Source organism: Cornus florida, unplaced genomic scaffold (genome assembly GCF_030987335.1).
Source record: "Cornus florida cultivar Cherokee Brave unplaced genomic scaffold, ASM3098733v1 CherokeeBrave_3.0.0_Hap2_Chr06, whole genome shotgun sequence".
NCBI lineage: Eukaryota > Viridiplantae > Streptophyta > Magnoliopsida > Cornales > Cornaceae > Cornus > Cornus florida.
Genome location: NW_026775576.1, coordinates 101,531,224 through 101,602,314, shown reverse-complemented (window position 1 = coordinate 101,602,314; position 71,091 = coordinate 101,531,224). Strand labels below are relative to the sequence as shown.

Below are 71,091 nucleotides of genomic sequence, written 5' to 3'. Positions count from 1 at the left end.
CAAACAATTAAAGTATTTTAAAGCGAACACAGATGACAAAAAGAAATAATAAAGATAGGATAAAGCTAAAAGAAATAATAATTATAAAACCCTCCATGTAACTAAAAAAAATAAAACTCCAATCTTCCAAAACTTCAAGGTTACAACTTGGGAATCCACTGATGGACCCCTAACCAACGGTTCAACTGAAACTAAAAACTGAAAATAGTTAATGCTAGAAACATCGAAAGAAGTCCAATGTAATCAGATAAATGTGAGACTGTCCTCGACAAGCACGATCAAGCTCTAAGGCTGGAACCGTCCTGTACCTGAAAAGAATAATAAAGGAGTGGGTCAGACCCACGAGCAAGTTCTAATCTAACTGCAATTCATACAGTAACCCGATACGCAGATACACCATAGACACCTCACAATATTTATCTAGTCCATACATATAAATATATCCACACTAAGGGACATTCGTTAGTCTATAATAGGGGTCTCAACCTGAATAGAAGGCAACATGCGAATACGCACCCAAAGGTGGGCATGAGTACCTAGACCTAACAGGGTACATCTCAACCTATTATAACCAGCTACGCATCCACCGCATATACGCACTCTAACCAACGAGTCTGAGACTCAAGCTCAACTCGTGGTACCATAAACATATTATTTAGTTGATATGACTTAACTACCATCCGTTAATCCAGGAAGTCATCCAACTTGGTTATAGCTGATCTGACTTAGTCACAAATAAGATTCAATATCTTTCAATCCATTCCATTAATCCATTAGGTTAGGTTTATGCGTTTTGAGCTAAACCGTCCCTAGTATGCCACCGTCCCATACCGGTACACACAATCCTCCATATCCATGTAAATTACAACATATATAACAGTTCAATAATTTACAGACCCAAAACCACCATCCAAATAATTGCACAAAAATATTTAAAATTTCAGCAATTTAATTCCAAGCATTTAACCATATAATTGCAGGAGACGATTTAATAAATCAACAACTAACATCCAGAGCTCGCATAGACCAAATTTAATATGTCAAGGACTCTATCATGCATGTGAATAGGTTAGATAATCCTATTATTATCCAATAAATTGCTAAAACAATTTCAGAAGGTTGTTTAATGTTTCAGTAATTTAAATCCAAGCATTAACCATATAGTTGCATGAAACGATTTAATGATTCAGTAACTATCCTCCCGAGCATGCATAGATCAAAATTAATAATTAAATGACTTTATCATGCATTTGAATGTATTTTAAAACAAGTTTTATAAACACATTACATTCCATCAAATTGCTGAAATTTATTTCAACAATTGATTTAACTTCCATTTGTTAACAACATAAGAAGTGCCTTAATTTTTACACTGTTTGTCCCGACAAATTTAGAATTAAACTTTAATCAATTTAGGGTCTTAATAACACTTAAAATTCATTCCTTAATCCCTCTGTAAAGTTCTAGATTCACTCAAATAGCCTCCATGTTCCAATAGTGTTAAACAGTACGTAGAAAACTAAAAAAAAATAACAAAAAAAAAAACAAAATTAAAGATGGAGCCTGCTCCAAATTTTGGGAGCAGGCTCTTTTAGCCTAGAGCCGGCTCTAGGAGTCCTTAGAGCTGGCTCTACTTGTTGTGGGAGCCGACTCCCACATCCATGGAGCCGGCTCTCACCTCCTTTGAGAACCTCTGTCCCCGTTCTGCTTCGTTTCAGTCCGTCAGCTCCCTCTCTGATCAATTCCTACCACTCTGTTGGTTTAAAATTAATCTTAGGAGTCTTAATTTAGTCTAAAAGCATCCCCAAGGTTGTTTACAATAAATTTGAAATCAATTACAGAGTTTAAACAAAGCCATTTAAACTAGCATTGTTGAAAAACAACACTGAAACTAATCTGCAACATCAGTTCTATTCTAACCCCTCTGTTCTTCCTCTAATTTAAATTTGAAGGTCTTAAATTACATCTAGTATCCATTCAGACCTTGGTTGATTTCAATAAGATTCAAAATAAAATTATAACAGTGGGACGTTATGCTAAAACAAAGACTAGAACACATACATGACAGAATGGTTTTACAGATCAATTTTCACAATTAAAAGACCCTCAAGTAAACATATACAAATCATGCATGGTTTAATTAATGACCAATTAATCCCCTAGAGGTTATCTAGGTGCACAGAACACAAGCCAGAGGGAAGGAGGAAGATAAGAACTTGCCTGTACAGTTTTGTAAACAAAACCTTGTTGCCGTTGTTCTAAACTTTCCGGCAAACACTGACCACCTTCAAGCCTTCTATGGCTTTCGTTTAATCCACCACACTCCCTTGCTCTTCTCTGTTCTTCTCCTTGACAACCCTTACGGTGCCTCTGTTCTCAACCCTCTGTTCTTTTGCACTAACTCTCTGTCTATTCCAATACCCTAAACCAACGTGATAATTATATTTATAGACTTAGCACTAACCCTAATCCTTGTTTAACTAAAGCCAGAGCCCTAATGTAAAACTCTAGTCAGTCGGCCCATACGCAATCTAGGTTATAAGATACTCGGCTACATACGCGTAACTTGTTAGGGAACCTTACTGTTTAAAAATTAGACTAGTTATTAATTTATTTTAATACAGTAACTGTTACTAATTTAATCCACTTACATAATTTAATCTAAATAAAATTTTTTAAATAAACTAATTTACACATTAGAATGACCAAACTAATCCTATTAAAGAAAATACACATATAACTAAAAACACAACCCAATAAAATACACAAGAAACAATTAACGAAATTAAAATTCATAATTAAACAATTAAAACACTTAAACAACTAATTCCAAATAAATAATAAAAGATAACACATGTCACATAGTTAAACAATGAAATCAAATAATAAACGAAAATAATTAAACCAAATAATCACCCAAAAATACAACAAAAATAATAAATACCAAAAATACAACAAAAATAATAAATAAAATGCCGAGACTATCCTTTTAAAATTAGGGGTATTACAGCCGACTCTATCACTAACCATGCCGACTCACTCTTGAACTGAGCCGACTCAATCCTCAACTTAGTCGACTCATTTGTTGGTCAAACAGATCTGCTAAATAGATCCCTCATCTTTCAAACCGTGATTCACTTTATAACTTTGCAGTTTGATTCACATGTGTATACTGACATGTTGATTGTCTTCTAGCAACATCAATATACTTGTTTTGAAGTCAACAGCTAAAATATCCATAAAAGAGCCATACATATGATTCCAAATCTGATATCTGCCCAATGCTCTGAACATATCAGTCAAATAAGAAATCTGTCATAGGAAGCTTCTCTATCTTAATCAAGAAAAGGATTCTCAACGACTAAGACAAGGGTTTATAATAGCTATGGACTATGAAAGATATATATATATATATATATATATATATATATATATATATATATATATGACATAAGAAGTCAGCTGAAAAACAACATAAGTCTCTGAGCCTCATTCTTCAACAAGTCATTTATATCATCTTGCTGAGAAAGAAAGTTTAGCTATCCTTCACTCATTGATCCTTAAAGCTAAACTTTAGATTCTTCTTCTCTCACACATACATTATTTAGAGAAAGTGAGCTTCATTTGTATCATTTGATTCTCTAGAGAGTGTGAACTGTAATTTCAAACTGTGAGAGTGAGATCATTTTAATACTTTTCTTCATTTCTTTGTAAGACTAGGAGAAGAAATTCTCTTAGCCAAATCATTGTAAGGGCTGGTTTAGCCCTAAGACTCGGAGAGAGTCTCTTAGTCAGAAAAAGGAAGGAACTGTTTATTTCAAGGTTTGCTCTCCACCTGCAAGGAGGAGCCATATTGGATTGGGAAGTCTCAAGAGGGGTTTTGAGCCGAGGAGTAGGAGCTTCCGAACCTCGCTAAAATTGCTGTGTTTATGTTTGCAATATCTCTATCTCTCCTCTTTACATTACTGCTTATATTTGTTTACTGATTTTTCTAACTTGATTCTGTCAACACACAATTGCATATCAACTCAAGTAGGTATTTTAAGATTACTTTTATAAATCTTTGAATTTGCTATAGTTGGACAAGGACTCTATTCACCTGTAATACCCCTAATTTCAGAAGGATAGTCCTGGTATTTAATAAATTGTTTAAATTGCATTTATTTTTGTTTAATTATTTATTTACTAATTTAATTGAATTATGTGATTTATTTTTTTGTTTTTATTTGTTTTATTTATTGTATTTAACTGACATTTGTTTAATTATGTGCTTATGTGGCTATTTTAATAATTGATAATTATTTGTTTAAATTAACTGTTGTCTATGTTTTGTTTTTTTATATATGTTAGTATAAGGTTGTATTATTTTTATTTGAAATTCTCACGTGTGTAATTAGATTAAATGAGTAACAATTTTAATATTAAAAGTTGGAGTTTAATTCCTTTTAGATTACACAAATGGGCCGACTAGGGTTTAATTTACATTAGGCTTCCGTCTCTAATCATACAGGGATTAGGGTTTTGGTTCAAGCCTATATATATATAGAGCAACATGTCTGCTAGGGTAGAGAAAATCCTATTCACGTACTTAGTATATTGAGAGAAAATAGAGTAAGGTTGTGAGAGACAGAGAGGAACCGAGAATGGAACTTGGGTGATTAACAAAGCAGTTCAAGGAGGAAGGAACGGGGTTGCTTCTGGGTTAGCCAAGAGTAACAAAGGCGTGGAACAAAGTTGGAAATTCAGAGACGACAGTTAGAGATTGAAAACCAAAGTCTTGAAGGCAAGTTTCTGTTCTTGCTCTTTCCCTTTAATTCGTGTTCTGTGCATGCCTAGCTAGACTTCAGGAGTTTAATTAATGCTAAAACAAATTAATTATGCATGCTTAATCAAAATAAAACAGAGGGTTGCAGAGTTATATATACCTGTTCGTGTTTTCTTTAGTTTTGTGATCTTTATGCATGAACTGTTGTTTAAATTGAATTTTTGCATGTTAAAACACTTAAAATAATTTAGTATGGACGTATGGGACGTAGGTTGAAGCTTAGAGGCCTTAGCAATGGAGTTTTAGGGTTTACAGAGGCTGAACGGATGAAGAAGACGGCATCTGTACCAATTTAGCCAACTCAGTTGGAGACTGAGCGGACGAAGTTGGCAACTTAGCAAACTTAGTTGGAAACTGAGCCGACTAAGTTGGGAACTTAGTCGACTAAGTTATCAACTTAGCCGACCAAGTTGGGAACTTAGCCTGCTCAGTTGGCAATTGAGCCGACTAAGTTGGGCCGCGACCTGGATTTTAACTTTAATTGCCCAGAATTGTTTTGAAACCTATTTTAATTAATTTAAATAGGTTAAATGGACTTTGGAAGGTTCTTAAATGCATAATACACTTCTTATGCTTAAGAAATTTGACAATACGGATATGTAAATAAATTGTTATAAATTATTTAAAGGATGAATCAGTATAAAAGCATATAACTTAGCATACTGATAATGGATGGAAAGAACCAAATTGCTTAGCTTAGTTTTGGGCAACATAATGGATTATAATAAGATTATAAATCTTATATTAGATGCATGATAGATCATTTTATGTTTAAGGTTTGAACTATGCATGCTTAAGATGTTAATTGTTAGAATATCAAATTTTCTAGTGCAATTACATGAATAAATGCTGGGATTTATATTGCTGAAATTTTAAATACCATTCTGCAATGATATGGATAATGGTTTGGATTGTAAATTAGTAGCTTATTATTATGTTTTGTAATTTACATGGATATGGAGGATTGTATGCCCCGGTATGGGACGGTGACATACTAGGGACGGTTTAGCTCAAAATGCTTAAACCTACCCTAATGGATTAAAGGATGGATTGAAAAAATATTGAATCCAAATTGTGATTGAGTCAGATCAACTGCGACTAAGTTGAATGGATTCCTAGATTAATGGATGGTAGTTAAGTCATATCAACTGAATAAGTTGAGTGACAAACTAGTTGTATATTGTATGTCATCTCAATAAGTATTTGAATGACATATCCTGGTTTTGGACAGACTTTATATATATGTTTATAGTACCACGAGATGAGCTTGAGTCTCAGACTCGTTGATTAGGGTACGTATATGCAGTGGATGCGTGTAATACCCCTAATTTCAAAAGGATAGTCCTGGTATTTAATTTATTGTTTTAATTAAAATTTTAAATTCTTTATTGACTTATTTGACTTACTTGAATTATTTGTATTATTTGACTTTATTAATTGGGTTTTTTATTTTGTCTTTAATTGTTTAATAAATTTGTTTTGTTTTAATTTAATTGGATTGGTGATGGATTTAATTGTTGCATTTGATTACTGATTTAAGTTACTTGCATGTAATTGAGTTAATTTATTTAATTGTCTTACTTATGGATTTAATTGTGTTAAGTTAAAATTAAATTTAATTAGATTAGTTAAATTACATTTAGTTAGTTAGCAACGTGAATATATTTTCATGGGGTTTATAGTTTTCATGGGCAGCCGACATTGTATATCCTAGGTTTGCTTATGGGCCGAATTAGACATGGATTAGGGTTTTGTGAAAACCTATAAATATATGTAATGAGCATCTGCCTAGGGCTTTAAAAATCCTATTCACGGCATACTGGAAACAAGAAACGTAGAGAGAAGTGTGAGACAAAACTGAAGGATTTCTGGAAACACTTAGAGGAAGGACATTGAGATTTTTGAACCGAATCTCACAGGCAAGTTTTATATTTACTCAATCTCTTTGACCTGTGTTCTTTGCATCCCTAATTTAGTTCCAGGAAGTAATAAAGTTAAATTAATATGGTTGCACAAGTAATTGTTTCAAAACAGTATGTGTTCATGTATGTGTTTTCATTCGGTTTTAGTCTGTTTTGCTTGATTCTTGTTCTGATTGAATTTGATTAATAAGTAAAGAATTTAGTTAACTCTAAAACACCTTAGGACTTAGTTTTGATCAGTTATAAACTTGGGTTGGAGGAACAAAGTTGTCGGAGTTAGAGAAGAAGTTGAACAACATGTTTCCTTGTAGGTGCATGTTAACCGTTTTTAAATTATTTTGTTTAATTCTTGCTCCCACTGAATGTGATTATTAATCAAGGAAGTTAATTAACTTTTGAACACCCAAGGACTTAATTTTAATCAGTAAGAAATTTGGTTTGGAGGATCAACACAGCCGGACACCGCCGAAATTGGAAAAACGACGCACAGGGGAAGGAGCCTGCTCTATTTCAAGTAGAGCAGGCTCAATTAAAAAGTGGAGCAGGCTCTACTTTGTAGTAGAGCCGGCTCTACTTGGTAGTGGAGGCGGCTCTACTTTGGGTGGAGCCGGCTCCTTCAAGGTTTCCAGTTTTTTTTTTTATTTTCTTTGTTTTCCCTGCGAATCTAGGCTACTGTATTTGGAATTTTGAAGTTCCAGAAGGTTTTAGGAATGGTTCTAGGGGTATTTTGTAATGAATAAACTCTTGATAAATTCTAAGAAGGCATGGTAACTCATAATATACCATAAGAAGCTAAATAAGGAACAACCGGAGACTCTTAGGAAGTGATTAGTTTTACGGTGATGCGGATAATTCAAGTTGCTTGTTTTAAAGGTAGAAATTGAATTAGGAATTTTATGTGTAAATCATTTGACCGTGGTATTGGATTAAGCATCTCAAATTATATAATGTCAATTATGCTTAACGGGGAATTAATTGATATTTACAACGCTTAAGGAAGTTTGTGTGACGACTTTGTTACAGACAATTCAAGTTGCTTGTTTTTAAGCTTATCAATTGAATTAAGAAGTTTATGTTTAAATCATGAACAGTGATATGGGATTAAGCTTGTCGACGAATATAATTTCACTTAATGTTTAATAAGAAACTAGTTGATGTTGACCAAGAATTGTTTATGTCAACTTGTGGTATGTTGGGGAGGGATTACAAGTAAGCATGTAGATACTGTTAATGTTGTTATTATGCTTATTGTGAGTTATAGGATGGTTATATTGATTCTCTACATTTAAAATTCGTTAGAGAATCAGGTACTGGATGTATTGAACAAGCATGCTAGTTAAACATTTTTGTTATGCTTATGGTTGGGTATGTTGATATTGATATGTTATGCTGTCATATATATATTATCAATTCTGGATGGATGTTTTTGTATGCACCGGTATGGGACGGTGACATACTAGGGGGATTAGCTTAAAAATGCTAAGTCCTACCTACTCTGGAATAAGGGATGGATTAACTACAAAAGTTAAGTCCTACCTGTCTTCTGTGTCAGATCAATAAATAATTGAGTGACACTTTGGTTTGGAATAGAATTTAAATATCTTTTTATGACGCCACGATATGAGCCTGAGTCTCAGAGTCGTTGGTTAGGGAGCGTACATGCATTGGGATGCATAGCTGGCTATGATGGTTGGATGTGTACCCTGCTAGGACTAGGTAGTCATGCCCACCTTTGGGTGCGCTTTCGCATGGTGCCTACTAGTCAGGTTGAGATGGGCCTGTAGTCCAGTGAGAGTCCTGTAGTGTGATTATATATACATATTTATCTACGGACTATTAGCTATTGTTGGATTGGTTAGGATGTACATGCGTATCGGGTCTCTGCTTGGGTTGTAGTAGTAAAGAATTTGCATGTGGGCCTGACCCACTCATCATTTTTCAGGTATCAGACATTTCCAGTCTAGAGCTTGTTCGTGCTGAGCAGGGACGATCTTCCATTCTACCGACGACGTAGGACTTATTTCCAAATATTAGATTTGGATTTTATTTTCAGTTTTACTTTCATTTAGTTTGGGATTTTTATTAGGGGTCCACTAGTTGGATTCCCAAGTTGTAACCTTGGAGGTTTTTGAGCTGGATTATTGAATCTTTTTATTTGAGGATTTTATTTTAGTTTCTATCAGCTTAAAACTTCATTTCTTATTTCGGTTTGTATTCTGTGTTCACTTTAAAATACTTTAATTGTTTGATATTCCCTCGGATCTGTGCTCGGACTTGATCACCCGTGGCTCTAGAATCGAGGGGTATCACAATGCGTAGCTGGTTAAAGTAGGTTGAGGTGTACCCTGTTAGGTCTAGGTACTCATACACACCTTTAGGTGCGTTTTTGCATGTTGCCTTCTATTCAGGTTGAGACCCCTACTGTAGTCCAGTGAATGTCCCTTAGTATGGATATATATATGTATGGACTAGATAGATATTGTTGAGCTATCTAGGATGTATCTGCGTATCGGATTACTGCTTGGATCGTAGTAGAATAGGACTTGCATGTGGGCCTGACCCACTCTTTATTTTTTAGGTGTCCGTCAATTACAGGGTTAGAGCTTGGACGTGCAAAGCAGATGCAGATATTCATTCCTCCGACTATGTAGGAATCTTTTCTATATTTAGCTTTAGATTCTATTTCAGATATTTTAGTTTCTATTGGGTTTTAATAAGGGGTCCACTGGATGGATTCCCGAGTTGTAAACTTATGGAGTTTTGGATTAACGGATTTAAATAATTATGTTTTGAGGATTTTTATTCTAGTTTCTTTCAGCTTATTATTTTTATTTCTTTAATTCAATTTGTATTCTGTGTTCGTTAAAATATTAATTGTTTGATTTTCCCTCGGGTTTGGGCTTGGGCCTGATCAACCCGTGTCTCGGATCCGAGGGGTATCGCAGTTGGTATCAGAGTATTCCAGGTTCAAGTGTCTTTAGGGTGTTTCGTATTAAGTCTTCCGCGTAGCGTTTTCTCTTGATTAGAGCTTAAGTTTAGGATTTATTGAATTCCTTGACGATTCATTTAAACTTGTAATGATGTCTGTCTTTCTATGTTAACAGCATCGTTAACACTGGAAGAGGACAGAACATGAACAATCGACAGAGGAGAGCGGCACGTAGGCAGTAGGAACGCCTACAACGTCGGCAAATGGAGGAAGAACAGCAAATGTCAGGGTTTCAGGAGGAGCAAGAGGAAGTTCAACAGGCTCAGGGTTGGGTCAGAGTTCCAGAGATTCCTCCACACCTTAATGACCTTGTTGCTCGGGCTATAGAGGCTAGGGTAACAGCTGCACTCCGGAACCAACCACAGGTTTAGCAGGCACCTGTACCAGCACCAGTGGTTCAGACGGATTCATGAGAAAAAGCTAGGAGCTCTTTCATAAAGGCGAGTCCACCTATGTTCATAGGCTCTACCGATGCTAAAGCAGCTCACCAGTAGAAACAGGACATTGAGCGTCATCTTCATTTGGTTCAATGCACGGAGGTGCATAAGGAGATGCTTGTTACCTTCAAGCTGGTTGGGGATGCACTACAGTGATGGGAGTCAGTTATCACCCCAAAGGAGAGGATGACATTGTCTTATGATGAGTTCAGTGCTTGCTTTGACGAGAAATATTTTTCCTATGCAATCAGGGCAGCTATGAAGACCGAGTTTCTAAATCTGCAGCAGGGAAACATGACAGTGGCGGAGTATGAGCAGCAGTTCACACGCTTGTCTCTCTTTGCACCGGAAAATGTGGATACAAAAGAGAAGAAGCGCAACAGTTTCGTCAAGGGACTGATGTGGTCTATCAAGAAAGCTATTACAGGTAGTCCAGCCTATACTACCTATGCTCAGGTGGTAGATGCCGCTCTACAGCAGTATCAGTTGACTGTGGACATCAGACAGGCCAAGGGTGAGAAACGGGGTGACAGAGACTCTACTAACCAGTCAGCTGAGAAAGGGAATGAAAACGGACACCGACAGAATGACAAGGGCAAATTTCAGGGACAACAGCCTTAGAAGAAGCACAAGGGTGGTTCAGATGCTCACCGGAATGGGGTACCTATTCAGTGACAGCAGAATGGGGGACCACAGTCAGGACAGGGTCAACCACAGGCTAACCGACAAAGGAGGCCATTTGGTACTTTCCAGGGTAGTTGGTATACTTGTGGAGAGTATGGTCACACTTCCAGGCAGTGTCCTACAGTTAGACATGGATACGGACAGAGACAGGGGCAGGGACAGCATGTGCAGCAGGGGCAGAGGGCGCCAGTGCCTCTACCAGCTCCACAGGTTCCTCGGATTCAGGGACAGACTTATCCGATGTTACCAGCTCCGCCGCAGCCTCAGGGACAGGCACCGCAGCAGCTACATTATGGTAGGGTATACAACCCCATGCCACAGGCTGTTCAGGTACCTCAGGTTGTTGAGGGTAAGTTCTCTATTCATGGTTTGCATGGACGTGTTATATTTGATACGGGTGCTACACATTCATTTGTAGCTAGGACTTTTGTTGCTTTATCTGGGATGAGGACGAGGGTATGCACTAAACCTCATGGTATTTCTATACCATTGGGCGATACAACCATTTTACATGAAAATGATGGGCCTGTGACACTAGATATTGGCAGACTCAGATTTCTAGCCAACCTATTGGTCCTGGACATGCACACTTATGATGTGATACTTGGGATAGATTGGTTGTCTAACTACCATGCCCAAGTTAATTGTTTTGATAGGTCTATTGTGTTCACCATACCGGATCAGGACATGTACGTTGTCACTATGCCGCGTTCTAGCGGGGTCACTAGCACCTATTTGTTCCATGTGGATGAGGAAACGGAAGAGAGGACTACTGTATCATTGGATAACATACCAATTGTACAGGATTTCCCAGATGTATTTCAGGAAATTCCATGGTTGCCACCTAGTCGCGAGATTGATTTTGTGATAGACTTAGCTCCAGGCACTACGCCTATTGCTAGGGCACCTTATAGGATGGCACCGGTGGAGATGCGCGAGCTGAGGGATCAGATTCAGCAGTTACTCAGCCAGGATTTTATTCGTAGGAGTACATCACCTTGGGGAGCACCGGTTCTGTTTGTGAAGAAGAAGGATGGTTCGCTTCGCATGTGTATAGATTACAGGGAGTTGAACAAGGTTATGATTCGTAACAAGTATCCTTTGTGTATGATCGATAATCTGTTTGATCAGTTGAAGGGAGCTACCTATTTCTCTAAGATTGATCTACGGTCTGGGTATCATCAACTTCGAGTTCAGGAGCAGGATGTTCCGAGGACAGTGGTTCTCACTAGATATGGATCCCATAAGTTTCGGGTGATACCGTTTGGGTTGACTAATGCACCAGCGGTCTTCATGGATTTAATGAACCGAGTTTTCAGGGCTTATTTGGATCAATTTGTCATTGTCTTCATAGATGACATTTTGATTTACTCGAGGTCAGAGGAGGATCATGCCAGACATCTACGGATTGTGTTGCAGACACTTTGTGAACACCAGTTGTATGCCAAGTTCGAGAAGTGTGAATTTTGGCAGCGGGAGGTGAAGTTTCTGGGTCACGTGGTGTCAGAAAAAGGAATAGCGGTGGATCCAGCCAAGGTTTCTGCAGTGGTTGAGTGGGGACAGCCTACCACACCTACTGAAATTCGGAGTTTCCTCGGTTTGGCAAGATATTATCGGAGGTTCATCTAGGGGTTCTCCAAGATAGCAAGACCACTCACTCATCCGACTAAAAAAGGGTGTGCAGTTCGTGTAGGATGAACACTACCTGAGAGCTTTTGATGAGTTGAAAAGGAAGTTAACTTCTGCACCGGTTCTGGCTACTCCACAGAGCGGGATAGAGTATCTTGTCTACACGGATGCTTCGTTGCAGGGTCTTGGATGTGTTTTGATGCAAGAGGAGCGACCGATTTCGTATGGATCTCAGAAGCTTAAGCCTCATGAGCTTAATTATCCCACGCATGATTTGGAGTTGGTAGCTGTGGTCTTTGCCTTACGCATTTGGAGGCATTATCTGTTGGGTAAGTCCTTCAGGTTATTTAGTGATCACAAGAGTCTGCAGTACTTGTTCACTCAGTGGGAGTTGAATATGAGACAGCGCAGATGGTTGGAGTTTGTAAAGGACTATCATTTTTCTATACAGTACTATCCAGGAAAAGCGAATGAAGTGGCAATTGTACTCAGTCGCCGACCTGATGCTAGTCTTTCTGCCTTATTCACCACTGAGTGAAATGCTTTGAAGAATGTGGATGAGTTATCGGATGCTTTTATGACTTGCATGGTGGTTACACCTTCCATCATTCGCAAGGTTTTGCAAGCACAACTCACGGATCAGCAGTGTATCGACAAGGTTGCAGAGATAGCTGCTGGGGAGGTTCCATTTTACTATGTTGGGACTGACGGAGGCTTGAGGTACAAAGGACGCTTAATGGTACCTTCTGTTGACAATTTAAGGAAGGATGTGATGACTGAAACTCATTACTCTGAGTTTTCTGTTCATCCAGGAAGTGACAAGATATATCAGGATATGAAGCGGCAGTTTTGGTAGGTAGGTATGAAGAGGGATATTACTTTATTTATCACCCAGTGTAGTACTTGTCAGATGGTCAAGATTAATCATCAGAGACCGCCAGGAGCTCTACAGCCACTACCAATACCGGAGTGAAAGTGGGAGAGCATTTCTATGGATTTTGTAGAAGGATTGCCCAATTCTATCGAGGGTCATAATTCCATTTGGGTCATCGTGGATAGGTTGACCAAATCAGCTCATTTCCTACCTATTCACACTGACTTCATTACGACGCAGTTGGCAAGGCTTTACATTTCAAAGATTGTGAAGCTACATGGTATTCCATTGTCTATTATATCAGATAGGGATTCAAGTTTTGTGTCTGGCTTTTGGAAGAGCTTTCAGCAAGCTTTGGGTACAGAATTACATCTTAGCACTGCTTATTATCCTCAGATTGATGGACAAATGGAGAGGGTGAATCAGACCATGGAAGATATACTTCGGTCGTGTGTTCTTGATTTCACGACCACTGGGAGGATTACTTGCCACTTGTGGAGTTTGCATACAATAATAGTTTCCAGAAGACTATTGGTATGGCACCATTTGAGGCATTGTACGGTCGACCATGTCGATCGCCTGTTTGTTGGATGGAGGTTGGAGAGAGCAGATTCTTGGGTCCTGCGTTCATTAAGGATATTTATGAGAAGATTACTCTTATTCGGGATCGCATGCGTACTGCTCAGAGTAGGCAGAAGAGTTATGCTGATCGGCGTACTTATGCTTTGGAGTTTAGGGTTGGGGATCAGGTTCTACTCAAAGTGTCGCCTATGAAAGGTGTTATGCGCTTTGGGAAGGAAGGGAAGTTGTCACTGCGGTTTATTGGTCCATTCATGATCACGGATCGCATTGGCGTTGTTGCTTCTAGGTTGGCACTTCTGGATACTTGAGAATGTGTTCACAATGTGTTCCATGTTTCCATGTTGCGGAAATTTCTATGACATGAGGATCGGTATCAACATATCGAAGTTGAGGAGATTGAGTTGCAGCCGGATGCAACCTATTTGGAGCCACCGTGTCGTATTCTCGACCGACGAGATCAAATCCTTCATAACAAGGTTATCCCTTTGGTTCGTGTGCAGTGGAGTCATCACAATGACGCTGAGTCTACTTAGGAATGGGAGGATATCATTCACTCGCAGTTTCTTGACATATTGGAAGAAGGTAAGAGCGAATTCTGAGGACAGAATTCCTTTTGTTAGGGGGGAAGAATGTAATACCCCTAATTTCAGAAGGATAGTCCTAGTATTTAATAAATTGTTTAAATTGCATTTATTTTTGTTTAATTGTTTATTTGCTAATTTAATTGAATTATGTGCTTTATTTATTTGTTTTTATTTGTTTTATTTATTGTATTTAACTGACATTTGTTTAATTATGTACTTATGTGGCTATTTTAATAATTGATAATTATTTGTTTAAAATAACTGTTGTCTATGTTTTGTTTTCTATATATGTTAGTGTAAGGTTATATTATTTTTATTTGAAATTCTCACGTGTGTAATTAGATTAAATGAGTAAGAATTTTAATATTAAAATTTAGAGTTTAATTCCTTTTAGATTACACAAATGGGCCGACTAGGGTTTAATTTACATTAGGCTTCTGTCTCTAATCATACAGGGATTGGGGTTTTGGTTCAAGCCTATATATATAGAGAGCAATATGTCTTCTAGGGTTAGAGAAAACCCTATTCACGTACTTAGTATATTGAGAGAAAACAGAGTAAGGTTGTGAGAGGCAGAGAGGAACCAAGAGTGGAACTTGGGTGATTAACAAAGTAGTTCATGGAGGAAGGAACGGGGTTGCTTCTGGGTTAGCCAAGAGTAACAGAGGCGTGGAACAAAGTTGGAAATTCAGAGACGACAGTTAGAGATTTAAAACCAAAGTCTCGAAGGCAAGTTTATGTTCTTGCTATTTCCCTTTAATTCGTGTTCTGTGCATGCCTAGCTAGATTCCAGGAGTTTAATTAATGCTAAAACAAATTAAGTATGCATGCTTAATCAAAATAAAACAGAGGGTTGCAGAGCTATATATACCTGTTCGTGTTTTCTTTAGTTTTGTGATCTTTATGCATAAACTGTTGTTTAAATTGAATCTTTGCATGTTAAAACACTTAAAATAATTTAGTATAGACGTATGGGACGTAGGTTGAAGCTTAGAGGCCTTAGCAATGGAGTTTTAGGGTTTACAGAGGCTGAACGGATGAAGAAGACGGCATCAGCACCAACTTAGCCGACTCAGTTGGAGACTGAGCGAACTAAGTTGGCAACTTAGCCGACTTAGTTGGAAACTGAGCCGACTAAGTTGGGAACTTAGCCTGCTCAGTTGGCAATTGAGCCGACTAAGTTGGGCCGCGACCTGGATTTTAACTTTAATTGCCCAGAATTGTTTTGAAACCTATTTTAATTAATTTAAATAGGTTAAATGGACTTTGGAAGGTTCTTGAATGCATAATACACTTCTTATGCTTAAGAAATTTGACAATACGAATATGTAAATAAATTGTTATAAATTATTTAAAGGATGAATCAGTATAAAAGCATACAACTTAGCATACTGATAATGGATGGAAAGAACTAAATTGCTTAACTTAGTTTTGGGCAACATAATGGATTATAATAAGATTATAAATCTTATATTAGATGCATGATAGATCATTTTATGTTTAAGGTTTGAACTATGCATGCTCTGGATGTTAATTGTTGGAATATCAAATTTTCTAGTGCAATTACATGAATTACTGCTGGGATTTGTATTGCTGAAATTTTAAATACCTTTCTGTAATGACATCGATAATGGTTTGGATTGTAAATTACTGGCTTATTATTATGTTTTGTAATTTACATGGATATGGAGGATTATATACTCCTGTATGGGACGGTGACATACTAGGGACGGTTTAGCTCAAAACGCTTAAACCTATCCATTAACGCTTAAACCTACCCTAATGGATTGAAAAATATTGAATCCAAATTGTGATTGAGTCAGATCAACTGCGACTAAGTTGAATGGATTCCTGGATTAATGGACGGTAGTTAAGTCATATTAACTGAATAAGTTGAGTGACCAACTAGTTGTATATTGTATGTCATCTCAATAAGTATTTGAATGACATACCCTGGTTCTGGACGGACTTTATATATATGTTTATGATACCACGAGATGAGCTTGAGTCTCAGACTCGTTGGTTAGGGTGCGTATATGCAGTGGATGTGTAGCTGGTTAAAGTAGGTTGAGGTGTACCCTGTTAGGTCTAGATACTCATGCCCACCTTTGGGTGTGTTTTCGCATGTTGCCTTCTATTCAGGTTGAGACTCCTACTGTAGTCCAGTGCATGTCCCTTAGTGTGGATATATATATGTATGGACTAGATAGATATTGTTGAACTATCTAGGATGTATCTACGTATCAGATTACTGCTTGGATCGTAGTAGAATAGGACTTGCATGTGGGCCTGACCCACTCTTTATTTTTCAGGTGTCCATCAGTTCCAGGGTTAGAGCTTAGACGTGTAGAGCAGATACAGATATTCATTCCTCCGACTACATAGGAATCTTTTCTATGTTTAGCTTTAGATTCTATTTCAGATATTTTAGTTTCTATTGGGTTTTAATAAGGGGTCCACTGTATAGATTCCCGAGTTGTAAACTTATGGAGTTTTAGATTAACGGATTTAAATAATTATGTTTTGAGGATTTTTATTCTAATTTATTTTAGCTTATTATTTTTATTTCTTTAATTCAATTTGTATTCTGTGTTCGTTAAAATATTAATTGTTTGATATTCCCTCGGGTTTGGGCTTGGGCTTGATCAACCCGTGTCTCGGATCCGAGGGGTATCAAATCACCCCTACTCTAGAGTCCTTTTTGGGCAACAACAAGCTCTCATGTGTCATTCTTCTCTATGGATTTAATTTCTCCTTCCATAGCATTTCTCTATTTTTTGTCTTATGCCGCCTCTCTAAATCCTACGGGTTCACAATCCGCAAAGAAACAAAAAAGTGTTAGATCACCTAGCATTTCTGTTACCTCATCTGTTTCGTCATATATGTCACGAAGACTCCTTATGCGAAATGGTGGTGTGTCATTTGAACTTGATGATGATCGAGTTGATTGATCCTGAATTGATGGTGGTGGAGGTGATGTTGGTGGAGAAATGGGCTACTCCATGCCTTCATTTTCTTACTCCTCGTCAGAAATTAGAAAAATATTATAATCTTCATTTGGAATATTCCAATCCCATGTGGCTCCCTCTTTGAATTCAACATCTCTACTAATGACAATCTTCCCATTACTTGGATTGTACAACTTGTAGCCTTTGGAACTTGCATCATAGCCAATGAACACCATTTTTTCTCTTTTGTCGTCTAACTTGGTCCTTCTTTCATCCGGCACGTACACATGGGCAATGCTCCCAAAAACCTGCAAATGAGAGACACTTGGCTTTCTTCCGTTCCATGTTTCTTGTGGTGTTTTATTTTGCACACTTCTAGTAGGACAATGGTTGGACAAGTACACCACACAATTAACCGCTTTAGCCTAAAATTCTTTAGGCATTTCCTTGCTTTTCAACATGCTTCGAGCCATATTGAGAATGGTTCTGTTCTTCCTTTCTTCAACTCCATTTTGTTGGGGCAATCTCAAAACCGTTAAAGGATGGTGAAATCCATTTTCTTCACAAAATTTTTTGAAATTATTTGATGTGAATTCACCATCTCTATCGGATCGAAGAGCCTTTACATCATAACCACTTTGTTTTTCAACAAGTGCTTTAAATTTCTTAAAATTCCATATACCTCCGATTTTTGTTTAAGAAAATACACCCATGTTTTTCAGCTAAAATCATCAATGAATAATAAAAAATAATTATTCTTACCAACTGATGATGGAGAAATTGGACCACAAACATCCGAATGGATAAGTTTTAGTGGTGCCGTAGCTCTTGTGGTAGCTTCTTTAGAAAAACTTTTCCTTGATTGCTTTCTAACGAGACATTCTTCACATAATTGATTTGGATTGCTAATGAAAGGCAATCTCTTCACCATTTTCTTTTTGGCCAATAATTCTAATCCTTCAAAATTCAAGTGCCCAAGTCTCAAGTGCCAAAGCCTAGTTAAGTCATTAAAACAAGCCTTCAAAATTTAGCCTCGTCGGCTTGAATATTTAGCAAAAACATCCAGTTCTTTGTCATTGGAACCTTGACAATCAAATTACCTAATGGGTTTCTTATCGAAAGACTACAATCCTTCATGGAAATATTGTAACATTTTTCTAGGAGTTGTCCCAAACTTAAAATACTGTTCTTCATATTAGGTACATAATAAACATTAGAGATAAATTGATGATGCCCATTCCTCAAACGAATCAATATTTTACCTTTCCCTCTTACCGGAATTTGTGATAAGTTTCCAAATGTCACTTTGCCATTTATTGATTCATTAATATTAACGAACTTCTCTTTGCTACCACACATATGGTTGCTAGCAGCGGTATCAAGATACCACACATCTTCTTAATCATTCTTTTCACCTTTGTATGCCAACAACAAAGTTGGTTCCATTTTTTTATCAACAAAATTAGTCTTTTCTTCAACATCGTTAGCAACATTTTTACATTCCGAAGCATAATGACCATACTTTTGATAATTGTAACATTGAATTTGAGACTTATCATACCTCCTTCCATATGATCTTGAGTAATTTCCTCTACCACGACCTCTTATTTGTTATGAGTCATGGACTTTTTCTTCATTGTTGGTTGCATGTTAACCGCTTTTTTCTCCTCTTCCACGGCCTCTTCCTCTTCCTCGGCCACGTGCATTTCCACGTCCTCGGCCCCTTTGATTTCCTCTATGTTTTTCGTCTCTTTCGTTCAACGAAAACTTTGTTTGTTTGCAACAAACCCATGAGTTGATCAACAGTCATGGAATCCAAATCCTTTGACTCTTCAATGGCTAAAACAATGTAATTGAATTTGGAATCCAACAACCGAAGGATCTTTTCAATGACCCTTGTATCAGTCATGGTGGTTTCGCCATATCTTCTTAGTTGATTTACAATTGCCAAGACCCTCGAAAAATAATCTGAAATTGATTCAGATTCCTTCATATGTAATGCTTCAAATTCACCCCGTAACGTTTGGAGGCGAACCTTCTTCACTTTATCAACTCCTTGGAAGGAATTTTGAAGAATCTCCCATAGTTGCTTTGCATTTTCTAGACTGGCAACTCTTTGTAGCATTCCATCATCCAAACATTGATGGATGGTCATCACCACCTTTTGGTCCTTCTTTCTCATGACTTGTAAAACATCTTTTTCGCTTGAGACAAAGTTGCCTCATCTTCTGGCTCATCATAACCTTTGGAAACAACTTCCCACACATCTTGTGCTCCCAAAATTGCCTTTATACGAATATACCAATTTTCATAATTATCTTTGGTGAATCGAGGCATTTGAAATGGAACCGAATTGTTTGCCATTTCTTCTCTCTCTCACAAACTAGCTCGGATATCACTTTGTTGGAAATAGTGGCCTAGTTACAAATATAACACTATACTATTTGGAAGAGAATACAAATGGAGAAAAACACTTTTTATTTCACTTGATTGAAAATGGGTACAACACATGAGTTTATATAGGCTTCAAAACATAAATGTAAAAATAAAAAAAATCAACACCCCACTAACTAAACATTTAGTAGGCAAAACTCTTACTAACCCACTAACATGACCATTTCTATTTGTAACTCTTATGCCCCCCACTAATTCCAATAAAAACTCACATAAACATAAAATTAAACATCAAATAAAAAACATCCATAACCTTCAAAGACATTTAAAAATATAATAAAGTTTAATTTCTAACAATTTTACATTCCAGTTCTTTTAAACTTTATTATCAGGAAGTTGATATTGGCACTCCATGAAAATCCTCTAGCACCCCAACTCATTATTTTCAAAAGAAAAGACTAAAATACCCTCTCATCTCATATTATATCCTAAATTCCTCAAGCAGTAAGATTCTCTTTTCTCTCCCTTAATTAAACCCTAACAAACCAAATATGGGATATTGCTGTTACGTGTAGGACTATGATGGTGGAAGAAGAAGAATTCCAACAATGATCGAAAGTTGCTTCATTGCTTGCTACTGTGCTATTCAAAAAAATAAAAAAAAATACAACTTGTAATTGTCATGGTTGATAGAATTAAGAAATCTTCCTCCTTGTATACCTTGCGAGTAATTCTCATTTCTCCTTCCCTCTTTTTGCTATTTTTAGGAGTATATATATATATATATATATATATATATATATATATATTCTTATCCTAAAAAATATACTATTATGGTTGTTCACTCAAAATCACTGATTTGGGTGTGAATACAATTGAGATCAATTGAAGTAAACAATTTTGGATTATTAATGGAACAAGTTTACATCTACTAAAAACTAATGTTTAATTCACTCCCTCTTGCTATTCTGAGTTTGTCTTCACAATGACCAAGACTCATTGATTAAATGGTGTGGTGTTACAGTCATTATCTTTTGTGGCTTTATAAGTATATGTTTATGAAGAGAAAAATAAAATGGATGAGTAGTAGTTTCCTCTTTTGCTGAATAATAGAGGAAATGACAATTTGGTATTTTTTTTATATATAAAAATAATGAGCTAGAGTGTCAAAGAGTTTTTGTGGAGCACTAATATCAGCTCTATATTATTATTATTTTTTCTTTAATATTCTATGATAACGTACTGTTCTCAGACTTATAATTTTTTGCTTGAGCTTAAAAGTTCCTTGACAAGGAAGAAAAGTTAAAGAGGGAAACAACTTGGAGAGAAGTACTTAGAAACTATAGAATATAGACAGGCGGCCTAATTCAAGTCCTCCTTCCCTTAATATGCCAAAAGACTTGGGCAGAGAAGGAGAGAGAAAAATGAAATTTTTTTTTTTTTTTTTTTCCATTCACAAGACAAGAAATGTTAAAAGTTATATTAGTAGATATAGAGAGGCGAAGCCTAACAACTCCAAAATTCACCGAAGACACTAACTCACTGGGCAACTGAGGCATCTGTAAGAAGAATAATGAAAAGCTCATATATAAAATAATATAATGTATCTTCTTAATTCTGCTAAACCTATATAACACTAGGAATATTATATAGACAATTACGCACTCTAGTCTTGATCATTATATAAACAACTTGGTTACAATTTAGATTCTTCATGGTTGTGTCTTTTCAGCCATGGCGAGATTGAGTACGGCTTCAAACATACTTGTGGAACAAGGCAGGGTCAGTCCTCCCTTAGACTCGGTGTCAATATCCTCAAACTGATTAAGCAGTGCACGAAACATTATGGAAGATTTACATGTCTTTGGAACCACATACTTCTTATGTTCTTCACCAACATATACCGAAAAAAATCCACTTCCACGAAACATTATGAAAGATAAACATGTGATCAAATTCCGAAAAATAGATAAACATGTGATCGGAACCAGAAAAAATCCACTTGCAACTCGTCTTCCACGAAACATCTTCTTCTTTTTCATCGTTGTGTCTTCTTCGCCACCGCCCTTGTTTCTTAGCTTGCTCAAAAACTTTTGAAGCTTTGTTCGAATCAGTGCCATCTTTAAATCAATCAATCAAGGAAACAGAAAACTTAGGGTTTGAAAATCTGAAGAGGCAGATAACTAGGGTTTGTAAATCTGAAAAAGGATAGGGAATGAATGAGCTGAATAATGAAAACAAATTAAAGGACGGTGGTGGGCATATATATATATATATATATATATACACACACACACACACACACACACACACATACATAGTATGCTTGGGGTTTAAGTTTCCGTGTATCCTAGTTTTAGTACACTTGGGATAAAATTGTTGTAGTATGAATAGGAAGAAACATTAAATGGCCCAATACCAACCTTATCCAGCATTCCATGTGTGATCTGGCGATTGCATTGTGTCTAATAATACTTTTATATTATTATAATATATTATATTATATTTTATACCCAAAAAAATTAATTAATTAATTAATTAAAATTAAAATTTTATACGCGTTAGAAAACACTAGTAACGTACCATCAAATCTTAAGAGAAGTTAAAATAATAAACCGTGGTATTCGCTTTTGCCCACTCTTTTCCGCTCTCAATTTTACACCCATTAGAAAGCAGGGTCGCAGTGCGTGCGATGCCCCTGGCCTGGCCCCATTGCAATTTATGGTAATTTTTTATTATATTTTTAAATATATATAAAAATTATTATATAATGCCCCTTCTCAAATTTTTAGTTTCTAAAATTATCTTTAATTTTTTTTCTTTTTCTCTTTTACTCTCCAAATTTCTTTGATTTCCTTAAAAAAAAAAATTAAAATTTCCTTCTTCACTCATACTCTTTTATTTTTTCCTTTCAAAGTTCTCTTTTATTTTTTCCTCACTTCTTTAAATTCTTCTTTTTGCATTTACGCATGTAGTTTTTACTATAATTTATAAAGTCAATGGATGTAATTTTCGTTTTCAAAATATTATCAAACAATATTTTAGATCTTATATTAGTCAAGCATTTATAGTTTTTATTTAGTCATTGCTTTAGCATATTGTTTTGCAATTTTTTTTTTTTTTTTTTTCCAGCTTTGCTCCTAAATTTGAACAATTTTTTTTACATTGGGCCCTGAGTTGAAATCCTGGCTCTCTGAACAAGAGGCTAGGGTTTTCTTTCCCTAGTTGCCTATTGGGCCGGTTAGCGCTTATGGGCTTGTATGTTCCCTGTTACTTTTGTCTGCAACTTTGGGCCTATTCGGTCAACACCTGCCTGTATCTTCAGCTAAAGCTGAAGTCCATGTACATATATTATTATATTAATATATTTACATTAGAGTAATACGATTTGTTTAACATTCCAAAAATAAAAATAATAATAATAATCAACTGACTAGAGATAAAAGAATTTACAAATACAGTATAATATACAAAGGAGAAAGAAAGAATTGCTAGGGGCCCAAAACCTCATACGAATTGTACTAAAAATTAAATATTGAATTCACCATTAACCAATTAAATAAAATATTGTCATTATGTGTAAAATCAGAAAAATCATGACTAGGAATGTCATTTAATCTATCCTGTTGACCCCTCGCCCTGTTGAGATTGGGTTTGGGATCATTTTAATCAGGTTAGGAGCGAGTTTGGAATTAAGATTGGGTTTGAAATCATCTTAACCAGGTTATAAACAAATTTGAAATAAAAATTTAAAACAAGCAAAACTCTGAATCCGCTTCTATTAATAATAAACATATGGATAAATACTTTTTATTTTCTTTTAGTTTTATCATAATTTTATATATTAACAATATTTTTATTATTATGATTGTTAAATATTTGGCTATATTAATTTTGGCCCCATTAACTGTTGGAAATGGGGGTATTAAAAACATAAACTTTGGATGAGATTTGAAATAGATTCTGCTAATAATTTTTTACGGATCTCTAGACAAGCACGTTTCTCTTCGCAAGGAGATGAACATGGTATATTTACTTTCTGAAATCCATTTCCGGATGAATGAGAAATTAGCTCCAAAGTGTAGTGTTTTGATAAGCCTAAATGGGTATGCAAAATGTGGGAAGTGTTTGTCCCACATGGAAAAAATGTTGAAACAAATTGAAATTTAAATAAGCTGAGTTTAGGATTTGGGCTTGGGCTTGAGCCTAATTGTAAAGTCCAGATTATTCTTTTTTGGAATTTTGGATTGGACCTAATTTTGGGCTGGGCTTATTTAAATGGGTTTCACAAATGAGTGGGGTTTTTGGGTGGTTAGTTTTTTGAATTAAAAAAAAACTACTTTTTAGTTTTTCTAAAAGGTTACACCTTTTAAATTAAAAAAAACCATATTTTAGTTTTTTCTAAAGGGTTACACCTTTTAAATTAAAAAACCACTTTTAGTTTTTTCCAAAGGGTTACACCTTTTTCCGAACCATCATAACCCATAGTTGCACCCACTTGAAAAGGCACATTGCAACCTATTGGAATGGATGTGTCTATTGGTGAACAGACACCATGTGAACCATGCAACCTATTGTAATGGTTGTGTCTAATGATGAAAAGACGCACCCCATTCGAAAAGGCATTTCTGTTTCTATAAATACCCCCCTTTAGATCATTTGCAATTCATTTATTTTCATTTTCTTCTATCTCCCTCTCTAGACTAGAACCCAACCCAAGTGGGTTCAAACCATAGGTTAAGTGGTTCGAGCCACTTCGATCCTAATCCAATTTCATCGAGCCATATTAAGATTGGTCCGAACCATTTGGTTCGGATTACACCCAATTCAGCATTTATATAGTATATAGATGCATTTTTGAGTCAAAAAGAGTATTACAAGGAGGAGGTTCGCCGTATCCACGAGTTTGTAGTGCTGCTACTGGTGGATGTAGACCGTTGTATCCTGGGAGATAGACGCCACTGAATCCGTTAGCACCATAGCAGGGCGAATCTGTCTTAAGGACATTGTATCCAATACTAGCCTCGGTCCAGGTTCATTCCTTGCATATTATTATTATTTTATTGCTTTATTTTGTATATTTAATTAAATATAGAGTTGCATATTTAATTAATAATTTATTAGCATATTGTTAATTATCTCATGACATATTAGTATAAAGGTTGTTATATCTTAAAAGTCACATTAAGCATATATTTTACCAACAATCTTAAGACAGATTCCTTCCTTGCGTAGATTTTATTATATGTTTCTATTTAAGATATAAACAAGTAGATATTATACTAATAGTTGAAATATGATAAAATAATGTTATATACATTATTATATGATAATATGTTAAATATTAATGCATTCAATATTATGTAAAATTGAAGCATGTTATATAAGTGGATTATTGAATTATTCAATATTGGTTGAATTATTTACTTTTGTAATATGATATTATGAAGTATATGACATTACCTTAAACATGTATCAACTAGAGGTGAAAAAAGATACTTCGTTACTTTTATCATTGGTTGCACAAGATACCGTTATGTGTATTTGCCACGAAGCAAAGATGAAACTTTAGAAATGTGACACCATATGAATTATAAAAAATTCGAAAACCTTCTTATAAATTCTTAAAAATGTGGGGGTGTCTAACTAAGGTTGTACTTTCTCTTAAGAAAGTTAAAGTGAGACCTATAATGTGGCAACCTTGTGGGTGGGTGTGCCGTGGGCGGGTGTAAGAGGCACTAACATGTTATCACATTGAGCAAGTTACAGGTGCACAGTCCCACACCACCTACGTAAGGGAAAGGTAAAGTGATTTTATGTAGTGGTGTTATCTCCAATTGGTACAAGGCCTTTTGAGATAAAATCCAATAATAAAATCGTGCGGGCTTGATCCCAAAATGGACAATATCATACTATGTGATGGAGTGGATCGTTATATAAAACCTTTGATAGGTTATAACATCAGTGCATATCATTTTCTTGTAGGCTAGAACGTCTACATCTTTTGGTCCTAATTTTCTAGTATGTTTATTGGAGAATGAGCCACAAATCTTTTTTTCTTAAATTAATTATGTGATATAATTAATCATGTGATATAATATGAAACTATATTGTTATGCAAATTCAATATTATTTTTACAAAAGTTTATTATTTGAAATTATAATATTGAGATATGTGGTTGAATTACTTAGTGTACGTAGTAATTTAATTTTACAATATAGCTTATTTAATGTGTGATATTATTAATTTTGTATGAGTTCATGACTGGTTTGTGTATTTAATACAACAGACAAAAATTGATTAGTCTAAGTATGTCAATTCTTCCAATAGTTAAGGGAGAAAGATCTATACTAGTGTCTAAGACACGTATAGTTGTGAATGGGCTAAATAAGAAAAGGTTTTTCGATAACTCTAAAGAGTTTAATGTTATGGATACACTAAGTTAGTACACTGAGACAAGCCAAATCAAACTAGTTAACTCTAATATACAATTTAGCTAAAAGCTAAAATGTTACTGAGTTGCAAACAATGTAGCTTAGCTATAAGTTAAAATGATTAATGAGGTGCACAGAACCTAAGAGGAAGATGGAAAATCTGTTAGTTGGCTCTAGCTCTCAACTTGATAGTAAAAAACACGAGGGTGATGAGTAGCTATTTTAGCCATAAGCTATTTGAGTTATTCATCATATCTGCTCATGTAGGAGGGAATAATACTACTTGTAAAGTAGTAGTTTTTGAAGAATATTCTTTAAAACAAATTACTCTACTACCAAGGTAGACTACTTAGATAAGTGTGTACTAAAATTATGAACTATTAGAATTGATAGCTAAACAAACTTAACTTCAAGCTAGTGGTAATAGCTAAAAAGTGGGTGCTCATCATAACCTAGTAGTGAAATATGAGAAGAGTGTACTTAATCTAAGCTAGTAATGATAGTTAAGAACTCACTTTTGACTAGTAATGATAGCTAAGAAGTGAGTGCTCACTCTGTGGTGATTGTATCCAAAGCTTAAATAATAAGATAATTATTTGCTTAAATGATTGAGTTATGTGATGTGTGACACATGAAAGGTTATAACATGTTAATATGACTGACTTAACATGAACCTAAACATGAATAACTCAATTTACAAATATAAAAGAAGTAAAAACAAATATTAATTAGAACCCATTGTAATTAATATCTTTAGCATTAATTCACGGTAATGTCGGTGAATTATTATAAGAATATGCTAAAGATAAAGTGAGTACATATGCACTAGAGACTATTATATATGCTTGTTGAGAAGCGAATATGGAACCTTGAAAAGGTAGATGAGGTGAAGTATTTAATATATGGTACTTTCATAGTTGAAAAATCATAATAAATACATTAGAGATAAAATTTCAGGATTATCCCAAAGTTGTGGGGAGATATTATCCATAGATGAAATTTGTTACGAGTCACTCATCTTAACAGAAATACTTATAAATGTAGGGTTCTTAAACCTAAGAAATTTTGGATAGAACCAAAAATCATTTATAGTATTATAACAATAGTGCATGTTGTTTCCTATGAGGAAAATATTATGGAACAACTAGAAAAGTTCTTTTTCCAGCGGAAGAGCTGAGTTATTTGTTCTAGTTGAAGAGTAAAGTGTGCAAGCTTATAAGTCCTTGAGTGGATTAAAACTAGTACCAAGACAATGACATAAATGTGATGTATAAGTCATTGTATGCCTTAAAAAAAAAAAAAAATTATTAATGATATACTAATTAGTATATTTGATATGAAAGATTTAACATCTAATAACATAGTATATTCTCAATAGAGTGAGATTGAGATAATACTAGTTATGATAACAAAAGCCTAGCTAACTTTTGTAGATGTAAATCTCAAATATAAATACTAGTCAAAGTATATCATTGGTTGAGATTACAAGGCATCTTAATGACTGTGTTTAATTGCACATTTTCAATCCAGGGTCGGATCACTAAAAAACAATAAATTGGGTAGTTGAGATACACCCTAAATCCAATATTGCATAGATCGAGGTATCTAACTAAATTGGAGGTGTAACAGTGATGCAATCTGGATATGGGATATTAAAGACTTCAAATCCAATAGTGGATATGTCTTTTATATTAAAGGTGTAGTTCTATGTTCTTAATATAACTCAAAGTTAGAAACTTTGAATAAATCAAATAGGGAAGTCAATAGACTTCACCTAGAGGAAAATTCAAAGTAAGTCTACACCTGTGCCACTAAAGAAAATGATATTGCTAACAATAAGCAATTTTAGGGCACAAAGTATACAGTTGCTCTCACCTAGAGAAATCTCTGCAGAGTGTAATATTTCTAAACACAACCTTGTGGCTACATATAAAATTGAAGGTTGTACTAGAGAGCAATTGTACAGTTCATCGAGGGGAATGGGGTTTAAAGCCGAAAGCTAACGAGTCACCTTAATGGAAACCCAACCTAGCTTACTGGAGATCCCAAGATCTAGGTTCAAAGGGACAACAGAAATTCTGAGTGACTCACCAGAAGCACTGGGAAGATATAAATCTTCTACCCATTTCTATGATGAGACAGTGCTACCTACAGCGATGATCAGGATAAACTACGCTTTTAATGACTCTTATACCTTGAAAATTCAAGTGGGGTTTGGTAGGATACTCTTAATAAGAAGTCACCTATATGAGTGTGAAGTAGGGCCGCTTCTATGAGAACTATAAAGGCTAAGTTTTCTAGAGCACTAATTGAATACCAGGACTTGTTCGGGGCCAAAATGAACACAACAATGAGAACCAACTTTGTGAGGAAAGCTACTGTGTGTTTGTTATTGTCTTGGTTTACACAAACGGCTGAACAGTTCAAGACATCGCGTTCACTAGTTAGCCAGTAAATCCGATAGCAATACACTAGGGAAGGTTCAAAGCCAAAAGCCACCTATCCTGATGCAGTAACTTTTTGATTATACTCTCTCTAGTGTCTACATGTTCATCTTTTGCATTTTACGCAAATTTCCATTCATGTGGGGGATTGTTGGAAATGGGGGTATTAAAAACATAAACTTTGGATGAGATTTGAAATAGATTCTGCTAATAATTTTTTATGGATCTCTAGACAAGCGCGTTTCTCTTCGCAAGGAGATGAACATGGTATATTTACTTTCTGAAATCCATTTCCGGATGAATGAGAAATTAGCTCCAAAGTGTAGTGTTTTGATAAGCCTAAATGGGTATGCAAAATGTGGGAAGTGTTTGTCCCACATGGAAAAAATGTTGAAACAAATTGAAATTTAAATAAGCTGAGTTTAGGATTTGGGCTTGGGCTTGGGCCTAATTGTAAAGTCCATATTATTTTTTTTGGAATTTTGGATTGGGCCTAATTTTGGGCTGGGCTTATTTAAATGGGTTTCACAAATGAGTGGGGTTTTTGGGTGGTTGGTTTTTTGAATTAAAAAAAAACTACTTTTTAGTTTTTCTAAAAGGTTACACCTTTTAAATTAAAAAAAATCATATTTTAGTTTTTTCTAAAGGGTTACACTTTTTACATTAAAAAATCACTTTTAGTTTTTTCCAAAGGGTTACACCTTTTTCCGAACCATCATAACCCATAGTTGCACCCACTCGAAAAGGCACATTGCAACCTATTGGAATGGATGTGTCTATTGGTGAACAGACACCATGTGAACCATTGCAACCTATTGGAATGGATGTGTCTATTGGTGAACAGATACCATGTGAACCATTGCAACCTATTGGAATGGATGTGTCTATTGGTGAACAGACACCATGTGAACCATTGCAACCTATTGCAATGGTTGTGTCCAATGATGAAAAGACGCACCCCATTCGAAAAGGCATTTCTGTTTCTATAAATACCCCCCTTTAGATCATTTGCAATTCATTCATTTTCATTTTCTTCTATCTCCCTCTCTAGACTAGAACCCAACCCAAGTGGGTTCAAACCATAGGTTAAGTGGTTCGAGCCACTTCGATCCTAATCCAATTTCATCGAGCCATATTAAGATTGGTCCGAACCATTTGGTTCGGATTACACCCAATTCAGCATTTATATAGTAAATATAGATGCATTTTTGAGTCAGAGAGAGTATTACAAGGAGGAGGTTCGCCGTCTCCACGAATTTGTAGTGCTGCTACTGGTGGATGTAGACCGTTGTATCCTGAGAGATAGACACCACTGAGTCCGTTAGCACCATAGCGGGGCGAATCTGTCTTAAGGACATAGTATCCAATACTAGCCTCGGTCCAGGTTCATTCCTTGCATATTATTATTATTTTATTGCTTTATTTTGTATATTTAATTAAATATAGAGTTGCATATTTAATTAATGATTTATTAGCATATTGTTAATTATCTCATGACATATTAGTATAAGGGTTGTTATATCTCAAAAGTCACATTAAGCATATATTTTACCAACATTAACATCCCTATACAACCTTGTCATAAATTACGTAAATTATGTAACCATCATGTAATAATATATGGATGAATAAAGTCTTATCCAAATTGTATCAGGAGACGGGTTGATCCTTCAACTCGTTCACCAATAGGTTCAAGTCCATCCGGATCAATTAAGTACTGCCTGCTATGGAAGATAAACACACTTGTTTGGAATCAAATGTTCTAGAAAATAATTGACTGCCCTAGAGATACCAACAATTTACATTGAAAAAAATTCATTCTTAACTTTTATTCATTGATTCAAAATTTTAAAGAGGAAAATAAGACAAATATTGTTGATCAACTCAACAATTTTATCCTAACCCAAAAAGAAACTACATCCAATAGGTTCAAGTCCATCCGGATCAATGAAGTAGATAAAAAAACAATTGCTGTAAATAAATTTGGAAACATAAAATATAAATATTAAGGATGTTTTTCACAATCAGTTTTATTTTGTATTTTTGATTTAATGCAAACAAACATAGTAAGTTTTTCTTTTTATATGATTTATTCCAAAATATAAACATATTTAAAAATTAATTTTCGCATAATGTTTCATAAATAAATGTTTGAATTATTTTTAAAAATGGTATTTACATTATGTTTGAGGTTTTTTTTTTTTTTTTTTAATCATTAAAATTGGTCAGTTACAATAATAAAAACAGGTGAAGGAAAAAAGAAGAAGAAGAAGAACCTTTGTCTAACCATAACCCGACCTCTAACTCTAACTGCTCAACCTGATCCCAATTTATCCTTAATTAATTCGAATTTATTAAGGTAAAGGGGAAAAAATAATAATAACTCCTGAACTATGTTCAAATTTGTAAATGATTTCTTGAAGTATTTTGTGCCTAGTACCCACTGTCACATTTTGTTGAAGAATGCTTCAATGCTTAGTCTATATTTCATTAAATGACCATAATGCATTTTTCTTATTAACTTGCACTTAATCTTTTTTTCTTATTACAATAAATTATGAAAAAAAATTCATACTAATTTGATGAGACATTCTCTATTAAATTTGCATAAATTTACTTTCGATTTTTGAAATTAATTGTTTATTAAAAGTCTTCAGTTGAAAATTGTGATGTCTGTATATAATTGTGTGGTGTGTGATTTAAATGAAAAAGAAAATGAGAAAAAAAATTATAAAAGAAGTGGGACCCACATCACTTTTTAAGTGAATTGTGAGACCAAAATTGGTCTCTGCCTTTCTCTCTCTCTCCCGACAGACGCTCTCTGCTTCTCCTTCTTTTCTTTTTTTTTCTTTTCTTTTCACTTTAAGCTTCCATTGTTGATTGCTCCTTCATCTTTTGTCGGATTGAGGTGCCATTTGAGGCAAAACGAAGCTTGTGTCGAGCTCTACGCATACATACCAACAATTCCAGATTTGGTGCACCCTTTGAACTTCGAAATTTAGGACCCATTTTCTAGGGTTTGCTCATTTTTGAGGTAGGGGCATCTTAATCCACTCTCTTCTTGTTCCATTGTGAGTTATGCTCTTTTGTTGTGCTAGACATGCTAAATTTGAGAATTAATTGCTTCAATGAGGTGTAAGTGATGTTTAGAAAAAAATTCATGTCTTAGGGTTATGACTTGTCTATGTGAAAAGCATGTATAGATGATGGCTTTGTGGTGTTTTTTGTGAATTATACCTCTTTTATGTGCTAACATGCTTTACTTGGGGATTAATTGTGTTAATGATTATTTTAATGTTGTCTAGAGAAATGTATGTTTATGCACATGTGATGTATTATGTGAAAAGCTTGCCTATGTCTTGAGTTTATGTCTACTATGTGTAAACTTGCTGAAAGTGATGTATGAGACCATGCTTAATTGTATTGTGCCAAAATTTCACATTGTCATGATATTGAGATTATATGTACATTCATGGACATGTCATTGGGATGCATGAAATGGGAGAATTTGTCTTGAAATGAAAATGAGGAATTTTTGGGAAATGATAGTTTTTGTGAAATGGTTTTGATAAACCCGGTCGCTACGGGGTTACCAACGGGCCGGAGGTTAATATAGCCTAGAGGGGACTAGGGAGTCGCCCTAGTGTGGTTGAGCTAGCTGGGCCCCATAATGACGCTGCGGGGTTACCAAGGGTCAGGGACACTAACCAATCCTCTTCTCGTGTCGCGGCGGGGTTACCAAAGGGCGGGCTGTATTAACGTTTGAAAGTGATGGTTTTGAGAATGAAAATGGGGAGTGTCATTGACATGCATTGCATTGCATTGCATTGTTTATAATTGGAATTGAATTATATGTTGTATTTGATCCCCTACGTTGTATGATCCCTATCCCCCATTATTTTTGCAAAGCACTAGAAGTGTGAAGGTGTATATGTATATTTTGCAAAACTTTGTTATGTAATGTAATTAAGGTATTTGATGATATTTTAGATGTGAATTTGATAACATGTAAACCTTATTGATGCATGGGGAGAGTAATACTAGTTTGAGGTATTATCGAGGTCATTTGATTGTGTATTATCATCTACTATTGCCGTGAATTCGGAATTTGAGCCGTGACAGGTTAAAAATGCAATTAAACAGGTTGTGATAGGCCTATTTTTAGGGGAGGTTATGCCGAATTTTTTTTTTGTTTAAAAAGTATTAGTTTTGGGATCGTTACAAAAATTTTAAAATAATTTAATTAATTTCTTATCTTTTTATGATTATATTGCATAAAAAAGAAGGTATTTTTATTTAATTAATTTATTAAATTTTCATCAATATATTGTATAAAAAAGAAGGTATTTTTCCACGATAAAAAGTTTAAACTGAATTTATTAATTTTTATTATAAATAATAGAGTCTTAATAATAAGTTAATCATTTTAGAAAATGGTAGTTTCAAATATATTTTTTTTTTCTATTTTTATGAAAAATGATATTAATAATAAAATTAAGGTAAATAGTATAATTAATATTTAGATAAGAGAAAAGATAATAAAAATAATTTAATAAGTAATAATTTAAAGAGGAAGGGTAAAATAGTCTTTTACAATTAGTTTGCTTTTAATTGCAACAAATCTATAATTTAGGGGAACAATTTATAATTTAGAAAGTTATTTACAAAACACCAATTAAATTAAATAAATAAATTCTTGGTATAGTAAAATCTATTTATCACGTGGCAATAGAGATACGTATCCAGCATTATCATAAATTAGCCACTATGAAATAAAAGATATGGACTTGAATAAATAATTAAATAAATAAAATAAAAGATATGGACAATAAAAGCTTGGGAATGAAGCCAAGTTTAGTACTGATTCGAGTTGTCCTAAAGACAAATAGATGCGAGTTTATAGACAAAGAAAAAAATAATTTGTTTTTATGTAATAGTTAGGTCTCCTTCCAATTTAATCTTTTTTATTTTCCTTAATTCGTTTGAAATATATCTAGTTCAAAAATCATTGGCTCGCTTGAATGAAATGCCGTATTCAACTGGTATCGCGCATAGTTTTCACAAAGAGGAATAAAATGAGAGAATAGAAATAAAAGAATATAATAAATAGATGAGACAGTGATTTAAAAACCATAACAAATGCCAACTATCAAAAATATTGTGCAACATTATATCACTAAGCAGTGATAAACAACCGTGGTCATATATTTGCAATGCTACGTACTTTTATCTTACATACATAATTAATTAAAACTTTACGGTCAGACAATTTATTCTAAGCCTTAAAATCATTTTCCTTGTAGCACTATCATACATGTTCATCTCTAAATGTACTTGTAATACACCTCCTTTAATCTAAACTAGACCATAATTGGATCGATCAATTAATGATATCATGATTCTTCAACATCATAAATTTGAACATTAAGTCTTCTAAGCCAGATTGAATGGAGTATCATGTGAAAGACATCGAATCGCTTTGGGGGCATATTAACCTCGAAATGTCTCCTTACTTGAAGACCCCTCCTCTGCATTCTTATGTACTGCTTTTGAGAGATACCCATCAGAATTTTCTTCAGGTTGGGAATTTCTTTCACCGGAACTTCGACTGAGAATGTCTTCCAATCCAGAACATCACTGAATGGTATCGCATAATGGTCCTTGATGAGTACCGGGACACACCCCATGTAAAGAGCCTCAACCATTCTTGGGCTCGCCACTTCATAGCCACTTGGACAAATGCAATACTTGCTCTTTCTCATCATCCCGTAATATGAGACACCTTTTGGGAGGTACTGGTGGATTTGAACATCTTCATCCTTGTTCTCCCAATGCTCTAGAAGCACTGGCCTAATGGGGCCATGAACTCCTCCGGCATAGAAAACCAAGATCGATCGTTTCGATGGGGATGGGCCACCGATCAAGCCCTCAGTCGTACCCGTTGGTAGATAGATTTCCGGAATGGACACATCTCTGGAGAGGTTGAATCTTTCTGAGGTATTTGCATTACATAGTGCTCGAATGGAGTTCTTGTATAGGTAAGGAATGGCAAAGGATATTTCAGGCCCCTGCACCACAAAAATTTACTCCATAATTACAAATCAGAAACAATTGCTTATAACAGAAACAGAGCTTATAAATCAGAAACAATTGCTCTGCTTCAAAATTCAAGATTTTTTCACAAAGAGCAAGGGAGAAGGTTTTTTTTTTTTCCCGACCAAATAAGAGAGAATTTGATCTCAACGTACATCTAATAGTAATTACGAATCTAGCAAGATTTTTCATAGCAACATTTGGACAAGGGTTTCAAACTAGATCAAGTGCAATACCACAATTATCAGAATGGAAGAGCATGGTGTTTGTGTTACTTTTCTTCATTATTACCTGACCAAACTATCAGCTCCACCAGATTATTTGCAATGATAGGTTTACAAAAACTCCTCAAAGACAGGCTTGAAGCAATTTCAGGCGCATAAGGTTAATAAACTAAGTCCAACCAAGATAAATTAGACGTTTCATTAAGGAGATGATCTATAGTTAACAAACATATATACAATTTAACTATGATCTTGTGGGCTAGGTGCAAGTCGGCAATTCTAGGGGCAGAGTGTTGGATTATTAAGTGCATACATATGTTGGATAAGATTGTAATGGTCATATTTGCAAAGCTTAGTAAACAAAATTATGTTTGGCCAAACTAGATTGTCCGGTTTAAGCTGAATCAACTAAAATATAGCTGTTGTTTTAGTTGATTTTTGTTGTATATGTGACGGTAATAGAAGAAAAGGTAGTGATTCCTTACCCAATCATGGCACGCAAGCATGAAGTGATCAGCTCCGAGGCTTCGATTCCAATAAAGGTATTTTCTGGCAATGACGTCAATATAGTCTGCTGCTGTATTTTTCATGGCCTCCCACTCACGGGAGTCAACCACATAAACGTACTCAACTATTGATACCACACTGAATGGAAGGAAATAAACATGGGCTGTCTCTGGATCTCTGGTTCGAAACTGGCTAATCTCCATGTGATGGATGAAGTGTCCCTCTATAGCAAGTACGCCATCACAGCGACTGCTATGAAAAACCGGGGGATCTCCTTCTTCATAGACATATACCTTAAATTGTCTTTCCATTTCTAAATAGCTCCTGCAATGCCATTACTAGGAAGTGTTAATGATGAAATTCAGACTTCCTAGTGTTTTCCTGAAAAAACATTGAAACATTCTGAAATGGGGGTACCTGTGGAAGGCCTTGGCATTCCAGTAAATTGGACCAGTTGGGACGTAGTTGGGGTCGTGTGTTTGATTTCCATTTTTAGCTTCTCGTATTGCAGCACGAGCTTGTACAAGACCGGCCTCAAGCCTCTCCAAATTGCTGTGTAATCCCGCAGTCATGGGAGTAGGAAGACTCTCATTCATACTAGTATTCAACCCATCTTCCTTCTTCCCCACCTGTTGCATTCATTAATCAGCAATCCCTAGTTTCCCACCACAATCAAAGCAAGGCGCACACAACAGAATTGAAACCCGAAAGAAAAAGGAAGTCACGGTTTAGTTGCACTTAACTGTAAATTTAAAGTCCTACTTCTTTTATAAGTATATACATATATATCCTTCTATGAAGGTCCTTTGGCATCCATATGATATTAATGAGAAGTCAAATAGGCTTTAGTAGTTATTATCATCTCTTAAAACAAGTTTTAGGGAAATCTAATACATACATGCATACTCTGCCTCAAATCAATATAATAGAAGAAATTTGTTTTTGAGAGAAATCTAATAGATACATGCATACTCTGCCTCAAGTAAATTTTTGTTCCTTCTTCTTTCACAAAGTATAGAAAATGGGATGTGAACCTTGATGTCCGCTTAGTAATGGACAAATGTGTTACCTAATGAACCACAAATTGGGATTGATGATTTTGAGGCAAATATTTAACTAAGATTGCGGCCCAAACACGGCATTTGACTTATTGCCTTAAACACTGTTCGATTGGTGAGATTTTATCAATAATAAGAAATCTTAAAACCCACGAGTAAATAAAAATTGATTTTGATTGATTATCCTGAAGTAATTAAATTAAAAATATATACAAATATGTCAACTTTGTATACAGGGTGGCAGTGTGCCACATAAAAAAATCTTTTGTATAAAAACATAAGAATGCTAATACTAAGAACTCCATCATATAAATGAATTCTAATTTCAATTAACAATAAAAGAAGGGAAAAAAAACTCAGAGAGAGAATCAGATTATCTTATACACATACATATATGATACAGTACACATTTATATAAATCTGTACAACCATCCATAATTCAAAAAATATATATATGAGTGTAAATGTTGAAGAAAAAAAAAGTAAAAATATTTATATGTATATAAACACACAAGAAACAAACATATTTATATATATATATATAGGAAAAGGGTCTTACTCGTTGTTGAATATCTTTGGCTTCTATGGAAAGGGGTGGTGAGGCAGAGCGGTTAACAAGAGAATCATTTGACAGAGCTTCTTGTGTGTGATTGCCTCCGGTTGCAGAAGGTAAAGGAGAAGTATTTGAAGAACTCCATAGCCAAGTATAGTTGTGAGGAATAGATACCCAATTGGAGGTTTTTGGACCCAATAAAATAACAAATCCAGACACCACAATCAATGGAATTATGAAACACACAAGCTTTGGAGATGATGATATTGTAGACCACCATGAAGATAACCTTGTCTTGAAATCCCTCATCTCTCTCAAAACTCTTACAAAATTTCACAAAAAGGATATGATTCCTTGCCAAAAGTTTTTCGAACACTCTCTCCTCTCTATTTTCACTTACACTCTTTCCAAATGCATATGAATGTATCCGTGTGTCTGTGTGTGTCATTATATATATATATATATATATATACAACTATTTTGTGTGTGTGAGAGGTTGGTGAGATCTTTTTTTCCTTGGTAAACTGAGGAAAGTGAGAAGTTGAGTGTGGGAAGAGCAACAAGAATATGCAATAAAGATGGTGAATTCCGCGACTACTCTCTTCTGTCCTCTGTTTTCCAGTTAATGCTGTAAAAATAAATGAATATTAAAATTTTGATTCATTCTGTCATTTGCTATTTAATTCCTTTCCGATTAACTTATAAACATTCAATTTCCAAATCATTGGAATAATTATATTATTTGATATTGTATATTTTTGGAAATGGGATTTTGGAAGAATGAAAAAAATATTTGTATTCTTTAAAATAAAATGGAATTTGAAAAAAAAAAAAAAAATTATAGTTGCTTAGCAGTCTACAGGATTACAAGTGTTTTGACATCAATAACTTAAAATCATTATTTTGGGGTTGATGATCAAATTTGTGTGCAGATGAAAGTGATAGTTTGTGAATGTGGAGATGAAGGAAGCTAGAAAAATCATCCAACTATAGGGTTTGTTTCATTTGTCCCTTTTAAAAATAATTTTTAAAAAATATAAATTATTTTCAGTAGAAAAGATATTTTTTTTCAATTAAATATTTTAAACTAGACAAATTTTTATACAATTTTATATTTTAAAACTATCTTCGTATATTAACATTCAAAAAAAAAAAAAAAACAAAAAAAAAAAAAAAAAAAAATCCTCATGAAAGTTAAACGCTTAACCAATTAAGGGATAATCCCATTTACCTACAATAAATAAATAAATAACAGGTAGTGTACCTCTGTGATAGATCTCGACAAGTGACACTCTCCTCGGTTAAAACAACGGCTTTGTTAACGATGTGGCAACCCATACCCATATCCCAAAAGCTGATGGTACCTCCATCTAATGACACGTTATTCCAACTAGCCCCTATTTTGAGGAGAAACAATTGACCCCTAAGTAGGCTGACCATCTGATATTTTTTCACCATTTAAGTGGCCCCATAAGTTATTAAGAACATAAAAATAAAATCTGCCAAAAAAGAAAAAATAAGAAGCTAATAATTAATAATTAAACCAAGGAGAAATTCGTAGAAACTTAACCATTTTAATTGCGGTAGAATGCTAACAAGCCAAGCAGAAATTCGTATATTAAGGGTAAACAAATTAACACACTGAGATTAGTAAGAAATTAAACAAAATATCTTCAGGACCATTCCATTTTAAGTAAAATAATAAGTAGTAATAATAATAATAATTAATTACAGTAGATAATTGGGAGGCTGGGTTATTGATTAGGCATTATCCTCTTCCGTTTTGTTTAAGAAATTGGGGTATATAATAAGATATAAATTAAGTTCGTCTTATACATTAATGTAGAAGACATACCACGTGAAGATTCCTGAAAATGGGTGTTACATGCCACTTTTGGACAAACTCATCCTCACGCCCATCCAATTGCTTGTAGTAGTCATCTTTGTAATCTACCCTTATTAGTATAACTTTAACTTTCTTATCCTTGGCACCTAAACTCAAAGAGTCTTAAAAGTCTCATCTTGAAAATTTTGTGGTGGATGTTTTCCTTTTCTTTTTTTTCTTTTTGAAAAAAAGATGGAATTATTTTCTTACATTTAAGTTGTAAATGCCCAAGATAATTTTTATTAGGTGTTATGCTTGGATATAATATCAAAATGATTTTGTGTTATTGATCCTCAATTTTACTATTTTTTTCAATTATTTGTTAGTCTTTAGTAAAGACTCTTTATGAAGAAATTATTATATGATCTAGTATGATGTGGTCCTAATCAATTATAATTCACCACACAAATAAAAAAACAAAATAAAAATGATACATTTGCTTAATAATTTATCTACCTTTAGGTAATTCTTGTATTTCTTTCTCTTTTCTTTTCTTTTTTTTTTTTTTTTCAGAAATTCAAGATTATTTTATTGAGTGTTACTTAGTAAAGTATTATTTACATGGGTTTTGTTTACAACTTTAAAGACTTGGTCGACCAAATTATTAAGAGCCAAAGGCCCAAACCATAGACAAACCATACATTCTTTAAACCTGAAAGATTGCTTTAGTGGAGGCCCAAGCCAAAGCCCAAAATGAATTGACGGTTAGAGTTCCATCGGTAATTGTCATTCCGGTGGTGGAATTTCAAAGATTATTTCTATAGGCCACTTGCATTCCTCGTGAAACAACAATGACAGTTTTGCGGTTTGCAGTTTGTACCCTTATCTGAGCCAAAACAGACCTATTCTCATTTTAAGACTCAATTCTAAAATTTTACATTATGTTTATTAGTTTCGCATATGATATTTCTCTTGGTCTTCCCACGTACTACTAATAACTTATTTAACGTTGGATGAATTGGGTGGGTTGGAGTATAACTTGAACCAAATCCCACCTTCAACTATAATTACTTAAATTCGGGTTTGTAACTTGGGTTGATATTTCAAATTAGAAAAATTGAGTTATTCATATGACTAATTTGTCAAATAAAAAATTTAATGTGATCTTAAGTTAGTTTGACATAAAAAAAAATAAAAAAAATAAAAATTATTATTATTATTACAAATTTTTAATAAATTATAAACAAATTCTTAAAAAATTAATTCTCCAAAGTTTTAACATACAGATGTAAATCAATAAAGTTAAAAAGAAAAAAGTGATCATAATTTAAATATTATATATAATTTTTTTAAAAAAAATATTATAATTTAGGTTGAGATTGACTCAAATTACTAGCTTTTCAACTCAAATTCAATCGTAATTAAGTTTGGATTCAAAATTTTGGACCCAAATCCAACCTTAATTGTAAAAATAGTTCGAACTTGGAATGAGTCCAACTCAAGTTACACCGCTAGAAGCAAGTACCGAGGATGAAGGAGATTAAAATAAAGTTTCAAAAATTTATAGTAAAAGACGTTCAACTCGTTGGGCTGAGGCTTTTAACCACTTTTTTTTTGGTTCCGAAGACTTTTGCATAATTTAAATATAGAACAGGTTTTCTTAATTTATTTTTTTGCAATACAATTTGTTCATTCTTCTCTAGTGGTCTTCAGTTTTATCCAATTGGTTTATATTTTTTTTTTTTGAAAGTCATTAACCAGGTGGACTTCAGTTTTATACTACATTGAACTTTAGATGAATAATGTATTTGTTTCTAATTTCTCATTTCCTGTCCCTTTTGTTCACTAATTTTTCCATTTATCAATCCCATAAGACTCTTGTAAATGGAGAATTTCATTTGGATCCTAATTTGTCATCCATTATGGAGTTAACAAAATTAAGGAGTAGGTGGGAGTGAGTGAACAGGGATGGGCCTCAGCAGAACTAGGGATGGTGACGGTCTAATTTTTCTGAATATAATTATCAAAAATTTAAATAATATAAAATTATTTTTAGAGAACTACAAACCGAAATAATTTTATAACTAAAATTGCTTTTAGCAGTCCGTAGGTTTCTTGCCAAAGCCTATTAATTCATTTTCACACGTGAGCACAATCCGGAGGCCCGAATAAGAAGTTGGTTTTAGCATCAAAGACACAAGCTGGGAGCTAAATTTGCACACAATTCCACAATTCTTTCAATTAATGCTTAATTAAATAATGATATATAACTCAACAATTAAAAATTACTGAAAGCTGATCACGTCCCTAGTTGTGACCTCAACAAGAGTTTACGATCAAAATGTCCCGCAAAAAGAATTAGAAAATAAAAGGAAAAAAAAAATGAAAAAGAAAAGGATTGACGACTCAACCTGATATATTATATATACAGGAGACTTGAGCTTTTGCCACGTATGTTAATCTGACTGTAATTGCATTTGTCAAGTGACAAGATGAATAATTTTCTTAAAATAATTCTTCTTAATATATCCATAATCATATGTTAATTTCACTTTCAAAACTGCCAAAAAAAAAAACATTAAATTATCAATCATTTTAAATAAAGTTGATGGAATCACAATTCACACATAATAGAACCAATCATCTAATAAAATATTATAATGTATATGATGCATACAGTAATTTTAAAACATGATCACACGCTGTGTTCCACGAACGCTTTAAGATAATGCCAAAATAATTATATTTTTAGTTCACAAAATTGAAGCAATAAACGAGTGCCATGTAAGGTTTGTATACTACTCAAAATTTACATTCCAGAGAGAAGAATAAATAGGTGATGAGACTCTTTCAATCAAAAAAAAAAAAAAAAACACACTGAATAGAAACGAAAATATAAAATAACAGAAAAAAAAAAATGTGTACTAATATTTGTGGATCCAGTACATACTTGAGAGAATCAAGGTTTGTGTCTCCTTGCGCGTCTAGCTCAATAAGGTTGTTTACTTGTCTCCATAGTTCCACACCAAACTTTTATGTTAATTGTCCAATTTTTTTTTTTTAAAATAACCTTTTTGTTGGAATGTTCAGCCAATTTAAAGCTGTTTTGCAGCTTGTAATATTTTATCATATGATGATACAAATTTAAATAAAAAAGATAAAATCACTGTTCGAAAGTGAAAGAAAAGAGTTATTAAAGAATAATTATGGAGTTTACTAGTACTTTTGAAGAAAATTATGGGTTTTTTAAAATTCCTTTAAAAGTGTAGTATTGTAACTAAATATACTAAGGATTAACTTGACTGGTTTGTCCTCTTTTTATTTTTTTATTGATAGTTTAAATTTTTGACGGGACAAATGGTATGTTAACTTATTTACTTAAAAGAACGGCAAAAAAAAAAGTGACAAAAAAAGAAAAGCGAGCAAAAATTACTCTTTTTTGGAATATAAGTACGTTAAGTTTGAAAAAATGATCAAAGAAGTGTTTGAGATCATTGTTTGGTTACAAATTTAGTTATGTGCATTTAGAGATGGCAATTTGCCATGCAGGGACGAGTACCTACTCGGTTTATTGTGGTTTTGGGGGATCGTTCATTTTATTTGGGAGGAGATAATTTTTATTAATGAAAACCTGTATGGGTTCGAGGCGGGGACGAGTGGAGGTCACCCCATCCAGCCCTGTTTAGGTAGGTAAATATTAAATTACTCTTATTTTCTTACTATATATAGTTAGCTCTAGAAACCTTAAGTCACATTCACTCACTTTCTCAACCGTTTTAGTGAATGACAGAGCCCTACGAACTAAGAAGGCTTATACTGTTGAATTTTATGTTAAATTATTGATTGCCCATTTTTTTATAATTTTTTTCAATAGTTATATAATTGTAATTAAGGAAAAAAATTAAAAATTAAAAAATAAAAGATGAGAAATTCTAGAACTAAACTGGGCGGGGCGGGTGCCCTCGGGGGTAAAAAAGTTAACGGGGCAGGGATGGGGTGGAAAGGTCCCTCATTTAGGCGGTTTTAGGTGGGGATTTCTAAACGGCTGTGGGGGTGGGGGTGTGTAACACCCCCGAATTTCCGAATGCGGGTTGGCCAGGCCCACGCCCGAATACCCGAGGATATCAAAACAAATTGATAATAAACGAACACAGAGTACAAAAGAATAAAGAAGAATAAATAAAATGCTGACAAGAAACTAAAATGATAATCTAATAATAAACCTCATAATATATTTCCATTAATTAATAAATTCTTCTGATACAACTGATCCTCCAAAATACAACTCGGGAATCTATACTGTGTGGACCCCTAGAAAATTCAAACTAAACAAATGACAGTAATCTAAAACAGGAAACTGAATCATAAAAGAACTCCTATATAGCATCGGAAGAATGAAGTAGACTGATCCCCGCTCAGCACGAACAACCTCTACTTGTGACGAACACCTGAAAAATAATGGTGGGTCAGGCTCACAAACAAGTTCTACTCTACTACAGTCCAAGCAGAGATCCGATACACGTATACATCCTAGTCAATCCAACAGTAACTAGTAGTTCGTATATATATATATACACACTAAAGGAACCTCACTAGATTATAGGGTTGTCTCAACCTGAATAGTAGGCAACATGCAAAACGCACATATAGTGGGCATTGGTGCGACCGAGCGTGTGCACAAAATAATGCACAACACTTTAGGTTTAGAAATAATGTCAAGTGGGCACCATATTTTAAAATTTATAAAACCACTAAACACTTATACTATGGAGTATGAAGTGAGCAGGGATCGTCCCAAGAGATCTAAACAATTATAGGTTTTCCAGAATTGAATTATACTTTAGTGCTTCTGTGATTGCCAAAAGGGTTTTGTTTGTGATTAAAACTAATTTTAAACTAAATGATTGCAATAAAGAAATAGAGTTTAAGAGATTGGAAAGAGACTTAGGGTGTAGGATTCACCACTAAGCACATTCCCTAACTCACTCACTTTCAACTAATTGGGGAAATAATACTATGTAATCTATATGTGGCTAACAAGAGCAATGAAAAGTGTAAACCATCAATTTCAAGCATGAATCAACTACCTAATGACAATTAAACTAAGTGTAGTGCAATTCACCCATTCAAAGCATGATTTATCAATCCAAGTTACAAATTTAACACACATTAATCTAGAAGATAATGCAATTGTGACAAAAAGTATGGAATTCAAACATAAGTATGGATGGTCTACTTACCTAATAATTGAATTGCAATTAAATTAATTAAACTTAAATTAAACTAATTAAACATGAATTTAAAACTAATTAAACAACAAATTAACCTAAACATGTAGTACCATCCATCAAATGTAAGCATTTTTCATCAATTTGAAACACAATTACAACTAAGCAATACCATGCATAGCCATCACAAGAATCAATTAACAAAGAATTCGTGTGTAAAATTTGTTTATCAATCAACCGCACATAAGACAATATGAGATTAATACAGATAATCAATTGGAAGAATTTAATTCATAATATTCAAGACTATACACTAATTACATAAATTAATCCCCAAAAAGTATGAAAAGAGAGAGAGAATAGGTTACATGCTTAGGGTTTATCCAACCCTAAGTAGAAGAATCAGCCACTCATGGTTGATGGAGTCGAAGATAGGACAATCCCCATCATCTGCTTCATCTTCTCTGAACTTTTCTTCCAAACCCTAGCCTGTTCTTCTTTTTCCCTTTCTTCGCGTGTTTTTCCAGAGAGAAAATACGATACTACGATACAGAAAAAAAAAAAATAAAATAAAATAAAAATCTTTTTTTTTTTTTCTCTAATAATCTTTACCTAAATAAAAACTAAAACTAACCCTAATCTAATGGCTCACTGGGCCTTAAGTAACAATCTCATTAAAGCCCAACAGTTCCCAAAATGAGCCCAAAAATTAAATAAAAACTGTAATGTTGCTAAGTCCTGGGGGATCGATCCCCCACCCTGGGGATCGATCCCCCACCCTGGGGATCGATCCCCCCAGAGTTAACAAATTCCTTTAAGCCTTATTCAGCTCCATTTTTGCCCCGGGCTATTTGGTTTGCTTCTCCATCTTTGGGAACATCATCAAAGGCCCGAAATTGACCGCTTTGTGCCATTGTCTGAAAATCTTTGCTTAACTCCAAAAAGGCTTAATTGGACCGTTCTTAGCTCATTTTAACTTTATTGCCCTGAAATACACATAAACATAAATTAGGACTAAAATATAAAATTAAGATAGATGCAAAGACTGAAATACCCTAACTTAGGTGCTAAAATGTGCAACATTTAAGCACTTATCACGCCCCCAAACTTAGATATTGCTAGTCCCTAGCAATGAACTACAGCATGGAAATGAAATAAACATATATACAACTATGAACTAATAAAACAAATAAAGATAACACCACTTTCGTAGGGATCACGGTTGCATTTAGCATATGCAACAAGCCTTTTAAACCCCTAGGTTACCCCTAGTGGACGAGTGAAGTCTCGTGAGGGTTTACAGAAATGGTACCCACAAACATCAACAGCTCTTTCTTACTTGAGAAGTAACGACATATATTAAACAAGTGTTGAAAGTAGACTACCTCAAGTATGCAAATTTCTGCCATTTCTAAGCTATTATCAACGTTTCAACATCATGTAAGCACAAACGGTCCTCCACACATCAATCAATTAATCATGCAAATTGAATCAATTCTATCATCCTTTTAAGTGAACCGGCATCAAAATGTGTTGCTATCCTAGCAAATCAAAGTAATGGCATAGCCTTACCCTCAAACTAGCATGCAGATATAGTACCAGACATCAAGACATTGAATGAACCTTGTTATTTAATCAAACATTCTTTTTTTTTTTTTTTTTTTTTTTATTGATTTCATTTTTTATTTTTATGTATGACCATGTGCAATGTCCAAGTTCCTTAAGCTCTCTAATCACCCCATGTAACAAGCGTTGAGCCAACGACTCCCAAACCAGATGGTCTTAGGGCGTTAAGTGTAAAGACACTCCTAAGGGCGTAATGACTCGGAATGGTTAGGCTACGAACTCAAACTAATCATACATCTTACATTCTTCCCTTGTCTTCCTTTTTAATCAGTTGACATGTTGAAAGAATGCAGTTTTTTTTTTTTTTTTTTTTTATTCCTCACTTTTGGTGAGTGCTTTTATTTATTTATTTTTTTTTATTTATTTTTTTTTTCAAGGTCATTTTATCAAGAATGAAAGCTTTCAAAGCATACTAGCTCAATTGGGATAAACCAAGACAATAATCAACTAAGCATGTACCCCACAAATTGAATGCTAGTGTGCGCAAGTGCAAGTGTAGAATTCTAGAATCAACTCTCAAAGCATTTTCAACCAACAAGATGATGTGTACCACAAAAGCAAATATGATGTCAAAAATTAAAATTTACCCCTAAATGGCATCCTAGAGCATACAAGAAGTATTAGACTCTAACAACTTATTTTTTAAAGGCACTATGCTTCAAAAGTTCAAAATCATTGCCAAATATATCTCAAATCTCAATCATGCATTTAAAACTCAACTTAAAGTAGAATGTAACAAGGCTACTTTACCCCCAAACTTAAACTGCACATTGTCCTCAATGTGCAATGAGAACAATGAAAGAAATGGAAAGAGTATACCGTGATGGCAAAAGTTAATGACGTCCGGCAATGATCCATGACGAAAGAGGTCTCCCCCAAACTTGGATGCAAAAACCTACTAGAAAAACCACACTAGCAACTCACATCAAATATTAAATGGAATAAGTAAAGCATACATTCCAAAACAATATAGAATAAGATGTAAAGAGATATGATATCAAGCCCTTTGTAAAAGATGAAAACATGCATAACTAAGCAGAAGGGCATAACAGGGACACATATTTTTGAAATTTTTGTGATATGTTTTTTTTTTTTTAATTTCAAGAATGGGATTGATATCCCAGGGTTTTTTTTTTTTTTTTTTTTTTTAACACAAAGAAAAATATTCTAAACTAAAAAGAAAAAATATATACTAAACTAAAAAGAAATAAATATATACTAAAATAAATCAATTCAATTTTTTTTTTTTTTTTTTTTTTTTTTTTTGTTTTTTTTTTTTACAAAGGAAAAGAACATGTATATACAACCAACAAAATAAAATAAGAAAAATGGGCTAAGTTTAAGTTTAACGTCTCTAACAAAACAGAATGCTACCGAAATTTTATTTATTTTTTTAAAATAAATCAATTCAAATTTTTTTTTTGTTTTTTTTTTTTAAAATTATCAATGCAATTGTTTTTAACAACACTTCAACTGTTTTTTTTTTTTTTTAAATATATATATATATATTTATTTTTTAAACAACAATTCAAATTTTTTTTTTTATTATTTAAATTTTTTAATGTATTTTTTTATTTAATTTTATTATTATTATTTATTTATTTACATTTTTTTTTTTTTTTTTATGTAACACAAGCTCGCCGGAGAAGAAACCGGCTGCGCTGGGTAAACCAGTTCAAGAATCGCCGGCGAAGATTACCCACAAGCTCGCCGGAGAGAAGAGCCCAGCCGAAATAGGACTCATCCACGTCAAGGACAAGCACGGCCGGAATCGCTTGGAGAAAATCCCGCCGGAATCGACAGAGAACAAACCAGCCGTGATTCACAAACACGCCGGAAAGAAACGGCGAATCACGGCCGGAGAAGAACGACGCCGAAATCCCCAGAGAACGATCCAGCCGCGCGACAGAGAACCCAGCCGGCGCTGGAAAACGTCGAAATCGAAATCGCCGGGAAATAACCCAGCCGGCGCTGGAAAGATCCAGCCTTGATCGCCGGAGAACGAGACAGATGTGAACAGATGCAACGCCGAGATCGCTGGAGAACTGCGAACAGATGCGAAGCTGTAATCGACGACGAACCCAGCCGCGACGCCGTTTGATGAACCAGCCGCCGGAATCGCTGGGGAAAACGACGAGTCACAAGCTCGCCGGTGAGGACCAATCCGGAATCGGACTGATTCAAGCACGGCCGGAAGAAAACGGACAGCCGCGACGCCGACGAATTAAACAAGAACCAGGAAATGGCGCTGGAAGATGAACAGATGCGACGCCGGAAAGAAAGCAGATGCAACGCCGCTGCTGTTTTTTTTTTTTATTTTTTATTTTTTTATTTTTTATTTTTTCAGAAAGATGACCCAGATGCTCGCCGGAAAGTAACGAACAGCCGCGACCGCTGTTGGAAGAACCAACCGCCGGAAATCGTGGCCGGAGAAGAACCAGCCTTGTTCGCCGGCGAATCCAAGCAGAGATCGCCAGAGAGAAACGAACCCGCGACGCCGGAAAAATGAACCCAGTTGCGACGCCGGAAAAATGGCTCAGACCCATGGCGCCGGAAAAATATAGGCCGAAACACCGTGGAAGAGGAGAAGAGATCAGCGGAAGATTGTGGGTTCCTGTACACCGTGAACGCCAGGAGGAAATTTAGAGTGGCGACTCGAAACTGGGAGAACAGAGAGGAATGTATTTTGGAGATTGAAGGTAGGGCACAACAAAGTTAAGGGGCGATCGATCTGCTTTGATGGGGGATCGATAATTTTAGGCAAAAAATGTCCCCTTCACTGTTTAATGAGAAGGGAGAAACATAAGTAAAATGGGATCGATCCCTTTGGACGGGGGATCAATCCACTTGGCCTATTTTTTTGTTGCTCTCTGCCAAGAAAATGGGATCGATCTCCTACCCATTTTGGGATCGATCTTTCTTTTTTCCTTTTTTTTCAATTTTTTAATTTTTTTTTTTTTTTAATAATAATAAAAATAAACAAAATAAAAATAAATAAAAATAAAACAAAACAAAACTAAAAAGAATATATACACTAAAATAAAAAATAGATAAAAAATAAAATAAAAATAATAATAAATAAAATTAAAATCACTTATCAACCCATACTAATTAATACTTTTTTAAATTTTTTTTTTTTTTTTTTTTTTTTTTATATTTTTGAATAAATCAAAACTAACATGAAATATATACAAAAATAATAAAAATAATAATAAAATAGAAATAAAATCAAACACCAACCTACATTACTCATTTACAATTTTTTTTTTATTTTGAATTTCTGAAAGCAGAATTGTACAAAAAATAAAATAAAGTAAAAGAAGAAAATAAAATAAAATTTTATTTAGACGAAGATGTAAGAAATAAAATAAAAAGAAATGAGGGAGAAGTAAAGTCGGGAAACTCTACGAAAAACTAGTGTTTAATGTCACTAGAAAAACGTTGGGGTGACTCACTAGTCGAAAGAATCAAAAACCGGACATGAGACATCCTCGTTAATTCGTTTGTCTATTTTCCCAAGTGGATCCTTTCTCATAACAACAAATTCATCTCCCAAAAGAATGACTTGAAAAGAAATGATGTAAGATGCAATTTTTTTCCTTTCATCAATGGTCTTGAAAATGAAATCAATAATGGACGGTCTTGCACTTGGCAAAGCAACGTCTTTCAAAGACTCAATTGAATTATTAGGAAATGCACTCTTTTCATCCCTTTTCTCTTCCTCACTGATCACCATCTCTTCACTTTCCAAGTTAGCTATGGAGTTCATTAGAGAGTTCACTTCATATGTGGAGCTTTCGATGTTAAAACCACATCCTTCATACATTTTCAAAAGGCATGCCTCAAGAGGATCGTTGGGGATAATAAAAGGAAGGTTCTTTTTTACAAGTTCCTCCTTTTCCTCTCCTACCTCTATAGTGGTCAACAACTCCTCACTCTCTAAGTTATCAATTTCCTCATGCTCAAGATTACAAGGAATGTCCTCATAATTCAATTTATGCTCTATTGGATTAGTCACTAGCCTACTTGCCTCACGCTTTTCTATTATCATGTTTTGCTCACTTTGATTAGTCATTAATTGACTTGCCTCTTCTTCCTCTTCCTCTTGACAAGAAAGAGTACTTGCAATTTCCTCCACTTGAGCTTTTAGTATGGCTAGCCTATGAGAATGAGAATTAATAAGTTGTTTCCTTTCATTAAGTTCATCAATTAGAGCTAACATTTTATTTTCAAATCCGGGAGAGTAAGTTAATGGAGATGGTTCCTCATAAAATGGTGGGGGAGGGTAGTAGTCATAAGAGTGATCAAGTCCATTATATGATGATGATTCATGAAATGCATTGGACTCACTCTCATAAGGATCATGATATGATGGAGATGCATAAGGATAAAGGGTAAAATTTTCCTTCAAACTTGGATCAAATAACGGCTCCATTCATATTCACAATCCAAAAACCATAAAATAATTGCCTCGACAATGGCTCATGCATATGACAATGAAAGTAATGGCCTCGACAAGGACCTATGCTTAGATAAAATATTTAAGCATTATGAAAGCCTCAACAAGGACTATCTCGCAAGCATAGAAAAATGAACAATTAGGGTAAGAATTGCTTACAAAGGTCCTTAAGCAACTCCAAATTCCAATGATTGCTTTAAGCTCCAATGTTCACCTTTCTTGTATCAAATACCTAATTGCACATTAAATGAGAAAATAAAAATAAAAATGACTTAAAAGTAAACAATCAACAAAGAACTAATGTTTAATTCAATTCTTCAAAACCGTTAGATCCCCGGCAACGGCGCCAAAACTATGGTGCGACCGAGCGTGTGCACAAAATAATGCACAACACTTTAGGTTTAGAAATAATGTCAAGTGGGCACCATATTTTAAAATTTATAAAACCACTAAACACTTATACTATGGAGTATGAAGTGAGCAGGGATCGTCCCAAGAGATCTAAACAATTATAGGTTTTCCAGAATTGAATTATACTTTAGTGCTTCTGTGATTGCCAAAAGGGTTTTGTTTGTGATTAAAACTAATTTTAAACTAAATGATTGCAATAAAGAAATAGAGTTTAAGAGATTGGAAAGAGACTTAGGGTGTAGGATTCACCACTAAGCACATTCCCTAACTCACTCACTTTCAACTAATTGGGGAAATAATACTATGTAATCTATATGTGGCTAACAAGAGCAATGAAAAGTGTAAACCATCAATTTCAAGCATGAATCAACTACCTAATGACAATTAAACTAAGTGTAGTGCAATTCACCCATTCAAAGCATGATTTATCAATCCAAGTTACAAATTTAACACACATTAATCTAGAAGATAATGCAATTGTGACAAAAAGTATGGAATTCAAACATAAGTATGGATGGTCTACTTACCTAATAATTGAATTGCAATTAAATTAATTAAACTTAAATTAAACTAATTAAACATGAATTTAAAACTAATTAAACAACAAATTAACCTAAACATGTAGTACCATCCATCAAATGTAAGCATTTTTCATCAATTTGAAACACAATTACAACTAAGCAATACCATGCATAGCCATCACAAGAATCAATTAACAAAGAATTCGTGTGTAAAATTTGTTTATCAATCAACCGCACATAAGACAATATGAGATTAATACAGATAATCAATTGGAAGAATTTAATTCATAATATTCAAGACTATACACTAATTACATAAATTAATCCCCAAAAAGTATGAAAAGAGAGAGAGAATAGGTTACATGCTTAGGGTTTATCCAACCCTAAGTAGAAGAATCAGCCACTCATGGTTGATGGAGTCGAAGATAGGACAATCCCCATCATCTGCTTCATCTTCTCTGAACTTTTCTTCCAAACCCTAGCCTGTTCTTCTTTTTCCCTTTCTTCGCGTGTTTTTCCAGAGAGAAAATACGATACTACGATACAGAAAAAAAAAAAATAAAATAAAATAAAAATCTTTTTTTTTTTTTTCTCTAATAATCTTTACCTAAATAAAAACTAAAACTAACCCTAATCTAATGGCTCACTGGGCCTTAAGTAACAATCTCATTAAAGCCCAACAGTTCCCAAAATGAGCCCAAAAATTAAATAAAAACTGTAATGTTGCTAAGTCCTGGGGGATCGATCCCCCACCCTGGGGATCGATCCCCCCAGAGTTAACAAATTCCTTTAAGCCTTATTCAGCTCCATTTTTGCCCCGGGCTATTTGGTTTGCTTCTCCATCTTTGGGAACATCATCAAAGGCCCGAAATTGACCGCTTTGTGCCATTGTCTGAAAATCTTTGCTTAACTCCAAAAAGGCTTAATTGGACCGTTCTTAGCTCATTTTAACTTTATTGCCCTGAAATACACATAAACATAAATTAGGACTAAAATATAAAATTAAGATAGATGCAAAGACTGAAATACCCTAACTTAGGTGCTAAAATGTGCAACATTTAAGCACTTATCAGGCATGAGTACCTAGACCTACCAGGGTACACAACTACACTATATCTAGCTACACATCCCTGGCGATATACGCGCCCTAACCATTAATCCTGAGACTGAAGCTCATATCATGGCACCATACTTATATATATAAAATCTAGTAACCATCCTATCCAGTATAAATTAATCCTCCATAAGTCATTCAACTTGTTCAGCTGACCTGACTTGAATATAAGTAGGACTTAACATTTTAGTTAATCCATTCCCTTATATAATAAATTAATCCTCCACAAGTCATTCAACTTGTTCAGCTGACCTGACTTAAATATAAGTAGGACTTAACATTTTAGTTAATCCATTCCCATATATAAAATAGGTAGGACTTAACTGATAAGTTAATCCATCACTAGAATGCCACCGTCCCATACCGGTGCATTAAGCCACACAATCCAACAATTGATGTAACAATTAAGGAAATACATCAAATATTCCATAAATAACTATGATAAATATGATATCAAGTTATCACATAATAGGAATGACTTATTATTTTTTTAAACTTCCTATATCATATGTCTTACACAAACTGAATCTTATACATGATGATATTTTATTATACCGTTAAATAAGGATTCTCTATATCCAATTCATCCTACACATTTAATCTCAATTGCTAAAATATTTTAAAATATTAAATCCATTCGTTTGTTTAAAACATTCAAATAGCAAGCATCATTATGATTGAGTCTATTTAAATTTATTAAAACCCAAACCTAGTCCCTATTTAATGTTCAGGAATCCTAGGCATGTTTTTACGTTCCATCATTCCACAGATATGAAAAATACATAATTTAAACATGTAAAAATTCACATAAGAAATCAAATCAAAATCATGCATTTTATCAATTCATAACATTTCATAAAACCTATGTTCTAACCCAATTAAATATGCATAATTATTTAATTTTATGTGTTTAATAAATCTTGGAATTTCCTAGGCATGTATAGAAATACGAATCAAAGGGAAAGAGATAGAAGAAGAACTTGCCTTAAACTTTCGGACTGAAAGTTAAATTTCTTCTTCCTTGATTTTCTCTCTAAAGGGTTTTCTCCTCATTCCTTCCTCTTTCTCCTTCTCTCTCTAACTCTCTCTCTCTCTAGAATATATTACGTGATATATTTTCACTCCTTTTTCAACCTATAGTTGTGTATTTATAGGCTAAATAATAACCATATTCCTTTTTCCAATCCAAGTCAACTTAATAAAGAAAAATAAAAAAAAATGAAAATATTAAAAAGGTAGCTTAAAATATGTTAAGTATATAATCTATGTATATCCTTATTAATTAAATAAAATATATACATTAGATTATTTATTAATACTAAAGTTACCATAATATTAAAAGGTAACTTAAAACATGTTACGTATATAATCTATCTATATCCTCATTAAATAAATAAAATATATACATCAGATTATTTATTTATACTAAAGTTACAATAATATTAAAAAGTAACTTAAAATATGTTACGTATATAATCTATCTGTATTCTCATTAAATAAATAAAATATATACATCAGATTATTTATTTATACTAAAGTTACCATAATATTAAAAAGGTAACTTAAAACATGTTACGTATAAAATATATGTATCTCCTTATTATATAAATATATAAAATATATACATCAGATTATTTATTAATACTAAAGTTACTATAATATTAATAAATTACTTTCCTTTTTATATATATGTATATACATATATATCTATATATATACATATACAACTATCCATAGGTAATTATCCATACCCATCCAATCTCCTATCCAAGTAGTTCATGGGACCCAATTAGTTAGCCCATTATTACTAACCATAACCATAAAATAAAATAAAATAAAACATTTAATCATTTAATTTACAATTAATTACAATTAATCAAATACATCATTTAAGCACACACTCTAATTAAACAAATAATACAAATAACACCTAGACAAAATACAAATAACACATAGATAAGTAGCCAATTAATGAAGTAACACTTAATTCAATTAAACACATAAACAATTAGTCAAATAATCAATTAAATAATTTAAAAAATACAATAAAAATAAATAAAAAAATATTGAAACTATCCTTTTAAAATTAGGGGTATTACAATCTTCCGCCCTAACAAAAGGAATTCCGTCCTCGGAATTCACCCTTACTTCCATCATTATTCTTCCATTATGCTTGGAAACTGTGAGCGAAAAACATCCTCCTATTCCCAAGTAGACGCAACCTCACTATGAGGGCTCGCTTAACTCCAATATACCAAGTGGTAGACAGGGTTCCTATATTTTAAGAAACACAATAATTATATAATGCGTAGGTTGTATCAAATAACAACGTAATCCTCCTATGTCGACAAGGGAATGATCTACATACCTCCAAGTGCCATAGAATATACGCACAAACTTCTATGCATCCAGCGCTAATAATTTGGTAACGCTAATTCAGAGGTGACTGCCTCAATTGCGAAACACAATCGTCTAAAAGTCAATGTAATAAGTAAAATTGACCTTTCTCCAAAAATCGCATTTCTTCCTACATAGAAAACAAAACAAGCAAACTACTCCCTGATAGAAAAACTCTAGTACACGAGTTCAACTATTTACAATATCCTACTGTTGCCTCCCAACTGCACGCAGTTCAATATAAAGGGAAGTATCTATTTCCGACATATTTTTGAATGAAGTCGAGGTCTGATTGTACAACGCTTACTTCCATTTCCAACTAACAAATAAGAGATATGCATTGTGAAAGATACAAAACCTCCAAAGTTGTCACACTAACCTCCTTGTGCCAACAATATCACAGGCAAAATTCCGATAAGTGAAGTAAACACTTCCAACAGTCCATGAAAATCTAGGATATACGCCTCAAACATATCCTTTATGGTCTAATTTAATCTCTCGATTAATTCCTCCGTCTATGTATATGGAGTAGAGCTGCTGCTCTAAAATCTTCATAAAGCTCCTTCGAAATGGCACTTTGCATCCACTAATATGGACATCCACATGCTATAACACCACTATCACTGAACTATATAACTACTATGAAGTTCTAAAATAAGCATCACTCAAATTTATGTCCTTAAGCTATCTTTCTCAATCCACTACTCGGTTTCCATATGGAAAATTGAAATTCCAAATCAATGTCGATCCTTCCCACCAACTATCACTCCTGTTTAGTTCAACTTCCATATTTGTTATAGGAAGTGGATAAAGATTCCTATGATATCTAATGATCAACTTTCCACCTTTGTAGCAGGTTTTACACTTAGGGCAATTATATACACGTCCCTATCCGTACCTGTTCACCAAAACTGACATTTAATGTCGTGATGTACCTTCTAACCGTCTGGGTTTACCAAGAAAAATTATAAATTTCCATCTCAGTCGCCCGACAGTCATATCACTATTTATAGAAACTACTAACTCCTCCTCCAGTACCTTAAACTCCATCTGAGTAAGGTAACACCTTCTCTAGGGTCAACTCCGATATTCAAAATTGACCTCCTGAACTACCTTGGTAATAACAAGTGTTATTATTCACACTTTGCATCCATCTAAGCCGTCTCGTGATCCGTTATATTCGTATGAATTGATATCTTACCAGTTCGATCAAAATAGACAAAATGAAACTGATTTAATTTTATCAGTCAACCAATATCCCATCTAGAATCCTGACCCTTGCATCAAATCAGCAATCCCTCAACTAAATCCGTGAAAATGCTCTGTCATTTCCACTTCAGTATAGAAAATAGCTGCAAGAATCCAGTGATCTCTGATGGTCCATCTCTACTATATAATAAATATTAGACTTAGAAAAAAAAAACACTATATTCCTCTTCCTGCATGTCCTCCAAACATCTGCTTCATACTGTGAAGCATCATGTTTCTACTAGAGTAAATAAAGAACTAAGAGTTGTGAAACTCAATCCTTGCATCCTTCATCAAATTTGTCTACAGAAAGTATCGTTAGTCCGGTACCACCAGCTTTCGTTTGTACCCATTGTTTAAATTGGAGCATCTTCAAAAGCGAATTCTGTAACTAAATCTATCCACCACTGATCCGTGATAAACTTGCCAATATTAAAAATCAATCGGTAATTCAATTTATCAATAGTTAACTATGACTTTAACTCAACAAAAGTCAACAAATTACGACCTTTCCATACATACCATGCACCTCATCTTTATATAAGTATTTGGTCTCACCATCTTGTCTTTGACACACCCTGCTTCTTTAAGATAAGTTAATGACAATCCGACTTCTTTATCTAACTTCAAAAGAATATGAAATCTTCCCATCCTCTACATAAGTTATCAATTTCCTTGCAACAGCTAATTGTTGCAAATTGTGACTAAAAAATAATTCCATATTATTTATGGAAATGAAGAGACTTAGTTTCCTCCTCCATGTGCAACACCGGCAAATTCCTCCCAATGACACACCCTCTTGAATAAATTCTTGATTAAGAATTTACTGATGAATATTTATTCAGTCTCCTATCCTCACTCGGTGTCATTCCAATAAGTATTTAATCCAGTACTAAATCCTCTTTCTGACTTGGTAACAACTTCTGAAATTTTCAAGAAGATATTCAGCAAATCCAGCACATCTAATATATCATTATGGCGTTTTAGTGATCTTTATTTACCACTACCTCACGCATACCGAAACATTAACAATCTCCAATATTATGACGTTGTAATATGATACGAATCCATACCTAACGTAAAGTATATCAAATTAATCGTTCTAAATTGTTTAACTCGTAGTGATGGTTTAATTATCCCATCCCAAAACACACCATAATGACACATGTCCAGGTCCAATAGATTGGTTAGATTTATGTGTATCTACCAAATCCTATGACCGTATGCTCACAAATTTAGCGTAAATAGCGCTATGACTCCATGTTATTAAAACAATAATTGGTTGATCACACACTTATGTCCCCAACTAAACCACATACCAAATCCCGAGTAATTAACAAAAAAATAAAATAAAACACGTATGATAAACACAATAGAACAAAATATACTCCTACTTAGGACATCGTTCTTTCTAGAAAAGAAAGTCTCATTTGAAATCAACCTTACTAGATTATTTCAAAATTTCCTTTTATAGTTTCGTAAATAATCATTCAACCTCGAAACATATCCTTTAAAATATCGCTTAAAAGCACAAATGTTTTCCTAAGCAAATACCAAGGGCTTAACCTTCATCCTCCTTATATGCGGAATGTAAACTGTCTTACTTGACTTTATAAATCGAATTAGAACGTCACAACATAATACCAATGCCTTTTTGTATGTGATTTAAAAATTATGTATTTCGTTCTAATAAGAACACATCCGATCCCTAAACTCCTGAACAATACTTCTTATATACCTCTTTGAGAGATGATAAGAAAGATTTAATTATTTGTAGATTGATCAACCCCAATTCTACTAATAACATTCGCTATACTACTAGTAATTCAGATCACCTCGCGCAATCATCCCTTTTCAAGATTTAGTACCCTCTCTATTGGATACACATAAATCTCATCCATTAGGATCCTCTTCGGCTCCTACTCCTTGCTTGTCTCCTTTTTTAGATCAACTGAAGTCGTGTTGGTCCCGATATGCGGTGACCTATCACGTACACCTAAATTCTTCATTGGCTTATACTTTTAAAGTAACGCCAAACGAACCTAAACCGTCAATTCTTAACTCTGCCTTCTGGCAACGAAATCGATAACATACTCCTCTACTCCTTCGGGTCTTTATTACTTTCGCCTTGAACCCATCATTTTTCTAGTGCCAACCATTCTATGACTACAGAATATAATTGACATCAGCTCCTCCTAACAAACCGTAAATAAAGTACAACGAATCCTAATATGGGTTCTAAGTTTTAAGAGACGCAACGCGGAAGTCACATAACGAAAGACACTCCTAAGGACACTTGAACCTGGAGTGCTCTGATACCAACTGTAACACCCCCGAATTTCCGAATGCGGGTTGGCCAGGCCCACGCCCGAATACCCGAGGATATCAAAACAAATTGATAATAAACGAACACAGAGTACAAAAGAATAAAGAAGAATAAATAAAATGCTGACAAGAAACTAAAATAATAATCTAATAATAAACCTCATAATATATTTCCATTAATTAATAAATTCTTCTGATACAACTGATCCTCCAAAATACAACTCGGGAATCTATACTGTGTGGACCCCTAGAAAATCCAAACTAAACAAATGACAGTAATCTAAAACAGGAAACTGAATCATAAAAGAACTCCTATGTAGCATCGAAAGAATGAAGTAGACTGATCCCTGCTCAGCACGAACAACCTCTACTTGTGACGAACACCTGAAAAATAATAGTGGGTCAGGCTCACAAATAAGTTCTACTCTACTACAGTCCAAGCAGAGATCCGATACACGTATACATCCTAGTCAATCCAACAGTAACTAGTAGATCGTATATATATATATACACACTAAAGGAACCTCACTAGATTATAGGGTTGTCTCAACCTGAATAGTAGGCAACATGCAAAACGCACATATAGTGGGCATGAGTACCTAGACCTACCAGGGTACACAACTACACTATATCTAGCTACACATCCCTGGCGATATACGCGCCCTAACCATTGATCCTGAGACTCAAACTCATATCATGGCACCATACTTATATATATAAAATCTAGTAACCATCCTATCCAGTATAAATTAATCCTCCATAAGTCATTCAACTTGTTCAGCTGACCTGACTTGAATATAAGTAGGACTTAACATTTTAGTTAATCCATTCCCTTATATAATAAATTAATCCTCCACAAGTCATTCAACTTGTTCAGCTGACCTGACTTAAATATAAGTAGGACTTAACATTTTAGTTAATCCATTCCCATATATAAAATAGGTAGGACTTAACTGATAAGTTAATCCATCCCTAAAATGCCACCGTCCCATACCGGTGCATTAAGCCACACAATCTAACAATTGATGTAACAATTAAGGAAATACATCAAACATTCCATAAATAACTATGATAAATATGATATCAAGTTATCACATAATAGGAATGACTTATTATTTTTTTAAACTTCCTATATCATATGTCTTACACAAACTGAATCTTATACATGATGATATTTTATTATACCGTTAAATAAGGATTCTCTATATCCAATTCATCCTACACATTTAATCTCAATTGCTAAAATATTTTAAAATATTAAATCCATTCGTTTGTTTAAAACATTCAAATAGCAAGCATCATTATGATTGAGTCTATTTAAATTTATTAAAACCCAAACCTAGTCCCTATTTAATGTTCAGGAATCCTAGGCATGTTTTTACGTTCCATCATTCCACAGATATGAAAAATACATAATTTAAACATGTAAAAATTCACATAAGAAATCAAATCAAAATCATGCATTTTATCAATTCATAACATTTCATAAAACCTATGTTTTAACCCAATTAAATATGCATAATTATTTAATTTTATGTGTTTAATAAATCCTGGAATTTCCTAAGCATGTATAGAAACACGAATCAAAGGGAAAGAGATAGAAGAAGAACTTGCCTTAAACTTTCGGACTGAAAGTTAAACTTCTTCTTCCTTGATTTTCTCTCTAAAGGGTTTTCTCCTCATTCCTTCCTCTTTCTCCTTCTCTCTCTAACTTTCTCTCTCTAGAATATATTACGTGATATATTTTCACTCATTTTTCAACCTATAGTTGTGTATTTATAGGCTAAATAATAACCCTATTCCTTATTCCAATCCAAGTCAACTTAATAAAGAAAAATAAAAAAAATGAAAATATTAAAAAGGTAACTTAAAAATATGTTACGTATATAATCTATGTATATCCTTATTAATTAAATAAAATATATACATTAGATTATTTATTAATACTAAAGTTACCATAATATTAAAAGGTAACTTAAAATATGTTACGTATATAATCTATCTGTATCCTCATTAAATAAATAAAATATATACATCAGATTATTTATTTATACTAAAGTTACCATAATATTAAAAAGGTAACTTAAAACATGTTACATATAAAATATATGTATATCCTTTTTATATAAATATATAAAATATATACATCAGATTATTTATTAATACTAAAGTTACTATAATATTAATAAATTATTTTCCTTTTTATATATATGTATATACATATATATCTATATATATACATATACAACTATCCATGGGTAATTGTCCATACCCATCCAACCTCCTATCCAAGTAGTTCATGGGACCCAATTAGTTAGCCCATTATCACTAACCATAACCATAAAATAAAATAAAATAAAACATTTAATCATTTAATTTACAATTAATTACAATTAATCAAATACATCATTTAAGCACACAATCTAATTAAACAAATAATACAAATAATACCTAGACAAAATACAAATAACACATAGATAAGTAGTCAATTATTGAAGTAACACTTAATTCAATTAAACACATAAACAATTAGTCAAATAATCAATTAAACAATTTAAAAAATACAATAAAAATAAATAAAAAAATACTGAGACTATCCTTTTAAAATTAGGGGTATTACAGGGTGGGGGACGGTACACTTGTCCAAAACCGCTCCTGTTGCCATCCCTTTGTGCATTGCACATAATATTTTTGAAATATAAAATTTTGAAAGTACCATTTTGTCTTTCAATAATGTTCTTATAGATCAGAAGAAAAAAAAAAAACAAAGAAGAAAAAGAAAAAGGGACACTTTAGTCATTTTATATTTAATTATTTTTTTACTTTTTTTTTATTCAGTTATAGAAGGACACTTTAAGGTTGGCTTGGTTTGTAATTATGAAAATAATTTTTTATTCTTAGAAAACTGAAACAGAACTTAGTAAAATTTCTGCTTTGTTAAGTTTTTAGAAAATTCAATTATAAAAATATTTATTTTTAGAGAACTATAAAAGATTGCTCTCTGAGAACAATTTTCTATCATTTGAATTCTTGATAATTATTTTTATAATTACAAATTAAGCAAATTATACTTTTTTTAACATTCAAATTCTTATTTGTTCAAAAATTAAATATTAATTTTTTTGTAAAACGTATAAAAAAGTTCTACACTAATGCATAAACTACCGTATGAAAATTTTTCGCCGGCCACAGCCCTTTTGTATCTTTCTTTCATTTATTACTAGGGAAGTGCTATATAAAGCGCGGTTCTAGTACGGTACTAATGTAACCCACCTTAAATATTTTTTTTTGAAAATTTTCATCTTAATTATTGAGAATCACAATTCTTTTTAGTAGTTGGAATTGAGACAAATGTTGAGTTTTGGAAAACAACAAATAAGTAATTTAATAACTTTTTTAATCCATACTTCAATTAAAAACGTTCATGTCTTTTGTCACCAAAAGGACGGTATGGATAATCTTAATATATTGTTAATGAGACTTATAATTAATTATTATAAATGCATTCACAAAATTATACTGTTACATGCAATTAATACATAATTTATTAATAAATGGAGGGTTGACTATCCATGTGAATTATGCTCTTACTTATGATTATGAAATTGAATTTAGGCCGGTATGATTAATTATGTGAGAGGAAATCATATCAGTTTCTCAACCAAAATCTCTATCAAATTTCAAAGGTCCACACTCTCAAATCGGAATTCTTACAATTAAACTAAAAAAAAAAAAAAAAATTAAGGAATTAATTTAAGCGATTAATAACATAAAGAAAGAATAAGAATTTCATTGATGATTTTAGTCAACATAAAAAATTTCAGAAAAGCAGTAAACACATTTAAAAAAAGATCCACGAGAGAAGGACTAATTTACCTCTACGTATTATATATATATATATATATATATATAACTCTTAAAACTTTAGTATACCATTATTATTGGTGCGCAAAATGACCCTTGACGGTATCCACATTGTGACATTTTATGATTGGTGGGAACTATACTCTATTTTGACAGGCCTCTTGAATGATAATATTTTAGATTAGATATATATTTTTTATACACATGTATATATATATATGGAGACCTAGAGAGTTGGGGAGACTTTGAGAGCTCAACTATTTGGTTTTATATGATTCAATTAATTTCATTTTAAAAATGATTTATAAAAAGTATAATTAGTAGTTAGGAAAGTGATACATAATTTAAATATATAGAATTAAAGTATTAAAAATAGTGTTGCGTGAACCGTGTGGATTAGTTCAGTTAGTCAAGTTTTGAATTTACATCCTAATGATCACCGATTCGAATTTTCGCAGAGTCAGTAGAGGTTTACTCGTTCCTTAAATTCAAAGCTTCTTGTAATTACTCGAGGTGCGCTTAAATTATCCGGACACCCACCATTACCATACTATATAATAAAATAGTGTTGCCTGACATACATGGATTACAGTTAGACTCGTGAATGTGGCCAAAACTCAATCCACCTGTCTATTTGTAGTATGATATGGTCCATGAGGAGTACTTGTCGTCCTTGTTCTTCTTCCTCTTAATTCTTTTATTTTTTAGTTTCCCTCTAGTTTGTCATCATCTTTCAATAATTGAATTATTAAAAGATTATTCAAGCAATTAATAAACTAAGCGAAAGAGTGGAGATGGTATCTCATCTTGAGAGTTCACGTTTTATTATTGTTTTCATTATCATCTAAAAATAATTTTTAAAAAATAACAAATAAGTAAATTATTTTTAGAGATTAGAAACAGTATTCTCTAAAACTGAGCGATAATATTTTTTAGCAATATCGTTCTAACTTCTAACAATATGGTCAATCAAAAGCTATTTTTGAAATATTAAAACAAAAAACTTAAAACTGGTATGAGAAAATAAAAACAAATACACACTTGTGTTTATCTTTTAAATGTAAGACTGTAAGAGCAACTCCAATGGTGTGTTATATGGGCTGTCATTTTTAAAATATAACAGGTGGGCTTAAAATGGGCTGTCTAATGGTGTGTTATATGGGCTGCCAATTTTAACCTTGCTAAATCTGATGCCAAATGTGTCACAACAAATAGCTACTGCTATTTCAAAAATAGAAGAGAACGACTGAATACAGAGAGAGGGGGAGGAGGGGGGAGTATATACACATTTTATATTGTAAATATATATATTTAAAAAAGATCATAAAAATTTCACCAAATAGGATTTAGTTTGCAAAACAAGAATTACAGACCTTAATTAGTTGATTTAGAAAAAAAATTAGAACGAGGGGTTACAGATATATATATATATATATACACACACACACTTTATATTGTAAATATATATATATATATATATATTTATTTATTTATTTATTTATTTATTTTAAAAAGATCATAAAAATTTCACCAAATAGGAAATAGTTTGCAAAACAAGAATTACAGACGTTGATTTAGAAAAAAGATTAAAACAAAACCCATACATACAAGTTAACAGTTGCAAAAAGAGCTTTTGATTCTTGTAGATTTTGTAGGGGCGAATGGGGAGGCTGAAATGATTTGCCCTATGTTTTGATAGGGTTTGCTTGTTATGTAAATGACAAGTTTACCCATTTATTTTTATATAATTTATATTCTTATCTTTTACATTAGATTTGATAATTAATTTTTTTTTTTTTTTAAATTTTTAATCAAGCAAATAAGCTAAATAAAATACAAACGTTCAAAAAAAAAAAAAAAAAAAAAAAATTTGTAGTTGAAAATGGTAGATGAGAATGATAGTTGGAAAAAAATGGTTGTTATGTCAAAAAATAGCATTTTGGATGAAATGTACCATTGGAACAGAGTTGCTAAAATATAACATTTTGACACTGTAACTCCTCTCAAAATATAAATTTGACATGTAAAAATGACAGTTTACATTAAAAATGGTCTTAGCAAGCAATTAGTTGTGGTTTGGCCCATATGACATGCTGAAAAGGAAAGAAGATATTAATCACTAATTCCATTTGTCTTTGAAGTGGATAATATATCTTGGAACTTGCATATATTATCTCCGTCCCACAAAATGTGTCACTTTTAAGACATCGTGACTCTTATAAATTGAACTGTTACGTTTTCGAAATACGATATTTTTTTTTGGGACGGAGGTAACAGTAGATAGACATAGACAGGTATCCATAATTTGGAGACAAACTTATTGCAAATACCCCATTTCATAGCCTTCTGCTGCCATACAATGTGCAACACCAGCTCCACCTGTGGACCACCTTGCATACACGTCAACCTAAATATGCTTCCTCGACCATAGAAGCATCCACCTCCTGATACATGATTCATATACAGTACCTCCTTTTTTGTTTTTCATGTCAGATTTGACGAGTTTGTAATTACGTTTTTATACTTATATATATATATATATATATATATATATATTATATTTTATTACAATAAACATAGTTTTCAAGGATAAAATTATTATTTGGAAGTTACAAAATCATTCACATCAACATTTTTCGTCGTTGATCATGTTGATTGTTTAGCACGTGAAATTTACATACAAATTTTAAGAAAGGATGTTAGTATAAATTAACAAAATTTTAAGAAAAATTAATATAATTTACTCTATATATATATATATGTATGTACACATATATTTTGTTGTTTTTTAGTTGTGTGATTAAAAGTGAGTATATGATATATGTAACACATATATAACCTTAGAAATAAAGTAAACGTCCTCACAATAATGCAAAAAGACTCCGTCAAAACGCGTCAGCTAGCTCTGTTATATGGGGGACCTAGCTAAAAGGGACGTTTTGTGTCTTATAGTTTGTTATACACACACACACACACACACACACACACATATATATATATATATATGTCTCTTCACCACCATCACCTCTCAACCATTTTGCTTGCACTAGCTAATACCTTTCCTCGCTCCCAAACATATCCATTTAGATTCTCTCTCTCTATATATTTCTCTCTCTAAATCTCATATTTTTGGACAAGTCTATCTATCTATCTCTTACAACCACAAATGGTACTACCAAAACGAGGCCACAGATTCTTCAAATTCAGAAGCCAAGTAAAATCATGCCAAAGCCCCACTCATGATCATTTCAATTTCTGAACCTTTTTGAAACAAAACCACCTCCACAAGATACTCCCACTCTCTAAAGATTACATACCAACAAATTAAGACAAGAAAGATATATTCCTCCCTCTTCTTACTTACTATACACACGTCTCGCAAACAGTCCAAATCCATCTTATCTCCAAAAAATATCTACATATATATATATCATTTTTTCTCTACCGTCTTCTTTGGGAGCAAATGGTTTATCAGGACTACCATTTTTCAGGTGAGGTTCTGGAAATGGGTTGGATTATGCTGAGGATTGATTACTCAAGGCTTTTCTGGCTATTGTTTGGTGTTTTCTCATATGAAAATCACGAAGGAAAGCCTCGGATCATCTAGCAGTAACACCTCCATCTCCATCTCCATCTCCATCTCCTGCACAAAAACAAACAAGATATAAACATATACTGTAGTGTGTTTGTATATATATATAGAGAGAGAGACTTCAAATTATATATATATATCCTAGTATTGATAAATAAGTAAGTTTGCTAGTTAGCTTGGAATACGACCCTGGGTTTGAAAAGAGTTGGGTTTGGGGTGCTTGCCATGTACAGAACGCGGCCAGTAGAATCTGTTGACAGAGCAATGCCGGCACAGATGGGATACATTGAAATGGATTCATCGGGCAGATATGGTCGTGTAAGTTTCTGATTTTTAAGTTACAATATTTCTACTTGATCGAATAAGGCATATTATATTATATATGATTAATTGTTCAGATTTAAGTTAAATACGTAATTAATATCTATATATAAATATACATATATATATATATATATATATATATATATGTAGTTGCCATCTTAGAATAAATAATGTAATTATTAGATGATTTTTTATAATCTAATGTCTTTTCCAAATTAAAGGGGGAAAAAAAAAATGGGAATGGTTTTTAATGGTCTTTTTGAGTAAAATAACCTTTGAATTAGAGCATTTGCTTATGATGATGATGATTCACTTCATGTCCTCGTTGCTTTAGAGAAATTTAAAGAAATTATTTCTTGTATACGTTAGTTCAATTTTTTAGAAATTCAAAATTATGTTTGGGAGTATTGAATTTGCACCTTAAATTTGGAATTAAATGAAATTTAAGTAAAAAATTTGAACTAATTTTTTTCTATTTCTAAATCCAAAACACCGGCAAAAATTGGTTCCTACCTCATACAATTTTTTCGTCTGAAAGGGTAAATTAATGTCGAGGCAAATTGACTACTAAACAAATCTTTGGCATTTATTAATAAATTGTGTGTATACTGCTAGTGGTCAATATAGAAGCCATTATTGCATTTTAAACATTTTCTACCTACCAAGAAGCCACTAAATCTTTGAAGCAGTTGCAACACATGGATACCCTTGACTGTTTTCTGTGAGTTTGTCTAGAAGTTGACTCTAAATTTTCAAATGAAATTTGATCAACTAACAATATTAATAAATAAATAATACCTTACGCATTTACGTAATAAAAAAATAAGTCTCTTTCTTCATTCCTTCTGTTAAAATGCACAGGAAGTTGGTATTGATCGAGGTTTTATAAATTAAAATGCATATTCTGTTTTCCTTAATGAACTCTATAATTGTTCTCCAAGGTTGTATCAAATATGTGTACAGAATAATACAGCTAGCTAGCAGATTATCAATAATGAGTTTCATCCTTTTTTTCATATATCCCAATAGATGATGTACGAAACTATTTTTCCTCCGCCAACTCATACTATACTATATATATGCATTTAATTACGCGTGTATCACAAAGAAAGAAAACTGAAATTTAATTAAATTGTTCTATAATATCAACAGCGAATTCTTGAATAAAATTTTGAACCATGTTTAAGATTATTAGGAATTTGGATTTACCGAAAAATATAATAATAATAATAATAATAATCAACAGGGAAACAGGATTATATATATAGACACTAATTTCTGCATCATCCATGCCCTTATTGATCGATAAGGTGGCTACACTTATTCATATACTTGCGGGACATCCCATTAATTAATAATTCTTATGGCAGTTTAAAGAGGTTCTTGGCAAAGGGGCAATGAAGACCGTGTACAAGGCATTTGATATGGTCCTTGGAATGGAGGTGGCCTGGAACCAAGTGAAACTAAACGATGTCTTCCGATCACCGGATGAATTGCAACGCCTATACTCCGAGGTCCATCTCCTCAAGAACCTCAACGATGACTCCATCATTCAATACTACGCTTCTTGGATCGACGTTGATCGCTTTACTTTCAACTTCATCACTGAATTGTTCACTTCTGGCACCCTTAGAGAGTAATCATCATTTCTCAAATTGTCTACTCTTGGGAAATTTCTTAATCAATTTAATCTAGGACATTGTTCATGCTTGTGTATTAATCAATATATGTGTGTGTGAAAAATTGAGTTGGCTGGTGTTCATTATGATTGTATGTATATATATTCATTCAGGTACAGAGACAAGTACAAGAGAGTTCATATTGGAGCAGTTAAGAATTGGGGTCGCCAAATCCTACGAGGTCTTGCTTATCTGCATGAACATGATCCGCCAGTGATACACAGAGACCTCAAGTGCGATAACATCTTCGTCAATGGCCATCTTGGACAAGTCAAGATTGGCGATCTAGGCCTAGCAGCCATTCTCCGTGGTGTCTCGCACCATGCCCACAGTGTCATAGGTAATCATCTCTCTCTTACTATTTGTGTTCCTCCATAGATCACATTGCATGTAGGAAAAAAATTGTGTTGTGTTTACACGGCATTGAATTGGTAACATGGAATCGGTGTCTTAAAATTGGAATTTGACGAAAACTAATTTAAAACGAACCATCAGGTACACCAGAATTCATGGCACCAGAATTATACGAAGAGGAGTACGATGAGCTGGTAGACATATACTCCTTTGGCATGTGTATGCTAGAGATGCTCACTTCTGAGTACCCATATGGCGAATGCTCTAACCCTGCTCAAATATACAAGAAAGTAACTTCGGTAAGCTAGCCTTGCCTTTGGCACTCTGTTTTTCCATATCACAATCAGAATCTGACCCACATCCTGCCTTCATTCTGACCCACCAGGGAAAGCTTCCAGAAGCCTTTTACCGGATTCAAGATGTTGAAGCCCAGCAGTTTGTGGGGAAGTGCTTACAGACTGCTTCGAAGAGGCCATCAGCTCTTGACCTCTTGATGGACCCATTTCTTGCTTCTGATATTGATGAAGAGCCATTGCCAATCATCCCCAAAATTCCAACTGAAAGTTCAGCTCCAAAAGGAATGGAGGTTCCTAAGCAACCGTTGATGCATGATTCAGTTACAAGGAGCACAAACATGACGATAACGGGGACCAGAAATCCAGAAGATGATACTATATTTCTCAAAGTGCAGATCTCAAACAAGGATGGTACTGCCTAGAACCTCTCTTTATCATAATATGCTATATATTTACTATATAGACTAAATGTACACACATTTTTATGCATACAAAATTATATATAAATATTTATATATACAAGCTCGTAAATCAATTACACACAAGAAGGAAAAGGACGCAACAATTAAAAAGTAATTAATTGACTTGATAGAGTAGAAAGTTACATATAAACTACAATTAGGTTAATTGGTTCCTTTCCCCATGTTGTATTTGTTTTTTATTATATTTCTAAACTGACAACTATGATCTATATAATGTAGGTCAAACTAGAAATGTTTACTTTCCCTTTGACATTGTGAGCGACACTGCCATTGATGTTGCGATGGAAATGGTGAAGGAATTGGAAATCGCTGATTGGAAACCATCTGAGATTGCCGAGATGATTACTGAGGAGATTTCTACTCTGGTTCCAACCTGGAAGGATTGGGACTCACCTCAAAATGAACATCAACATAGCTTCAACTATATTGATGATGAAGATGATGACGATAGAACCCATCACCCTTTTTACTCTCTCTCCTCCCATTCTTCCTCCCAAGCTTCCCTCCCAGGTTTCTACCCATCTTGTGAGAAAACAGAGATTCGTCATGGAAACAATGTGACGACTTCAGGACATGACTGGTTTCAAGGTATGTACCTATTTTGATCACTTCAGGCAATCTTTGGAATTTAACATACCTAAGTACATTACTCACTGGACTAGTCAGTGACTTGGTTTGAATAGTACTCTTTAATTTGATTTCTGCTGTCCATATTTTAGCATTATGATCTTATTGATGCAGAAGATTTGCTCATTAGTGATGATACAAGTTCTCAAAGCTCATTAAACTCCTACAAGTTCTCCAACTTAAATTATTGCTCATGCAATGACAATGTCTGTGAATTTTGTTCCCAAGGAGTAGAGCCACACTTTACAGCAAAGATACCCACAAGGTTTTGTCCTGAGGAAAAAGTGCGGAAGAATTGCAATAACCAATGTGGTTTGCTTAATACTCAGAAAGCATACAACTCAAATCATCCACGAAAGTTGACTCGTATCGGTTCACTCGTCGATGTACGTAGCCAGTTGTTGCACCGGTCTCTGGTGGAGGAGATAAAGAAAAGATGCTTTTTTAAGACCGTGGGCGCTGTTGAGAACATTGGATACCAGAAGCTGGGAGATTTTCTGGGGAGCTCTCCTAGAAATGGTGCAAAAGCAAGGATTTGAATCGTGATGTGAATTTTAAATCCCATGAACCTTTGAGCTCATGATTATATTACTTGTGTGTGATTCCATGTACCATGAACCTTTGAGCTCATGAGTATATAACTTGTGTGTGATTGCATGTACCATGAACCTTTGTTAAGGTTGTTTTTATAACTAGTAAGTGTGGACAACAATTGAATATGTGGTTTCAAGGCGAAAGACCAGTTTTAGCCATGAGTTTGTGTTCATGTTGAAATAGAAGAACCACATTTAAGAAATGAATATGTACTTAGGTGGCAAAAGAATTGCTTTTAGCCACGAGTTTGTGTCTATGGAACATAGTTTGTTGTAGAACTAGTTATTGTACTTGTGTTCTTGGCAAAAAAAATCGTAACAGAAGTTATAGTTTATTATGGTGCTAGTGATCAGTGTGATTGGATAATAATTAACTTACAAAAAGCTATTACTTAGTCAATTGAATTTAATAAATTACCGCCATTTGTAGAATATTCACTTTTTACTTAGGAGCGGGACATCTAACAATTAATTTTTAGCTGATGTCTTACAAGAAAAACTGTCAAGTACTCTACCAATTCCACATTAGTAATAAAATCACTATAAAATCATGCTAAATGCAATTAAAAAAAAAATTAAGATTAGAGTAGACTATTTTGACCTAAAGTTGAGTTTTCATTAGGTTTTGAAATTTTGAAAAAATGATGATTAAAATAGTACGAGAAGTGCTAATCATGCTTAGGAATGAAGACAACAGGCCGGTACTCTCATGTTTATGTTTTGGACTCAAGATGCAATTGTCTTACATATATATATATTAAAATGGAATATATATTTATATCACAATCCATCAGCATAACAGAAACATTGTATTGTCAACCATTAGCATATGACTATGAATAAGATCTAATCTTCTACATAAGAAGGTCAAGTTAAACACAATTTTTATGAGCATTGATTGCAAAGAGTAAGAAATATGACTCACTTGATATCACAAAAGCATG

The 71,091-nt window shown here is 33.6% G+C and overlaps 2 protein-coding genes and 1 long non-coding RNA gene across 5 annotated transcripts in view; 1 reads left to right on the top strand and 2 right to left on the bottom strand.

The window, feature by feature from the left end:
* Window positions 1–33,930: 33,930 nt before the first annotated feature.
* On the bottom strand, window positions 33,931–37,855 carry LOC132313399 (probable glycosyltransferase At5g03795). Its single transcript, XM_059812147.1, has 4 exons — window positions 37,189–37,855; window positions 35,989–36,200; window positions 35,550–35,895; window positions 33,931–34,815 (listed from the first exon to the last, which is right to left on the bottom strand). The coding sequence occupies exons 1-4, from the start codon at window positions 37,489–37,491 to the stop codon at window positions 34,141–34,143; spliced, it is 1,536 nt and encodes a 511-aa protein (XP_059668130.1). The 5' UTR covers window positions 37,492–37,855; the 3' UTR covers window positions 33,931–34,140.
* A 27,378-nt stretch (window positions 37,856–65,233) lies between these two features.
* On the top strand, window positions 65,234–70,273 carry LOC132313397 (probable serine/threonine-protein kinase WNK5). 3 transcript variants are annotated; one of them, XM_059812145.1, is made up of 7 exons: window positions 65,234–66,110; window positions 67,487–67,752; window positions 67,909–68,135; window positions 68,291–68,448; window positions 68,535–68,856; window positions 69,147–69,515; window positions 69,783–70,273. In XM_059812145.1, the coding sequence occupies exons 1-7, from the start codon at window positions 66,018–66,020 to the stop codon at window positions 70,091–70,093; spliced, it is 1,746 nt and encodes a 581-aa protein (XP_059668128.1). In that variant the 5' UTR covers window positions 65,234–66,017; the 3' UTR covers window positions 70,094–70,273. The 3 variants fall into 3 exon arrangements, with proteins under 3 accessions (XP_059668128.1, XP_059668127.1, XP_059668126.1); XM_059812144.1 differs by having other exon boundaries at window positions 69,672–70,273; XM_059812143.1 differs by having other exon boundaries at window positions 65,236–66,110; window positions 69,669–70,273.
* The window catches only part of LOC132313398 (uncharacterized), a 1,916-nt gene continuing 978 nt past the window's right edge, over window positions 70,154–71,091 (bottom strand). The window contains exon 2 of the long non-coding RNA XR_009483422.1: window positions 70,154–71,091. This exon is cut by the window's right edge and continues 523 nt beyond it. This is a non-coding gene — a long non-coding RNA (uncharacterized LOC132313398).

Coding starts and splice junctions, on each gene's coding strand:
- LOC132313399 (XM_059812147.1), bottom strand. CDS start 37,491: ATGAGGGATTTCAAGACAAGGTTATCTTCATGGTGGTCTACAATATCA. Junction 36,201..37,188: donor CCAAAGATATTCAACAACGA/GTAAGACCCTTT, acceptor TGAATGCAACAG/GTGGGGAAGAAGGAAGATGG. Junction 35,896..35,988: donor AATGCCAAGGCCTTCCACAG/GTACCCCCATTT, acceptor ATGGCATTGCAG/GAGCTATTTAGAAATGGAAA.
- LOC132313397 (XM_059812143.1), top strand. CDS start 66,018: ATGTACAGAACGCGGCCAGTAGAATCTGTTGACAGAGCAATGCCGGCA. Junction 66,111..67,486: donor CATCGGGCAGATATGGTCGT/GTAAGTTTCTGA, acceptor TTCTTATGGCAG/TTTAAAGAGGTTCTTGGCAA. Junction 68,449..68,534: donor TATACAAGAAAGTAACTTCG/GTAAGCTAGCCT, acceptor CTGACCCACCAG/GGAAAGCTTCCAGAAGCCTT.